This window comes from Dermacentor andersoni, chromosome 6, assembly GCF_023375885.2.
Source record: "Dermacentor andersoni chromosome 6, qqDerAnde1_hic_scaffold, whole genome shotgun sequence".
Classification (NCBI taxonomy): domain Eukaryota; kingdom Metazoa; phylum Arthropoda; class Arachnida; order Ixodida; family Ixodidae; genus Dermacentor; species Dermacentor andersoni.
The window spans coordinates 125,305,478-125,373,450 of record NC_092819.1 but is presented as its reverse complement, the minus strand read 5'-3'; the positions used below and the strand labels follow the sequence as shown (position 1 = coordinate 125,373,450).

The 67,973-nt window shown below is 48.3% G+C and overlaps 2 protein-coding genes and 27 non-coding genes across 29 annotated transcripts; all 29 read left to right on the top strand.

The window, feature by feature from the left end:
* Nucleotides 1–2,089: 2,089 nt before the first annotated feature.
* LOC126523532 (uncharacterized) lies at nt 2,090–21,339 on the top strand. The gene is made up of 4 exons (XM_050172133.3): nt 2,090–2,298; nt 7,495–7,562; nt 10,871–10,954; nt 21,052–21,339. Exons 1-4 carry the CDS (start codon nt 2,180–2,182, stop codon nt 21,180–21,182), a joined length of 402 nt encoding a protein of 133 aa, XP_050028090.2. The 5' UTR covers nt 2,090–2,179; the 3' UTR covers nt 21,183–21,339.
* A 24,912-nt stretch (nt 21,340–46,251) lies between these two features.
* On the top strand, nt 46,252–46,325 carry TRNAT-AGU (transfer RNA threonine (anticodon AGU)). The gene has a single exon. It is a non-coding gene; the product is annotated as a tRNA-Thr (tRNA).
* An 84-nt stretch (nt 46,326–46,409) lies between these two features.
* TRNAT-AGU (transfer RNA threonine (anticodon AGU)) lies at nt 46,410–46,483 on the top strand. Its single transcript has one exon. It is a non-coding gene; the product is annotated as a tRNA-Thr (tRNA).
* Nucleotides 46,484–46,567: 84 nt separating this feature from the next.
* Nucleotides 46,568–46,641, top strand: TRNAT-AGU (transfer RNA threonine (anticodon AGU)). The gene has a single exon. It is a non-coding gene; the product is annotated as a tRNA-Thr (tRNA).
* An 83-nt stretch (nt 46,642–46,724) lies between these two features.
* On the top strand, nt 46,725–46,798 carry TRNAT-AGU (transfer RNA threonine (anticodon AGU)). Its single transcript has one exon. It is a non-coding gene; the product is annotated as a tRNA-Thr (tRNA).
* Nucleotides 46,799–46,882: 84 nt separating this feature from the next.
* TRNAT-AGU (transfer RNA threonine (anticodon AGU)) lies at nt 46,883–46,956 on the top strand. Its single transcript has one exon. It is a non-coding gene; the product is annotated as a tRNA-Thr (tRNA).
* Nucleotides 46,957–47,039: 83 nt separating this feature from the next.
* Nucleotides 47,040–47,113, top strand: TRNAT-AGU (transfer RNA threonine (anticodon AGU)). Its single transcript has one exon. It is a non-coding gene; the product is annotated as a tRNA-Thr (tRNA).
* Nucleotides 47,114–47,196: 83 nt separating this feature from the next.
* TRNAT-AGU (transfer RNA threonine (anticodon AGU)) lies at nt 47,197–47,270 on the top strand. Its single transcript has one exon. It is a non-coding gene; the product is annotated as a tRNA-Thr (tRNA).
* An 84-nt stretch (nt 47,271–47,354) lies between these two features.
* TRNAT-AGU (transfer RNA threonine (anticodon AGU)) lies at nt 47,355–47,428 on the top strand. Its single transcript has one exon. It is a non-coding gene; the product is annotated as a tRNA-Thr (tRNA).
* An 84-nt stretch (nt 47,429–47,512) lies between these two features.
* Nucleotides 47,513–47,586, top strand: TRNAT-AGU (transfer RNA threonine (anticodon AGU)). The gene has a single exon. It is a non-coding gene; the product is annotated as a tRNA-Thr (tRNA).
* An 84-nt stretch (nt 47,587–47,670) lies between these two features.
* Nucleotides 47,671–47,744, top strand: TRNAT-AGU (transfer RNA threonine (anticodon AGU)). Its single transcript has one exon. It is a non-coding gene; the product is annotated as a tRNA-Thr (tRNA).
* An 83-nt stretch (nt 47,745–47,827) lies between these two features.
* On the top strand, nt 47,828–47,901 carry TRNAT-AGU (transfer RNA threonine (anticodon AGU)). The gene has a single exon. It is a non-coding gene; the product is annotated as a tRNA-Thr (tRNA).
* Nucleotides 47,902–47,984: 83 nt separating this feature from the next.
* Nucleotides 47,985–48,058, top strand: TRNAT-AGU (transfer RNA threonine (anticodon AGU)). The gene has a single exon. It is a non-coding gene; the product is annotated as a tRNA-Thr (tRNA).
* Nucleotides 48,059–48,142: 84 nt separating this feature from the next.
* TRNAT-AGU (transfer RNA threonine (anticodon AGU)) lies at nt 48,143–48,216 on the top strand. The gene has a single exon. It is a non-coding gene; the product is annotated as a tRNA-Thr (tRNA).
* Nucleotides 48,217–48,300: 84 nt separating this feature from the next.
* On the top strand, nt 48,301–48,374 carry TRNAT-AGU (transfer RNA threonine (anticodon AGU)). Its single transcript has one exon. It is a non-coding gene; the product is annotated as a tRNA-Thr (tRNA).
* Nucleotides 48,375–48,457: 83 nt separating this feature from the next.
* Nucleotides 48,458–48,531, top strand: TRNAT-AGU (transfer RNA threonine (anticodon AGU)). The gene has a single exon. It is a non-coding gene; the product is annotated as a tRNA-Thr (tRNA).
* Nucleotides 48,532–48,615: 84 nt separating this feature from the next.
* TRNAT-AGU (transfer RNA threonine (anticodon AGU)) lies at nt 48,616–48,689 on the top strand. The gene has a single exon. It is a non-coding gene; the product is annotated as a tRNA-Thr (tRNA).
* An 84-nt stretch (nt 48,690–48,773) lies between these two features.
* TRNAT-AGU (transfer RNA threonine (anticodon AGU)) lies at nt 48,774–48,847 on the top strand. The gene has a single exon. It is a non-coding gene; the product is annotated as a tRNA-Thr (tRNA).
* An 84-nt stretch (nt 48,848–48,931) lies between these two features.
* TRNAT-AGU (transfer RNA threonine (anticodon AGU)) lies at nt 48,932–49,005 on the top strand. The gene has a single exon. It is a non-coding gene; the product is annotated as a tRNA-Thr (tRNA).
* An 84-nt stretch (nt 49,006–49,089) lies between these two features.
* On the top strand, nt 49,090–49,163 carry TRNAT-AGU (transfer RNA threonine (anticodon AGU)). Its single transcript has one exon. It is a non-coding gene; the product is annotated as a tRNA-Thr (tRNA).
* An 84-nt stretch (nt 49,164–49,247) lies between these two features.
* Nucleotides 49,248–49,321, top strand: TRNAT-AGU (transfer RNA threonine (anticodon AGU)). Its single transcript has one exon. It is a non-coding gene; the product is annotated as a tRNA-Thr (tRNA).
* Nucleotides 49,322–54,302: 4,981 nt separating this feature from the next.
* On the top strand, nt 54,303–54,376 carry TRNAT-AGU (transfer RNA threonine (anticodon AGU)). Its single transcript has one exon. It is a non-coding gene; the product is annotated as a tRNA-Thr (tRNA).
* An 83-nt stretch (nt 54,377–54,459) lies between these two features.
* Nucleotides 54,460–54,533, top strand: TRNAT-AGU (transfer RNA threonine (anticodon AGU)). The gene has a single exon. It is a non-coding gene; the product is annotated as a tRNA-Thr (tRNA).
* Nucleotides 54,534–54,617: 84 nt separating this feature from the next.
* Nucleotides 54,618–54,691, top strand: TRNAT-AGU (transfer RNA threonine (anticodon AGU)). The gene has a single exon. It is a non-coding gene; the product is annotated as a tRNA-Thr (tRNA).
* An 84-nt stretch (nt 54,692–54,775) lies between these two features.
* TRNAT-AGU (transfer RNA threonine (anticodon AGU)) lies at nt 54,776–54,849 on the top strand. Its single transcript has one exon. It is a non-coding gene; the product is annotated as a tRNA-Thr (tRNA).
* A 100-nt stretch (nt 54,850–54,949) lies between these two features.
* Nucleotides 54,950–56,199, top strand: LOC140219105 (uncharacterized). Its single transcript, XM_072288988.1, has one exon. It carries the CDS (start codon nt 54,994–54,996, stop codon nt 56,197–56,199), a length of 1,206 nt encoding a protein of 401 aa, XP_072145089.1. The 5' UTR covers nt 54,950–54,993.
* A 3,709-nt stretch (nt 56,200–59,908) lies between these two features.
* Nucleotides 59,909–59,982, top strand: TRNAT-AGU (transfer RNA threonine (anticodon AGU)). Its single transcript has one exon. It is a non-coding gene; the product is annotated as a tRNA-Thr (tRNA).
* Nucleotides 59,983–60,066: 84 nt separating this feature from the next.
* TRNAT-AGU (transfer RNA threonine (anticodon AGU)) lies at nt 60,067–60,140 on the top strand. The gene has a single exon. It is a non-coding gene; the product is annotated as a tRNA-Thr (tRNA).
* Nucleotides 60,141–60,224: 84 nt separating this feature from the next.
* On the top strand, nt 60,225–60,298 carry TRNAT-AGU (transfer RNA threonine (anticodon AGU)). Its single transcript has one exon. It is a non-coding gene; the product is annotated as a tRNA-Thr (tRNA).
* Nucleotides 60,299–67,973: the final 7,675 nt, after the last annotated feature.

Here is a 67,973-nt window from a genome sequence, read left to right as displayed (position 1 = left end):
AAGATCAATTCGAACCCCCCCCCCCCTCCAACCACGCACTGCGCGCGATAGGTCACTTAGAGCGTACTGGTACCACTAAACCATACTATAACAAATATTAAATATTAACAGCATCCAAACTTCACACTTACAAATTATTCCTCGAAATTTCATGGCAATTCTGGGAAGACAAATGTTCCTTCCAAAGCAAATACCATGGCAGAATGACAAGCTATAACCTCAGCAAAACTCTGATAGGAAAACCAGGTTGGAGAACAAGATACGGAGATCAAAAACTATCAGTTCAACTTCCTAACCTTCTAAACGACTACCTCTTGGTATTGGGCCTGCTAAATTCTGGGATTTGAAAGCAAAGCTTTGAGACGGTAAAAGAATTGTTACTATCCGAAGACTAATAGAAATGCTCAACTACAAGTATAAAAAAAAATACGTGCATGTCTTTGTTTTTGTGCTTCAAGTGCTTCGAAAACTGCGTAAGATTTAACCTTTTTCTTTCTTTGAATTGTGTACTCAAGTGTTGGAAAATGTGTGCTGCTTTAATTTCATGTGTGCTCTCCTGAAAGCCTGCCACTGCCATTTTGCTGCCAATGTACGGGTGGCCCGGCCTTGTCAGGCAAATGTTTGCCTTTAGCCGTGTCCCATGAGACAATATATGCATTGTCTGAAATAAATCAATAAAGAAAGAAAGACATATACACAGGCACATATACAAACATGCGCACGAGCGCACACGTAAGGAGTAGGACCCCCCTCGAAATGAAATCCTGTCTACGCCCGTGGCTCGAACAGCTCAAAAGTTCATGTGTAAACGCGCATTACCTTGCAACAAAAACCGCTGCCATGTTTTTCAGCATACATATAAAGTTTTCTCACGGAGGTCGGAAGGAAAGAAATGTTTTAAAGGGTGTTTACAGAAAACATCACACACGTGTGGTGGACAATTATGCGAGCAAATTTTGGCTGCCGAAACCAGACGAATAATAATCCCTGCTTCAGAATAATAATCGTCGCCAAGAGAACTATTGTGCGTACAGTTATGTCAGCGACCGTTAACCGTGACCGTAGTTCACAGCTGCTGCACGTTTTCAATATCTGCGGGGTAAATACACGTAGATTTAAACGCATTGCAAATGTTCACTTGAGCACATTTTACGCAAAGATTATTTTTACGATTCATACCGCAAACCTAACAGCCGCTTCGTAGCAGCAAATTTGCAAGGGGAATGAGATTCAAAATGCACGAGCTACTAGATCAAATTTATTTCCTACATGGGTATGGATGAGCAATGGCTGGCGGCAGCAGGGGATGAGTAATGGTTCTTGGAGCCTTGGGGGTAGAATTCAAAGCCACTGGAAAGGCAACAAGTTATTAAGAGTAACAAGAGGTTATTTCTTTGCACTAATTACGTAAGGTGGCACATTGCATAGTATAATATGACAACACATTTTTCTTTATCTCTTCATACTACTCAGCTTAATTTACTAGAACACAGCGCTTATTAAACGTACAAAAAGAATTTTACATTCCTCATGTCGACTTAGGCTGATCGAACAAGCAACATATTGCGGGTGGTAAATGCTGATGCTATCATAGCTGTCTTATATATCAGCAGGAGCGCACGATGTTTTGGCTAACTACAAAACAATGAACACCAGTACATCAATCGACTTTACATGAAAAACCAGAACGCCGAGAAAAAATAAGAAAAAAACAGAGCAGAGAAAAACCAGGGTGCAGTGGGCAAATTGTACCTGCTAGTATTTACTATGTTTTGAACACACTGTTCTAGAGCCGCATAGTCGGAACAATCGTACAAGCAACACAGTGAATTGAGCGAGTTGGTAAGCTTACGTTCTTGGTGTAAATGTGCAGCGTGAGGGAGGAGCAGCCGTTTCCTCCATGATAGGCACGCAGTTTGGTGCAATAAGGCCAAACATTAATTATATTTCGCTTGGCTCTGGCGCAATAAGGTTTCATACCTACATGCTGATCGCTTCTTAATGTAAAGAGATGCCGTTTTCTTTGGAAAAATTATTAGACATCTTTTTACGACACTGTAATCCAAATAACGAGCTGAACAGCCCAATCACTGGAAGATAGCTTTGCGGCTCGTGAGGTGCAGTTGACGATATCTTTTTTCCGCAGACATTTGAAGCCTTTGACCATCCCATTGCGGTCATGGACGCCAACAATGACAGTACTTTTGAGTGCCTCTCTGCACGCAGAGTAGATATTGATCCGAAGACAAAGACTGCTACGTACATTTGGTCACTGGCCGGAGATGACGGGAAAGAGAGGTATGTAATATCAGGTTTCTTGAACACTTTACTTGCCAAGAAACTTTCGCGTAACTCTTTTGGAGCGGTTCGCTTTATGCCTAAAGCGGGCGCTGGTTGAAGGGCAGCCTATCAGGACAGTTGCCGCTGGAGCTAGCGCAGCGGCAGACGCAATTTGAACTGATGTTGAGCTCGAATAGAGCAAGAGGGAGCAAGGTGTCTGAAAGAGCAACGGAAGTGTTACGTAAAAGACCCCCGGTGATATGCCATGTGCACGGATTCACCCGTTCTCGAAAGAAATCATTGCTAGTATAGACGCACTTTTTAGTGGTTTCCACAGTTCTAAGAGAAATCGGTCCCATTTTCGGCTTAGTAAGGCAGGGGGCGTCTTAAGTACTGGTTTCATGAAGGGTACTTACAATTTTAATAATAATATTGTGCGATGAAAAACAAAGAAGAAAGACAGAGAAAATAAACAACCGAATATACATTTCCTTGGTTGCAGTTGTGTAGATTGGCCAAACTAACCGTTACCTGGGTATGTGGGGTAAATAGTATTTATTATTCCTTAACCCTTAAGGAAGCGCGCACTTGCCCGCCCATTTACCTGAGAGAAGCTGCAGTCCCATCCCACCTATCTCTTTATTCTTTTTGTGAGGGATCACGACAACGCCTTCGTGCGAATAGTTATTTAGATGCGACGCCGAAACACGCTGCCAGAGCTCACTGTCTCGTCATGTGATGTGAACGCCAGAAATGTCCATGGATATTTACAAGAAGTTGGAACCTCTTTTAGCATTTTAGAAAGGAAGGTACTTGTAATTTCAACGCGTAGCGTGCGTGAATAGTAAGCGCCTGTGTAAGGATCTCGTTGATGTACTATTACCAACGTCGGTGTACAAGGCTCTTAACTGTGAAAGTCTAGCACACCATGTTTATAATAAAAGTAGAGAAATGACAAAAAACGGAGACGTACAACAGCACAGTTGACAATAGGGGATCCGAAAATTTAGTTGTGGGAGTTCATAGTGCTTTTTTTCTCTTGTTTTATTGTTTAACCAGAGTAGGACATTAAGTGGTATAATAGCAGGAGCTTGGTGGCGCAACCCACCGCCCCGTTCCAAAGGGGGGCGCTCATAACATCCATCCATCCATCCATCCATCCATCCACCTTCTGTTCACTTCTTGATGTTTCCTCGGTTACTGCTTTTCACAGGCTAACGAATGTTAAGCGTTCTCCGACGTAGCACGACGCGCCTGCCTGTATCAGAAGCTACTCGGATGTTATCGATAGTTCTATATGTTTGCTGCAGTCACCAAAGTATGTTTGTAATGTGATTGTATGTGCGACGCGAATTGCGTTGTACTTTCTGGAAGCCACGCGCGCACCAGCGATTCCACTGCAGGGAGCCTTCGACGAGTCATGTGTAAAAGCCGAAGCGCTTGAACCGCAAATCAGATTTTCGACGATCACAGACTCTGCTCGCCGATGTCCTTGTGCTCGAGTGTTGCTTGTTTCGCTGAGCACAAGTTCGGCCAATAAATATTTAAATTTGTAACTCGTAATTTCGACAAGAGAGAGAGAGAATAAACTTGATGCAAAAAAAGCACACTTGCGTAGGGGACTCTCCCGCTCTGCAGTGGGTGGATATGTGTTTGAAGTTTTCTATATATTACGGCTTCCTCGTCAAAGCCTTTTGCGTAACAGGATGTGCGTGCAGGTTGAGAGTGCCACAGTTTCGACAATGTGTCGTTCTTCGCGGTTACTACCACGTGACAATATAAATCATACTACAAAGCCAGTTCTTTCTGAACAATGAGCGGTGCAACCGGTGGAAGTGCTTTGTCTACAGCAGAGACTCAGCGACGCCGCCGTGAGGACCTTGTGCTTCCCAACCAAATTTTTTGCCATAATATTGCTACGGAATAGTATTACCAATGACGAAGAGGCGAGCAGTAAGAACACGATGACGACGACTGGAGGCTAGCGCGGGCTGTTGCCTCTTGGCCAAGTGCGGCGTATTACGTTGTAAATATACTTGTATATAGCTTTTCATCTGCGTCTTCTTACGTAACAATATGTTGCGAATTCAAAACACTTAAGCTAGCACGCCGAAACTCCCATTAGGGTGTATCATAATAGTCGGTGAAGTATTAATATTTGTTGCTTCTTCGTTCAACTTTTCCACTGCTGCTGCTGCAGCTGCTCTCTGGCACGCTGCTTCGCAAGGCAGTTGAGAGCATGTAATAACGAGCACAAAAGAAATTCGTTGCATGTTTCAATATGAACCTACTCAAATAGCGATAGCGTAGCAAACATCCGCTATGGCCACAACAACATAAGTGTCTTATAGTTGAAGCGCTGAAGTTTTGGGCAAAGACGAAATACACAACTGAAACGAACATGCGCTAATTTCCAACCGAACCTAAATGCCAGACACTTTGAACAAATGAACGTAATAACGCAAAGAAAATGAGAATCAAACCAATCAACTTGCGGAGATAACGCATGTGCAAATTCCGCGCTACGAAACTAAGAGTTACTCAGTGCCAACCAGCCCGATCGAAGCTTTGCTCATATAAAGCTATCAGGCGACGAAGCCAAGAGAAGCTTAAGGGATATTAGTTGTTAGATTTGTTTGATACCTGGAGGCGACAAAGGAAAGCGAAATGAAAGTGGACGAATACAACTGCCGCAGGTGACAGCCGAGCCGAGATGTCCCGCACTATTCGTGCGGTGCTCTGGCATTCAGCAATCGCAGCAACTCTCCTCTATTTTGATCTCCCTCTCTCTCCTCGCGTCTCCTTGTTTGGGATGTTTGCGTGTGAGCACAAAGATTAGAAGCCCTGGTAGCTTTAGCGAGTGCCACTCTTGGCGAAGTCATCACATACGTTATACTAGACTCACTGATCGAGGCACTCATGCAGGACCTCCCAAGGATACACAGAGCCCACACAGACAACATTCACAGACACGTGTATATGATCGACCCAAACGTTTTTCCCCGCAGGTTACGCGCAGCAAACCCGTATTGCTACGAAGGATTCAGCTGGTCGTTGTTTCCACCGCCGCTACTCATCGGCCACTATACTCGAAAAACCCTGATTAGGACCGCTGTCGGACGGCTGAAACGGTGGAATGCGCATTAAATGACTTTCCAGCATAAATGCTGGAAAGACGCACACTGGATGATTCCCTAGCCAACTCTGGGAAGCAACCACTGTCGGATTATGCTATTTTTTTTTTTTTTGCCCATGGCCAGATACTGCAACTGCAATGCGAATAAGGAAAGAGCTGTTAAACTCCTGTGTGACAAAAAAAAAAACTAGAGGAGTGGCTCTAGTAGGACCACCGTCTAATGTACATAGGCACTCAACACGTCTTTTATCATCAACATTCCACCCAATACTATCACTCCCCTTCCCTCCTCCCCAGTGCAGAGTAGCAGGCTAGAGCACACAAGCTCTGTTCAACCTGTGTCTTGTCTGTCAATAAAATATCCCTCTAGGAGCAGACAAAACTGGCCAGCGACCACTCGTATATGTTACCTGAATGTATTAACGCTGCCATCGTTAAGGCTATCGCTCAGGTCTCCTTGATGATTTCACGTATAGCCTGTACGAGTATTAATTAATTCATTCATTCGTTCATTCATTCATTCATTCCATTCATTCATTAGGTATTTTAAACGCTCCCGAAGGGGTAATACGTAAGGGCTGGGTTTGTGCTGAAGAGGGATAACTGTCACAATTATTCAATGTGAAAGCTTATTTGTTAAGTTTTGCATGAAGCTTGACGGGAAACTGATAATAGCAAAGTTGAAGGAAAGGTGTTTAAAGTCTGGCTGCGATGGGGGGAAAATAAAGCTAATAATGACTTAGTCTGATCACGTAGGTGAGTAACTTCTAGTGCATGGTCAGAGAAATTAGATATATGAGCCGCATTGATAATGTAAGGCGCGCGATTAAGTGGAGAGCAAACGCACTTTTGAAAGAGAGCCACAGTTGCAACGCGCCAACCAAAAGGCAAAAGTTATAAGTCAAACTTGTATTTCATGGATGAAATACGTCATAGGAATCTGACGAAATAATGATTTCGCCAACATTTGTTAGCCTTTGGGTAATTGGTATTTCTTAATTCCACCATTGGACACGGTTTATTTTCTCTTCTCTTCTTTCCTTCTTTCATTCTTTTCTCTTCTTTTTGGGAGGGAGGCGGGTGAGCTCGGGACGAGATGAGGCAGGAGCCTACAACGAATTGAATAATATAAGACTACCGGAAACAAAAAGACGCGAAAGAATATGCCTGTATACTTTCGAGAGTGAGACAACGGAGAGCACTCAGTGAGCAGAAGTTAACTTAGCTGTAAATTGAGAATAAAGTTCAGTCCTTTCACTAAAAGGTGTAGCATATTTACGAAAGAAGCGGTACCCTGACAGCTCGCAAATACACTTCAGCTGAGAGGATGTTACAGAAAACACTTAATCTAAATCTTGCGAGTTGACGGCACATCAATGGAAAATACTTTCCTGAAACTATTTACTACGATTTTAATCGTCCCTCATTTCACCTCTGAGGACTGAAACTCTGGTATTACATTAAAAGAGAGCTGTTGAAAAAAATTAGGAGGAATATTTTTTTTTTTAACAAAAAAATATGCGCCGTTAAAAATGTGGAGCAATACAGGCGCAAACACCAGCAACACCAGCATTCCGACCATCGTTTTCCATAGTAGTACACTTAAATGTAGTGGAAGCATAATGAAGTAGACAGAATATTGCGTAACATTATGGGCGAACTTATTTGTGTAATTACGTCGCAATAGGTCAAAATTTTGTTTTTAGACACATTACCACCATTGTTGCTTGAAGTACGCGTAATGGCGGATCTCTCGCAATCTCAATACTTCACAATTTCAACCATTCGACTAATTAACCTTTTTTTTTCTGCTCTTGTCGATATAGGCCGCGGAGATTCGGTGTTTGTGTAGTTCCCAGAGCTTCTCAATGCTCACTTGATGACTGAAGCTTCGCACGCTACCATTATTGAAGACATCAGCTGTGCGGGCTGTCTCAGGAGCCACGTTGCAAGTACGGAAAATGCAGGCACATTTGATATTCGAAAATAAAGCGGAAATTTCCATATCGGAGCTCTCTGTACTTTGTTTCAAGATTAATGGTCTGCCGGACAATAACGATATTTCTTTGCCTTTACAGAAAGAAAGTGCCTTTTTACCACATGCCAGGTGATTCACCGGATGTCACTCTATACACCGTCGGATCAAGTAAGCGCAGCCGCAAAAATTACATTTGGTTTTAATTACGTAGTGTAAGCACAACTTGAACAAACCAGTGAAACAGTAGAGCAGATGGCGCGTGAAAGGTCTCTCAACAAAGTGTCAACAGCGCAACATTGCGACCTCAGGCAAGCGATAGACTGCCATTGCAGCGGTGTCCCTCAAATTTTTAGGTCATAAATGTGGCGAGGATTACGTGTGACGCAAAGAACACTGCCGATCTTCAGCAGTGGAGGCAAGCAATGCGTAATAACCAGTGTGGACGCAGCAGCAGAGCCAGCTTTTGCAGGCAGTATAATTTAGTTAAAAAATATATCTGCTTAAATATACGCGATGCTCTCCACTTTTGACACAGGTGCGATGAGTCTGCCAATGAAGGACATTCCCTATCTTGCTAATTCCTGAAGTTATAGTCAGTTGCCTAAACAAACAACCGTAATAAACTAGTCTCTTTCGCACGGACTTTCACCGACTCGAATGAACTTCATCACGAAGTCTTCAGCCAATACACGCTGTAATACTGCGTGAGCCAGTCCTGTGCAAGTTACAGAAACAAATAGCGGATTACAAATACAACTTTTTTCCTTAGTATGCAATTTATTACCGTGGATTACTGCCCCATAAATGTAAGCGGCGAACTATTAAAAAGTAATGGATTATTTTTCATTACTTTCCTGCCGAGATATACTAACATTGCACAATTATGGTAAATATTGTCGAGCACCTCAATAAGAACATTAGCTTTTTAACGAAAGATTAATTCTGTTCCAATTGTATTGTGAACTGTGCCTTGCTCGACTTTTATAACAAAGTGACCTCTATACCAGAATATTTCGAACGCCCCAATAACTTTATTATGAAGGTTCCGTTCGGATGTAGAGCCAGCTGATCTGGCTCTACCAGTCCGTCCTCTGAAATACTTCACGGGTTCAGTTGCTGGAAAATTCACTATGACTCCAAAAGGCTAAGTTGTCATCAAGGTGATTGAAAGATGACTAAATTATACGACTTTATCCCTGTGTTATCAACAATGTCACCAGTGTTCATCGGTAGTAGCATAATTCAGATCGTACTAAAAAAGCCCGAGGACACCTAAGCACTGCTTATGGGCACGTTGCAAGTGCTAGGCGGCGCCCTGTCTTTCCGACCCCTAGCGCCATCTGACTAACAGTTGCGCGAATGCGGTAGGATTACTCACGGCGTCAGCAGCTCGCGCTGCGTGTTTGGCGCCCTGTCAAACGGCAGCGATGGCGTGAAACAGCGTGCCGATATTAATTATAATCGGGTTTCAGGAATTAGAAGATCTTGACTGCTTTTTTCGCGAAAAGAATTTAGAGAAAGGAAGTCTTCTACTTGAAGTGGGGCACGTCTACGACGTGAGGGAAGTGTTGAACTCGCACTGATCGGAAGTGACTGTTAAGTGTATTCCGCAAACGAAAAATAACGCACCAGCGAGATGCGTGAAGCTCAGCGTAAGATACTTCGTTATCTACGGTGTGGACGCATGAAATTATAGGTGATATTCATTCTTGAAGACCCAGACAAATCCTAGCGGGGAGCTGCGATTGCCGTGCTGGCATCGCAGGGAACTGCAAGCACGCCGCGGTAGTTTTCCTGTACATACAGGACGGCAAATGCGAATCCAAAACATCTCATCCAAGAAGGTGGGGCGTACGAACGACTCGTAAGACCTACCCGAGGTATTCTAACGTTGCTCTCCCCAAAAACAAAAAAAGGTCAGGAACTTACCAGTTGTGTTAGAAAACGCTGGGAAAATATTTTCGCACGAATTACTGAAAGTTCGATACTTTTATGCTGCGATTTTTCAGTGCGTGCAAAGGACGTTCCAATAAACCACGTCGTCAAATATTTTGTTGATCTCAACTGCCCCTTGGTTGATATGCTGGGCGCAGAAGGGTGTATGCGAGATGAGCCAGCTGCAACCCCTCCTCGTAGCTCTCAGCAAGCCCTAGCGCTGTTTGAATGGGAGAGGATTGGGAAAGAGTTCCACGGCTTTACTGCGGCACAGTGAGGAAACAAACTACTTTGTTTGCTGCATATCCTGGTACCGTGGTGGTGGTGGTGATGTTGAAGCAGGCGGGTTAGCCTGGAATACATAGCCGGCAATTGTTCCACCTGATCCTCCTTCGAGTTGAGATCAGGGGTGTGTCACCAGGTGTGGATGATCCCCGTGTCTCGCAGGAAGGCTATCAGCAGTCGTTGCGCTCTCTTCCTGAATGCCGCGGGCTGGTACGCACTGCAGGTGTCCCGTTGCTGCCATCATTGCTTTAAAAGCAACGAATTCAACGTTAACGCACTTGGCATAACGCCGGAACATAAAACAGCTTATGGCGTCGGACGAGCGCGATCCAGTGTTGACGCCGTTCTGATTCACACGGTCGGCTTGGAAACCTGTAAAAATTTCTTCCTCGTGAGTTGGTGTACGTGCTTTTGCAGCCCACTACGCAACTGCTCGGGTTGCACTTCGGCATTGCTCAGAAAAGGCAACAGCTACGCGCGAAACAGTGCACAGACACGCTTTCCAAACGCAAGCGGGCCGGTCGTATCCTGCCGGGTCCGCGCTCGCCGCCGCGAGGGGCGCCCTTGTAGGCGCGGTAACTACGTTCGCGACCTGCCTATGATCGTAAGATGCGAATGCGAAACTTTAGTGTTCGTTTGATCGCCGCTGAACAGTCGTTCGAGTTATGAACTCCTCGCGGACAATCGGGCGCCTTGAGACACTTGGCCAGTAAGACACTCGGCTTCTGAGCGTGGCGTCGTAGGTTCTAAATTCACTTCAGCCAAAGTCGCTCCTTTCGAATTCATTTTGTTACTTAATATATATGCATTAATTTCTCTACAACGATTACCGCGACGCAGTTAGAACGCAGGCGAGAGCTTGCGTGGACAAGGAACGTGCGGATAGTACAGGCTTGCGAGAGGGAAGGTGACGTGGCGTCGCTGCCATGCTCCTTCCCTCACGCAACACATGGCGCGCTACTTGGGCAGTCCGCTCTGCTGCGTCGAGGCGACCACGTGACGTCGCGTCACAGCCAATGGGAATTGAGGTGCCGTTTTTCGCTAGTCCAGAAGACAGATGCCGGCCCTCACACTCATTGGGCCGTTTGATGCTTTCGCGTCGTGAAATTCATATAATTGGTGCACCACAAGCATCCGCATAATTAACGAGTGCGACTATTCTGACACGTATCGCTGCAATAATCCATACGACTCTTCCTATAGCGGTGCAGAAATCAGAGAAAATTTTACGTGGCTACATTCTTTGTGATTTGCAGAAAGCAGTCCCGTTGAGTCTGGTCGCATCCTCTACACGGACTACAAGAATTGCGCTATTGCAGATTTTGCTCACTTCGGAGACGGTAAGTACAGTGCAGTTTCTGCGTGTGCTTATCTAAAAAAATGTTTTTTTTTTTCATAAAAATAATAGTTCTTACGAACACCTGCCGCGACTAGACATCACATCCCTATTTATGGTAATTCCGTCATTTATTCTTCTTTTTAAGTCAATAATCAGTAATTTTTACTTCTCGCATTCCATTTTACCGGCTCCTGTTTGGAGGTGAAACCGAAATTCGTACGGTGCCGGCGCTCGAAGGAGAAGGGGCGGAGTTCGATGGTGCATTCTCCCCAGCTGTCCGATGGCGTCATACGCACACACAATCAAACGTGTAGGCGGCCGTGTATAGTGCGTGCAAGAAGAAAAGTGTATCTATGACCAGGATGTCAGTGACGATTCGTCACGAAGAACACCCATCAAACATTCATCTTGCATTGTCGAAGATAATCGACATACTTAAAAGTGAATAATGCTATAAATCGGTCCATATCTCAAGCCCTTATACAATAACGGTGTAATTCAATCTATAACCCATACGCGTACAGTCTTAAAGACTGTAAGGGCGGGAATTAAAGACAGATTTACACCTTTATTGTGTAACTATGTGAGTTATAGACTGAGTTACACCAGTGTTGATATTTAAGGATGTAGATTATATTACAGGGTGCTTCCCTTGAAGGATGTGAAAATTGACTTATTACAGCTACGCTGTGACTGATTTGTCAATTGCTCGGACTAGCAGGAATCTGCGAAAGATTTTTGCTATTATTTTTGTAGACTGCGCCAGATAACGGGCGGTTCATACTTTTTATTTCTCGAATGAAGGTAGTTCGCTCTCTACGAAAGTTCACTGCTACAAACACTGTACAAAACAGTCTATGGCATAATGTGCATTATATTTCTTCAGCTATCCCGTCTGAGTACGAGGTCGCGGGACTGAATCCCGACCACGGCGGCCGCATTTCGATGGAGGCTAAATGCGAAAACACAGGTGTACTTAGATTTAAATGCCCGTTAAAGAACCCCAGGTGGTCGAAATTTCCGGAGTCCTCTACTACGGCGTGCCTCATAATCAGAAAGTGGTTTTGGCGCGTAAAGCTCAATAATTTAATATTTTAATTTTTAGCTATCGCGTCACTGCTTCGCCTTTCGGCTGAAACAATACTTTTCGATGATGGCGAAGTTAATGTCGATACCTGTACCAAAAGATGAGGAAGCGAAGCGAAGACCCCGTGGTGCGTGCTTACGACCTCAGACCCTGCTATCAGCGCGCTTGTTAAGCAGCTCATAATGAACGCGCCGGGTAACGTACTTGAATATGGCGTGGCAAATCCTTTCCATATATCGTTTCTGTGCAAAAAAATGAATTTTATTGACTTCGTGCCAAAGAGAGAGAAAAAAAAAGAAATATTGGACAAACGGGAGCATGAGCGTTTTACATTTTTCAGTTAAATCACCTGCCACACACAGTGGCGTAGGCAGAGTGGAGAGCGTCTTAGGAATGCAAACTCCCTTCCCCCCACCCCTGCTCCTCCTCACAGATCAAAATTATTCGTGTGGCGGACTGTTAGAGCGGAGAGACACTAAGACATGACTGAAAGGGAAATGCCAAACGTAAAGTGAGTCGGGGCCAGTGCCGCTCTCAAATTAGGAGTGGGAGGGAATAATGAGGACAATCCCTCCCATACCCCTACACTCCAAACATCTTTGACCCCGCGCAAAAAACAAATGGGTCATTGGCAGGGCGTCGACAAAAGCGGGTGCAGTAAAAAGGCAACACAATAGGAGAAAATATAAAGCGAGGAAATGAGCGAAAAATGAACTTTATCTATAGAGCAGACGACGATGGCCGTCCTCAAGTGTGCCGCTTCAGTTCAGGACGCCATGGTCCCTCGCCGCCCGCCGCACTCTGTCCACCAGTTGAAATCGGTCCTCAGAGCACGAGCTGGTCAGCAGGTCATCCCACTTCTTCGGAATATGGGTTGGGGGTAAAGGGTAGGGTCATGCTGTGCGGACACTGGCATACCATATGGTCTACCATATGGTATGAGGGTGCATGAGGCTGAGCATTTCTTGCAGGCGTAGTCATAACGTGGTAGATACATCGTGCGGGAGAGTATCCTGTGCAGCAACTTATTTGTATGTAGCCTTCTTCATACAACGGTGTCCCCTCTCGTTAGTTTGGGGTGTGGTGGAGGATGCCTTTACCTGCCGAGTCTGTAATGCGCCACGTTTCATTGTGTCGTCTGGGTCCACCTAAGTCGGGGTCTTCCGTGGGGTGACACAGTGCCCTGGCGGGTTAGCCCGAGGAGTATTCCCCAAGAAAGACTCATGGCCCAGAGTCAAGACAATGTATATGTCTGAGAGGTCCTTGGTCCATTTGAGTGCGTCTGAAGTAGGAGCACTTATCCTTTCAAGTTCGTACTGCCTACACGCCACTTGCGGGTCCGTTATCACCATTACTTGTTTCGTTCCCATCGCGGCTCGCACCGGGAAGACGATCGCGTCTCTTCGGCCGAGTCCGCGGCCCGGGTGGCAACCGACGCGGCCGCGAGCTGTTCTAATCTCATGTTCGTAGCGCTGACTGCGCGCGCTTTCAAACCTCTGTACTTCGCGGCATCCCCGAAGCGGATATCCTCGTCTTGGTCGTAAGCCTTTCTGATCATCTTTACTCTCGCCGTTCTTCTTCCCTTATGATGCTCTGGATGCATGTAGGGCAGCAGTGCCGTGGCTTTTCAGTGGTTTCGTTGCTGCAGCGAAATTCTTTTCCTGCCTTTGTCGCCTTCTCCTCGGTAACATATGCTTCTCAAAGTCTCTTGTCGTCTTCCTAAGCATTAATCTCTCGAGTTCACTCGTTCTATGGGCGTTCACCAGCTCTTGCCAAGTGATGTGGCAAACCAGACTCAGTAGGTTTCCATCCAACGCCGTCTGAGGTAGCCCCAACGACACCTTCTACGCCTTTCCTATCAGAGCATCCAGCTTGCCAATGCCGCTGTTTAGAGCGCAACTCTTAGGCGCCCGTCATGGCGATGGGCTTCGGCGTAGCCGAGCGAACGAGCGCAGCGAAGGATGAAGGCGAAGGCGGAGCTCAGCGGCAAATGAAGACGCAATAGCAAAGAGATGGCTAGGAGGAGGGCCGTACGATGAGGGGCCGTACCATGAGGTGTAAAAGGGAGGAGGAGGGTATGGCGAAAGCGTGTGAAGAAAAGCGTAGTACCGCGCAAGACGGGCTCACCTGCTCCTCTTCCTCTTCACAACCACATACACACACCCTCTTTGCTGCAACGTTGGCTACGAGATGGCGCCAGAGTAGCCGCGTCGTCTGGGAAGCCCATCTGCGGCAGCTGCTATCGCGCCACACTCGCTCTACTTCAGACGTGCCGCACGAGACAGATTGTCCGCTCCTGCCAATATATCTCGAAATGAAGACACATACAGAGCTGTGCTCAAATTTCGGATTAGGGAGTGTAGTATTCGTCAATGAAATTTTTGATCCCCAGATAAAGCGTGCCGTACGTTACAAAACTGGTGACCAGGGCCTCCGCTATCCTAAGCCTATCCTGCTACCTTACGGCGGTGTCGCCGGTTCGCAATCCTCTTTATGATTTCGACGACCCGCGTGGCGGTCTTCTTGAGCTGGTTGATTGTAGCCATTCCCGCCGCCATCCTTCTACAGGGTGAGCCCCAGGTAGTGCTGAGCAGTATGGAAGATAGATTTATCTTAGATACTGTCTGAAATACTCTTTGGATATTTTGTATCTGTACCACTATACGTCCGGTAACATGTGTATCAGTGGGCCCTATAACGTAAAATTATTCCAATATGTTTTTATTTCAATCTGCTGACGTCGAATTTCCGTAACCGCCGACGCAAGCATCGGGGGATCACCCGCGCGGTGTTCTGAACCGACCAGTCAAACGCTCTTCTCGCTCATAGGAGGTCACTTTTGTTTGCTTGGAAAACGAATAACATTGCCTACACTGAGCGGCTTGTCTTATCTAATTGGCAGACAACAATCGAGAAGCACGCTCAATTGGAGAGGTATTCGATGGGGCCGAGTCACTGCACTGAAAATCGATAACCGAATGAAGAGGGTGGTGCCAGTGTCTGCGATTGGTCCGCTTTCCCTTACTTAGCTTGCGGTGGCTGGTCGAAAATCGCGGCGGCATGCGACGGAAGCTTAAGAATGGCGCTAAAACGGTTCCTCAGCAAACAAGCGCTGGCAGAGCAAGGTCGTAAACGTGCTGAATCTGCTCGAAAACGTTACACGGCCACGCAAAATGTTTTATTATGCGCAAATAAACCCATGCTCTTCGGCAGGTGCGATGTAGCCAGTACATGAGCGATCGGCGGCAGCCATCTTTTATTCATTTCGGAACGGAGCAATCTGCGGTTATTCAGAAGAAAATTCAGTTTTGTTCGGCATATTAATGCATCTTTAGCACGTACACGTCACTTTGACGCAGTGAGTTATTGCGGTTTTGCGACGTCGCGTGACAGGCAGGTGAAGTGGGTGCAGCCCGAAAACTTTCGACCTATAGCCGAGAAGGCATCGAATCACAAATAGCTATTTATCTTTTGTTCGGTCAAATCATGCATAATCAGTGTGTTCACGTCATATCAGATGGGGAGCTAAAGCGCTTTTCGTCACGTCGCGTGACAGACAGGTGAAGTGGGGCTGGTCCGAAAAAGTTTTCGACCAATTGCGGTGGGCTGATTGCAGAATGGGAATAGAAAAAGTTGCGAATATTTTTTACGTTGTTGCGCCCAGTACCTGTATTTCCAATACATGAACGAATGCATCGTGTATATTAAGATACGTGGTACTGGTCATCGCAACGACACCATGCTAAACTATAAACGTTGGCCGAACTACGCTTTTGAAGATTATGCTCTTTCCACGGAGCCCCCTTAATAAAGCTAAAGGCAGCGACACTCTTTATTCTTTCCGCCAGAGCCCTCCAGCGAGGGCACGCCACGAGGTCTGCGCGTCCCTTTTGGTGGAGTAGAGTAACGTGGTCGCGCTCAACAGCGAAGTTTCTCTAAAACACCACAGTGGTATTTGCGTCATCGTGCAGAGGCTTCTTATTGACGTTCTTTTAATTAGATGGAGACCCACTAGTTGGTCGGCAGATAAAGTAACGACTACCATCAATTACAAAAGCGGCAAGCAAGAACAGCTGTCAGCGCAGTGTATAAAGAACTTTCACTTTAAGCAGTTAAAGCAACCCAAATAAATTATTTTATAATGAATATATTATACTTTGAGCAAGAAAAGCAAAAATTTTGAGATGCTAACAGACATTTCATTCAAATCAAACAAGGTTGGTCAGAGTTGCGAAATTTCCAAGTAAACATTTTTAGGCATACCCGTTTGCTGCTACATTATATAGATCTATAATAAAAAAATTCATATGTATCGAAGTATCAATGGTACAAATTGAAAGTATCGTACCGGATATAATCAGTGCGGTAGTATCTTGTATCTGTATCTCAAATATTCGTTGTCAAAATATCTTTTATCACATCTTTGCCTAGCCCTGGCCCCAGGACTTGTAGCTTGGTCGCCTTGGGCATTCTCATGTCGTTCATTGTCAGTTTGGGATAAGGCGTCTCCGGTAGAGGGCGCCCTGTAGTGCTCCCCCTCAACACCAGCAGCTTAGAGCTCTACGGGGTGCACGCGAGGTCGTAGTCACGCAGGTAACTCTCGGTCATGTCAACCATCTCCTGCAGCGCGTCTTGCTGCTTTCCGGGGCAAAGGCCTGGCTTGGTTCAGATAGTTATGTCTGCGTATAACGCATGCTTGATGCCTCTGAGTTCTCTCAGGAATAATAAAGGGAAAATTAGGAATAACTGAGGAATAATTATGTTCTCTGAGAAATGAGGAATAATTATGAGGAATGAATAAACGAGGAATGATGAATAATTAAGTTCTCTCAAGAATAACGGCAAGCGCATCGTCGCAAGAGTGAATAGCAGCGACGAGCTCTGAAAGGTTCAGGTTCCATACTGCGGGACTCTGAACATTTTCGTTCTAAGGTGGGACAGTCCTACCGGGGCCCTTCGGTCTGTCAGGAAGTCCTGAACGCAGCTCTAAATTTTCTAGCCGCAGTCTGCCTTCTCCAGGCTGTAAAGCACAGCACAGTGGAAGAGGTTGTCGAATACTCCATTGACGTCCAAGGCCAGGATCGCGCTCTTTTGTTTCATGGTCCCGCTATCACGCGTTCCTTTAGTTGTTGGATAACATCCTGCGTCGACAGGTGGGGTCGAAAGCCGTACATGAGGCTTGCCAGGAATACCTTTTCCTCCTGGTACAGGGCAAGTCGGTTGTGAAACACGTGTTTGACTGACTCGCCTCCGCCCGCCGTGAGAGAAATCAGGTGCACGATTTGTAGATTGATGGGCTTGTTAGTTTTCCATATCGGGGTACCCTCCGCATGTTTCCACGCCGCAGGGATATTTCCGCTTTCCCTGCATTCGTTTATGTACTTTAGGAGCTATTTCGTGGCCTCGACGTCCATGTTGCAGAGCGCCTTATGATATATTCTGTCTCTCACTGGTGTCGTGTTCCTCTTCAATTTTCTCGGCGCAGGAAAATGCGGTCCACCTGCCGCTTTGATTGGTCCGTGTACGCTGCTAGGGTGATGCCGCGGGCTATTGGTGCTGAGTGCCCAGGTACTTTTCGGTGATCGCTTTCAGGACGTCTTCGTCCATCCCCTGGAAGCTGTGAATCAATCACTAGATGTGTTCCTCCGCGACGGACTTCCATTCCGTCTTAGCTAGCCCCGTCTTTATGATTGCCAACGGCCGGCAGTTGCTCACGCTGCCCTGGAGTGGGTCGTACACCTCGTTCCAGCCGGCCAACTCCTAGGCGTACTCCTCCACTTGCCTCGTGACGGTGGCGATGCAAAGCTTGAGTTTGCTATTTCTTTTTTGGCCTTTTCCATCGCGTGAGCAGGCCCTGCCTCCCTTCCCACAGGTGGAGCAAGTGGAGGACCACCACAAAGTTGTCGATGCTAATTTAAAAGGTCTTGGTGTACTTGTCCCCATTTATAGGATTCGATTCGTCCAGTCTTGGATGTATTGCACGTCCGGAACCTCTTGGTGCCTAAACGCGGCCCTGTCCATGATCTTGGCCTGGCCCGTCCTCACGGGTCTTCTGGTGTTGTATCATTGTGGGAAGGATGCGGTGATCGCTCCCTAAGGTTTCGTCCAACCTCTTCCACTGGACCTGCTGTTTGCCGATGGAAAGGATGAGGTCGGGGCTGGTTTTCCTAGAGATGCTGTTTTCCACTCTGATGGGGAGTTACGGGTCGTTCCACAATGTCAAGCAGTTTTGTTGAGCCACGTCATGAATATCGTTGCCTTCTTGTAGGTGACATAATTACCTCAGGTGACGTGGGGCGCGTTGAAGTCATCTCATACGATTAATTTCTTTCCTTTAGTGATCTTCTTGATGGCCTTGAGGAGTCTATCCAAGAGATTTAGTGTTGCGACGGCAGAATGTGCGCGTATAGTATGAAGACAGACTGGAGTGTGTTCATTCTCGGTAATGCTTCTACGAGGGTGTGTTCCTTTCTGTGATTCATATAGTGATGTTGCGCTGTGTGCGGTTTCCTCGTGAGAATAGCCGTCCTCGATTTTGCGGGTCTCATATCCACGGAGTGTGAGTTCGTCGGTTTCTGATTCCTGTGGGGCGGTGACGTTCAGTTGATGAATGTAGGTGACCTGTAGAGTATTCCACTTGTTATGACGCATCGATTGACAATGCTATTGCCACATTTTGAGCATTTAGTCCCTTCTCTTCTTACTCTCGATGTTGAGGCAAAGAAGTCGTTCGTACGTTGCTCTGATTCGGTTTGTGCTTCATTCTTGGTTATTCTCGTTCTTGTCGAGGGGTGAGGAGGCGCCCATCATTCGCATCACCCTTGATGGTTAAGCCATTGATCGCGTTGGTGAGGGCGTCGATATTCTCGCCCTCCTTGAGGATCGTCGCGCTTAACTTTCCGAAATTCTCCGTCATCGATTTCGTCATTTGGGTAGCACCTTGCTCCAAAAACTGTAACAGCTGCTGAAGCCTTTATGCAGTCTTCTGATCGACCATCCGCCTAAGTTTCTGCTCGATTATTCGGATTATGCGTTCCACGAGGTCTGAAGGTACCGAGCTCAGCGTGGATTGCTGCAGGCGCTTCTAGCAGTCTGCCAAATGTTGTCTTCGCGTTGCTGGCTTGCTGCCGGTTTGATTTGCGCGTTTTCCTGGTCACTCTTATTGTTGCTGTCTGGCTTCTCGCTTTCCTTTATCTGGCTCCCATTCTTGCTTTCTTCTGGGGTTTCTTCTTGGTTGCTTGCTTCGATGGGTATTCTGGGGTCAGCGTCTTCTCACTGCATTCGTCGCAGGACATGTTCGGTTCCTTCGGCGCTCTTTTCACGCTCATCCTGCTCGTTCTCCGACTCAATACCATATCGCCTCGCTGAGTGTTCTCCTCTCTGTCTACTTTCGCGCGGGAATTTTTGTTTAAGACTAAGTTGGTCTAACCCCCATCGGACCAGTGTAGTCAAGATGACGCCAGTCCATGCTCGTCGTTAGGCATAGCTCTCCGCACAACGAGTCGAACTTTCAATAGCGTAAGAGTTGTTGAAAAATTAACCTACAGGTGAGATGTTTGCATGCTCGTGTTCCACTTCCCAAGTTCAACGACACCATTTTGGGAAACATTGTACGTAATAACTATCCGGTACTAACTATCGAAATACTCTGGAGGCCACATGAGGCACTTCCGTGTCCTTTGGTCACTTGGTGGCGAGCCTGAGCAAAGAGATAAAGAATGTATATAAAGAGAAAATATTTTCAACATTTATAGTATTGAGAATAGCGAGTATTACTGTAATTTTTTCGGACATATCGAAACCCGCAAGGGGAACATCAGGAGTGCATACCTGCCTGAGGGCAGTAAGAATGCGCACACAAAAGCGCCTATTTCTAGATGCTCAAGCCGGCGGCCAATCGCGACCGAGCGAGCTTTTCGAAATTTGCGGTGTGTACCTTTGTTCATGAAGCAATGTGGAATCGTTTCTGAAGCGAACACTTAGCTTCGCGTGCTTTACCCCACGTCTCTGATAAAAGGCCGATATCTCATTTAAAAACAATGACATGCAGGATACGCATAGTGACAGTTGTGTGCCGATTACGGAAGAGAGAAAAAGACTTTATTGGACTAAGTCAGCAAAGAAAATTAAATTGCGTGTTACATGCAAAATAAAGATATGATTGTGAGGCACGCCGCAGTGCGGGACTCCGGAATAATTTTGACCACCTGGGGCTCTTTAATGTGTATCCACTGCCCGCTTCATGGCCGCTTTTGCATTTCCTCCTCTTCGAAATGCGGCCACCGCGACCGTGTTTTAGGTGTGTGGGTGGGTGTGTGGGGGGGGGGGGGAGGGGGGGGGAATGTTTACTCTGTTTTTATCTAGATAGGGGGTTTTTATGCGGATCGGGACGACATCCCCACAATTAGTACATGACCGGGGTAGTTGGAGAAGTATGGGCGAGGCCTTTGCCCTGCAGTGGGCGCAACCAGGCTGATGATGATGATGATGATGTAGATCAGACATTCATCGATCGGGTGTCGGTGTAAGCGCAGGCTCTCGCGCATCCGATTTGCGCGACGCGTTCGCCCCCAAACGACAACTATTGCAACTCTCGGACGCGCACGTTCTGGAGTATTAGAGGTTTGGAGCCTTTGCAGGTTTGAATGCCATGACGGAGCGCTCGGGAAGGACAGTCGTCCTCTCCTTCCACGGCCCTCTCCCTCTATAAAGGCTGTGGGAGAGGAGGATGGCTGTCGCTTTCCATGGCGGCCCACTCCATCTTTGTAGACTAGGCACCTATGACAAATCGGCTTATACATACACACTTTTCTTAGCTCTACACAAGCGCTCGTTAACGGCTGTCTTTAATTCATTACGCAGTGAAACAACAAGGTGTATATGAATATTCTCACTGGAACAAATATATGCCTTCAAGCGCATAATTACTAAAGCATATAACCTTGTTCAGCTACTCGCCTAGATAGACGATAACAGTCGGCGGTTTCTATACATTTTTTTTCCGCTTGCAGAATGCACACTTTGGGTCGCATATGAGGTGCGAGACTCCATTCCCACAGCCTGTCTGGAACAATATTCTGACATATGTGGGGAAGCTGTCTCAGTTAACGACATCGATGCATGCGAAGATGCCTACGCCTAGGCGCTGGTGCACCGTGGCCGAAGCGACGACGGACAGACGCGACGTAGCGACTCTTCATCGACCGAATGCTACGGTTACTCGTGTGAGACACGTACAACGTTCCGCACTCCCAAACGCCTAGTCGCACCAATGTTTGGCGATGTCAATAAACAAAATGTTCATGGAGATCGCGTACTTGGTTGACTTATTTCGGTTTACTCAGTCATTGATTCACACAAATTCCTGTGAAAAAGAAAACTCTGAGGCTGTTCAAAGTTTGTCATGAACGTGGTATAATTGAAAGACGTGCTGCATTTGCAGTGGTGGACATTCGATAGTGATGTATCTTTTATAACGTCCCATAAGATACTTTGTGTGTAAAGTTTCCCTGGACAACATTCACAGACCTTCAGCGCCATCAGAAGAATATCCGGAAACTGCTAGGCAACCCTCAGAACCATCACTCGCAATCAGAAGCAGTTTTGTTTCGGCACGTCAAATCTCATAATTTTTTAAAGGACCGTTCCGTTTGCACGCGGCAACAGACACGAGATGTCCGCACCGACATCAGACCTTCAGATCAGAGGCGAGTACAGAGCATGTGAAGCAGGCCCGGTTGAGATATCGCTGCGTCAGTTGGTCCTTACTGAGTGCGGTCTGAATGTTTGACTATTCCCCTCACTGGACCTACGCGACTCTGAAGGGGAATGGAAACATGGCATATTTCCGTCTGACTGTGACTCTAGTCCCTCTTATCATATCGACACATTCATGCAGGAATCGCTGCGGTACAGAAATTTTTACAGTGAGGATGTCTATGGGCAGGAAGCCGGGATATCTTCTTGGCGTAACGTTGACAGAGAACTGCCATCATCAATCGCTTGTGCCCTCAAACGTAATGGCTTTACCCCGGTAAGGCAGAGGCTACAAGCACTCAGAGAATTGAAACGAATAGTAGATAAATTTCTTGGAATTACGCATTAAACATACAGAACAGCACACGTTTCAATAAAGAACAAGCTCAAAACAAGCATATGAACCACGTAATTGATGGTAAGGTGCTCCTGTGGTTAGATGCAATGCGAAGCACGTAGCGCTCCCCGCACACATTGCTCGGTAAAGATTGCCGTTGCGGAAGCTACCGCGTCGACGGCAACTTGCAATGTGAGGTGCGACGTGCCTAGCTTTTTGTATACGAAATAGCCAGCCTATTAACTAATTTCAGTGTTGTTGTAGTACCGCTATAGTCGGCGTCGTGCTTTCAATGTTGCCCTTACGCCGATTACTACAATTACTTTAAAATAGCATTAGTGATATTACTCTAAAACCATAAAGCATTGCGTACCCCCCTGAGAAGTTCTTCTGGTGGTTTTCTTCTGCTTCCCTTGACATCCACTTTCACAGGACCAGGATGACGAGTCAATATTTTTTTAACTATACTATTCTCATCGCGTAACACGCTTATCTTTACAGGGTGTGATCTGATGCTTTCTCCTATGTATCTATTACGCGTTGACGTTTTAGGGAGACTGATAATCTTTCTTTTAATGTGTCACTGTTTCTGGCACTCAAGGAAGAAAGTTCGGAAGCATGTTACACTCTCTGTAAAAAATGAAGGCGAAAGCATGCCTGATGATGCATTAAGTTATTCAATCGGGGACCAGACTTTTTGCAAGACATAACGAGCCGCAGTGTGAAGCACACTTGAGGCGCTTTCAGGTTGACCTCAACGACACATGCGAGCACTTAATGCACTACTTAAAGGTGCAGCATGCTTGTTGCCAGTAAGTGTTACAAATGTGTAACAAGCAGAACACAATTTCATTGCATCCTTTCAGCAGGGGAAAACGGCACTCGCGGTCGAACGCCTTGCTCCCGTGATTTCATTTTGCTCCCGCCGCTCCGCGCCCCGCACCTCGTTTCTCGCTAGGTAAGCCTCCTCGCCCGTTGCGTACTTCCGAGGCATACCGCGCGATCGGTTATGCCACTGACCCGGCGTCTTCCATCGCCGGCTGTCTCGCTTCACAGTCGACTGCTGCCACAACCACCGCCGCCGCGTGACGTCACCGTCGCAACACCTTTCGCGCGCGTCGCCCTTTCCCTCTCAACACGCGCCTCGCAAGCTGAAGGCACGTCTTACACCGTGGCTGAGGGTCAGGTGGGTATTTGTGCCACTTTTTGCACCTGGCGTGCTTCGGTGATCGTCATCGTCCATCGAACCGCGTAAGGCTTCCGCCTTAAAATGTTTTAGAAGCGTCATTCTACCCGACCTCGGCCGAATTAATCATCCAATACATTCTCTGCGAGCAGGAATGAAAGTTTGATGGAAGTCACAGAAGTATCGACAGAACGCGTCTCTAGTCTTCTCCTCGATTGATCACTGTTATAGGGATGTTTCCACTGCCGTTGACGAATTTCTATTTGTTTCAAGACTGTTTCCGTGCTAAATAATTCCTTCACTAGGTTATTTTCAATTCCTCTTAATACTATCCCCGAGCCATCTGATTCATGGCCAATCCCTAACCCAAAAATGCGATTACCTTGGTAACCCGATGCCTTAGCTTAACACCCATGACCCATACCGGCAAATTAAGTAACAACTCTCAAAAATAAATGCGCTTCCCCAAATCTAAGAGGCAAACGCACCATGCCCCCTCCTAAATCCACCAAGGGGTGAGATGTTGCATGAATTCCATTACTTTTTTGAGAATTTTGCCGCCATCAGCACGCTGCCATTGGTCCAAAAAGACCAGGCTGCGCGCATCCTGTCTGTCAGTCAGGCGACGTCAAGAACCCGCAAAAATCCGAAACGTCAAAATGGCGTTTACGCACTGATAACGCTAAACATGAGGCATAAATTTTGGCTCGACTAGAGGCAGGGTCGTTAGGCATGAAAAATTGTTGCCCCTCTCATGGCTAAGGCGGTGGCTCGTCGCATCGCCGACGGGGACGCGCACAGCCAGACGACGCGTTTTCCAGGCAAGATGACCATTTTCCATGGCATTTTCGACTATCGAAGGAAACGGTGCAGTTGTTGTGCCAGGAACTGCCGTGGGAACTAAAAGCGGAGCGAGCGACGGCACTGTCGGTGCGGCTGTAGGTGGTGTGTGTGCTGCGCTTCTTCGCCACCGGGAGAGAGAGAGAGAGAGAGAAACAACTTTATTGACCAAGGGGTTCGGGCACGTAGGTCCCAGGGTCCCCGCACGACCCCACTGCGCTACACGTTTGTGAGTTCATGGAGTTCCATGACGTGGGCGGCCCGGTCAGTGGCGATCTTCTGCCTGGCCGGGTCCGTCGAGCGCAGAAGGGTCTCCCATTCCTCCCATGTAGTCAGGAGCTCCGGGCCCCGCGGGGGAGGGTCCGCCGGGCATTCAAGGAGAATGTGGGTAAGCGTAGCATGGGGGTGAGTGCATTGAGCACACGAGGGGGTGTATGCTCCCGGGCGGATGCGGGAGAGAAAATAGGGGGAGGGAAGGGTGCGGGTCTGGAGGCGGCGCCATAGTATTTGGTGATAGTTGCCAAGGGATTGGTGGGGCGGGGGGTATAGCTGACGTTCGGCGCGATATGCCTGGGTCAGCTCGCTGAAAGAGTGCATGCGCTCCCGGGAAGAGCTCGACTCCGATTCCGCCGCCGCCCGGTTGATGAGACCTCGGGCGTGGTCATTGGCGGCTTCGTTGCCGGGGTTCCCAGAGTGCGCAGGCACCCAGATCAGTTCCACCTGGCGGGGCGGGTTTGCGGAGGGCGAGCTGAGAATGCGGAAGGCGGTCTCGTGGACTCGTCCTCGTGCAAAATTTAGGAGTGCGGTTTTTGAGTCGGAAAGGACGTAGCGAGCATTAGTGTGTGTAAGGGCAAGCGCGATCGCCGCTTCTTCCGAGGATTCCGGGGTGGATGCGCCAGGAAGGTGGAGAGTTGCGATGGGTTGGAAAGTATTGTTAACGGCTACAGCTGCTGCGTCTTCGCCCGTGCAGGCCGCATCCACCCATACCGCGTCAGCTTCGATACCATAGTATTTGTGTAGAGCTTTTGCGCGGGCTTTGCGGCGGGCCGAATGATAGGTGGCGTGGGTGTTCCGAGGGAGAGGTTTTACTGTGAGCTGAGTGTGTACGGGGCGGGGAACTGATAGGAGTGTGGGGTTGGCTGCTGGTATGTTAATTCGGAGAGCGTCTAGTATGTAACGTCCAGTGATAGATTTAGCTAAACGAGTGTATTGTGCTTGTCTATGGGCCTCTATGAGTTCGTGTGTGGTGTTGTGGAGCCCAAGCTGGAGAAGTTCGGTGGTTTGCGTGTTAGGGGGGAGGTGTAGGGCCACCTTGTAGGCTTTACGAAGCATAGCATCTAGAGTGGCGATTTCTCCTTGTCGAAGTCGAAGATATGGTATTGTGTAGAGGAAACGGCTAAGTATGAAGGCATGAATGAGACGACACAAATCGCGCTCCTTCATGCCATAGTGTTTGCCGAAAACTCTTCGGATGAGGTGCGACAGCGCTTCCGTCACCCGCTTGAGTTTCCGGATAGTGAGAGTGTTCCGGCCGTTGCTCTGGATGTGTAGGCCCAAGATCCGCATTGTGTCGACCTCCGGGACGGGGTGTCCGGCCAGAGTAACGGTGATTGGGGCGGTGGGAAGAGTACGTGGTGAGGGACGCATGAAAATTACCTGAGACTTTTCCGGGGAACAGGAGAGACCAATGCTTTGTGCGTGCTGTTGTGTGATGTTTGCAGCGGTTTGTAAGGTTTCCTCTATGTCACCATCACTGCCGTGGGTGGTCCACAGAGTGATGTCATCTGCATAGAGGGTGTGGTGAAGGTGAGGGATATTTTGAAGAGCATGGGCTAAGGGAATGAGTGTGGAATAGAAGAGAAAAGGGGAAAGGACAGAACCTTGCGGAGTACCCACTCCGCTGAGGGTGTACGGAGGGGACGCATGGGAGCCCATATGAACCTCGGCCGTGCGTCCCGAGAGGAACGCTTGTATGTACGCGTACATGCGGGCGCCTACATTGAAGGGGGAGAGAGCCGCCATGATCGCTTGGTGTTCTACGCGATCAAAGGCCTTGGACAAGTCCAGGGCCAAGACGGCTTTAGTATGAGCGGGGATGAGAGGGTCAAAGATGTCGTGCGTCAATTGAAGCATTGCATCTTGGGCGGAGAGACCTGGGCGGAAGCCCACCATGCTGTGCGGATATAGGTTGTGGTCATGCATATGCTGATTGAGTCTGTTTAAAGCAACATGCTCCAGAAGCTTCCCGAGACATGATGTGAGTGATATGGGGCGGAGGTTTGATATGGTGTGGGGTTTGTTCTGTTTCGCGATGAAGATAATTTTGGCATGGCGCCAGGACTGTGGCAGGGTGCCCTCTCTCCAGCATTGATTAAAATATTCTGTAATCTGTGTGATAGATTGATCATCCAGGTTACGGAGCATAGAGTTTGTTATTTTGTCCTTTCCCGGTGCAGAGCTTGTGCGGATGTTTTGCAGGGCCATGCGGACCTCTTGTTCCGAAATATCGGTGTCAAGGGCCTCATTCGCGGCTCCTGTGTAGGGTGGTAGAGGGGGGGAGGTGCCGGGTGCCGTGTGTTCTGTCCGGAGTTGGTCCAGAAGGGTGTCGGGGGAGAGCGTGGAGTTGTGGATGAGGCGTGTGATGTGATGTTGTGATGCTGTGCGCGAGTGTGTGGGGTCAACAAGATGCCGTAGGGGTTGCCATGCGTTCTTGGTAGAGAGGTTGCCAGATATACTGTTGCACACCTGACCCCAGTTGGAACGGCACAGCTCCTCGGCGTGTGCAGCGATTTGTGTGTGTAGCGTGGCCAGTCTTCGTTTTAGCTTTCTGTTATGTTTTTGGCTTTTCCATCTCTCTAGGATGCTGTGGTGTGCCTCCCAGAGGTGGGCTAGGCGCGTGTCCAGTGTTGGGGTGTCGGGTGACGTGGTAATGTGTTGTGTGTGTGCGGTTATATCGTTTAGGAGAGATGCGACCCACTGATGAATATCTTGTATCGGGGTGTCTGGGTGTTCTTGTCGTGCGGACCGGATTGCATCCCATTTGATAAGATTGTGGGTGAGGAGTCGAGGGCTGTGTTGTGTGTGAGGTATTTGGATGGCTATCATGTAATGGTCGCTTCCGAGTGTGTGTTGCGTTCGTGACCACGAGATACCTTTGAGGCAACGGCTAAGTGTAAGGTCCGGACTAGTATCCATGGTTACACTGTTGCCAATGCGGGTTGGTGTGTGAAAGTTGTTGTGTGTAGTAAGGCGCAGGTCTTGGACAGTAGTCCAAAGCCTGCGACCCCGTGCTGTGGTGTACCGATAACCCCAGTCTGTATGCTGAGAGTTAAGGTCGCCTCCTATGAGTAGGGGATTTCGGCCCGCGATGCTATTAATTTTATGGAGTAGAGTATCGAGAGTGGTCATAGCTTGGCGTGGGGTGTGGTATATGTTGGCAATAAAGATCGGAGGTGTATTAAGTTTCGTGGGGATGATTTCAATGAGGACACACGGAGTGGCGGAGGTGATTGTGTGTTCTTGGTAGGTAATAGTGCGATGTATCAGTGTGGATACCCGAGGGTTGGCGGTGGTGTCTGAGTGTACTGCGTGGTAACTGGGAAGGTTGGCTTGGTGTTGTGTGTCCTGTAACAAAAGGATCTTGGGTATGGCAGGGAGGGTAGGTATTAAGAGCTGCAGCGGCGCGCGCTTGCCCCGAAAGCCGCGGCAGTTCCATTGAATTAGTGATAGGTGGGTAGAATTATCCCGGCCCGCCATATTGGAGCGTGGGTGGGGCGAGGATAGGTTCTCGTGGGGGTAGTGGAATAGGAGGAGTAGGTAGGTGTAGGATGGAGGTAGGGGAAACCTCCTGTGAAGAGCTGGTACTTGTTTCTAGCCTCTGAAGGCGCGTCTCAAATTGTGCAAAAGTACGTTCGAGAGTTAGGCTTAAGCGTGTGAAAAGTGTGTCCATCTGTTGCTCAAGGCGAGAAGATAGCTGTTCGGCGAGTGTTGTGAACTTGGTTTCGAGGCGCGTCTCCAGAGCTACCAATTTGGCGTCAAATTTGGATTCCAAGTCTTTGAGATCAGCCTGATAATCGGCATGCGAGTCCGATGTGCGTTTCTTTTTATGGGGGGGGGGGGGGTGAGGCGGGTATGGCTGGTGCGGTGGGTGATTCTACAGTGGGTGGGAGGATTCGCTCTGGGGAGGGATGCTGGGGTGTGGAGGGGGGAACGGGGTTGTGTGTTAAAAGTGTTGTGAGGCGGCTTACCTCCACACGCAGAGCCCGAAGCTCCTGGTCGCGGGGGTCCGGGGTATGCGGGGTGTTGCTTGCCAGTTTTGTGTTCACGTTGGGCGTCTTCAGCTTGTCCGCCCATGTCGGTCGGTCCGAGCTCTTAGAGCGCCCTGTTTGTTGGCCGGCAGATGGTTCCGGGCGTTCGGATCCTGTACTGCGCGGTGAGTGGTGGTCGTCTTGTCGCCGGGATCGTGCTTCGCGTTCGGGGGTAGGCTTCGTTGTCCTGTGGAGGTGGCGGTGCTCGCATTCCCGGGTTCCGGACAAGTGCGGGCCTTGGCAAATGATGCAGACGGGAGTGCATGTTGGATTTGGTTCCTTCGGGTGTGACTCACCGCATCTGGGGCACTTGTGTGTCCTAGGTTGGATACAGACATCCGTGCGGTGGCCTATGGTCCGGCAGTTGCTACAGGTCTCAACCCTTGGTGTGTAAGGCGTGCACAGATGCAGTCCTCCGCCATAAACAATTTTTCGGGGGACGATGGCTTGACCGAAGGTGATAAGTATCGAGCGTGTGAGTCCCATCCGTCGAGCATCTAGTATAGTAGCGTAGGGGTTGCGGGCGATCAAGTCTGCTAGAAGCTCTTGCGGCGATTCTTTCCAGTAGGCATTCGTGATAACTCCCCTAACTGAGCCATCAGGGGGTGCGATATATGCCGCCATGGCATACTCACGTTGGTCGTAGATGATGTGCTGGAGTTGCACAAGCTTGAGAGCGTCATCTTGATTCGCCGCAGACACTATGCAGGTGTTATTGACCGGGTGAATTCGAAGTGTCAGCGTAGATGGGTCGGTCAGTGAAGCGGCCTGCATGAGAGCGGTGAGGAGGTAGCGTGGCTGGAGCATCGTCAGGTCAAGGCCTCCCTGGGAGCGGAAGACGACTTTATATTCGTCTGGGGGAAGAGCCGGCAGTTTCTTGATCTTTTGTGCAGCTGTACGGAGCACGCGTAGCTGCGTCGAGGAGCTGTGTGGTGCGGGAGTTGTGGCGGTATCCCGCGTTTCCCGCGACTGACTCTGCGATTCCCGACCGGTAGGATCGGCGCTTGGACCTTGGGTCGCTTTTCTGGTTTTCCGGTGATTCGCCTGTGTTCTCAGGACTTGGGTCCAGTCCCGAGGGTCATACTGGCTCGGGTCCATGTCGGTACCTTGCACCTGAACCTCCATGCTGTATGAAGGCGTTGGTGTAGTCGTGCGCACTCGAGATAGCAGCGACCGGCAGTTTTCGCCGTCGCGGCGGCCGAGCGTCTCGCCGGAGCTGGGGAGCCGGAGTCTCGCCACCGGGAGCTTCCAAGCGTACGTACGGAGCGCGTAGACGATCTGTGCGTCGCAGTCGACCGTGAGCGAATGCATGCGACACGTGGCAGAGGCTGTCGTAAACACAGGGGCCGGCAACAAGTGGGTCCATTTTGCGAAGGCCGCCGAGGAAAAGGCAGGCCTTAAAGGAGGGTTCCCTTCGGTGCGCTGCTTTTCCCGGCGTCATCGAATGCGTGGACGACAGCTCCATTGCCATTATCGCAACGAAGGGTGAGCGTAAGGCCACATTAATGTGCCGCAAGGGATACTACGCCCTCAATTGCACGTTCGTAGGTATAGGTCACGTTTTCTAGTGCCGTTTCTCTTTATTTTTGGCGCTTATGTTGCACTTGTCAACGCAGACTTTCTCCGTTCACATTTTCCTCATATTTGCGACGCGGACATGAGGATCCTGGCCGTGGATTGTATGCGACCGGGGTCGGACCACAACTCGTTTGTCTAGAGGACGACGTGGCTGCGCCGTCGGTTCCAAGCGGAGCACATCGCCAATCCCAGGAAATACCTGCTCGGTGAGGCAAAACATGTTTCGTTTAGTCACGCTTCAGTAGCGAATAGAAAGCAATGTCCGCCCCAATACAAAATTTTGGCTGAGTAGCAAACACATGAGTAATTGCCTGCCTGGAGTAGGAAAAATCAAACTAATTAGTGTTCCCAAATACAATGTTATAAGTGTTGGCTAAGTTACGAGCATGCTACCAATTGCTTGCCAGGAGCAGAATAAATCAAAACGTATATTATTGCTACTAATGTACCCAGTACCTGCAAGAAGCAGAAGAAATGTGTCAGAGCGGATATGCCCAACTCATGATTTTACACGGACTGACGACAGTAATCTCTAGATTCTTCAACCTCAGAACTCTAAAATTGTTGAATGACGCTGTACCTTTGCTCAGTCGTCAACCTGCCTCTCGTCAGAGGAGTACTCAATGCACTTTTATCTTCCATCTTCATGCAGATGACGGTGGCTACCCCTTGGAGCCATGGCTCCTGACACTGAAACTTTGCCGCCTTCCGATGCAAAACACCGACGGAAGTACAACACAGCACATGTCGCTAGGCGTGGTGGAGAGGTGTATTTGGCTCTTAAAGAGTCATTTCCGCTGTCTGCAGCGGTACCGCGCCCCTGATCTAGGAGCCGGAATGGTCGGCCAGCATTGTCGCATCATGTGCTGTGTTGCACAATGTTTGGCTTACTGAACGCGATACAGAATATGAGGTTGAAAGCGATGACTACAGCAGGAGGCAGCAGTAGTAGCGGACATGAGATTAATGGCGACCCCATACCACACTTTCTGAACCGAAACAAGAGGTCCCGAATGAATTAATTGAGTGTGCAGGCTGTCCAATACACGGTTATTGGCATGTTCGACATAACTGGTATTCAACACATGCGGGACTTAAGCAGTGTGCGGCGGCAGTTGCGACGTCAACAGCAGCGTGAGCATTGCTAGGTGCGTACAAGCTGTTCTAGTGTAAGCAAGATGTAGTGGTCTAACAGATACGAAATAATTTTATATTGTTAAATTGCTGACAAGATAGTTTCCGTACTCAGTTGCAGTTGATGTCTACATAATTCAAATCTTATGATTTGTCGAGGAATGTAAAAGTTGTTTAGTGAAGGGTTATGTAGAGTTTATATTTATAGTAAGTAAAACAGAATATTTAGTAAAATTATGTAAGATGGAAAGCGAAAGAAACTTCTGTTTTTAAAAGCGCATTTGCCACGATTTGCTTGCTGCTGCTGTCTTTATCGTGATGGCCTGTGTGCCATGAATGTAGCCTGCAGTTTTGTTTTGCAGCTTTTTTTTTTCTTAATGGTGTTGCTGACAGTTCTCTAGTCCCTTTGTGCAATGAAGGACATGAGAGTTTGTCCCCTCCCTTTATACTCGGGCAGAAAAGCTCACAGAGACCAGAATGCCCAGCGCACGTCACACCTGCTCCATCGAACGCGCTGTTCCATGTGGACCTCCTAGGTCGTTCACCATTTTGTATCACGACAAGCGAAACGTTTCTTTCGAGTAATAAAAATGCTATCAAATTGTCATCCAACATGTCAAACGCTGTAGCTCCCGTGAAGTCTATTCACGCATGAGCTGTTGGTAGGTTTCAACAAAGTGCCCTCACTTGTAAATAGCAGAACTGGGTAACCCAGCTATTGCACATATAAATTTTTGCAGTGCAAGCCAGCACTGCAAATGTAGTAGTGATGTGTAAATGCAAGCATTAAACAAAACTGCAGCTTTCTTTATCATTTCAACCTTCAATATACAGGCCTTTTTTAATGTAAAACGTGTTTATGTACATATTATCATGTGCAACAGCATCTTCGTTAAAGAAATGTGAGAATCATCAGAAGTGCTGCATTAGTAGAGACATATGCTGCGTATCACAGAGACATGTCACAATAAATACTCCATTACCTTCTGCGTGCATCTATAAAAATCACAGATAAATGCACCATAAGATATCTCAGGTAGCGGCACGGGCAGTTTAAGAAAACTTGTAAACCCCGCAGTTACACGGAAGCAGCATCCGGTTTCAATCATACCAAAAGATGTGCAAATGCATGAATCATCACGCTGCAGCAGAACAATATTTATTATAGCCTAATGTACATATACATCACTACATGTGAAATCCAGGGAAAAGACGGGGAATGCGGGAGATGGAAATTCAAGACGATGAACAAAATGTGAACAAGGTGAATGCAGGAGCCAACGTTTCGACAACTGGACTTCCACCTTGTTTCACCTGCTTTCACCTTGTTCACGTTTCACTACATGTGAAAGCAACATGCCGTTGTGGAGTTATACACTTACAAAAAAAAGCCATAATATCATACTTTTACGTTAACAAAGCGAATCTGCTTTATAAATATTGCCAACGAACTGCGCTGCAAGAGCTACACATGAACCAGAACCTGCACCCAAACAACAGCGAATGAAAACAAATAATATGACAATGCAAGAGTTGCACATAAGCAAAAAAATGACAAGTTGACTTAAACATTATGCCAGCAAACAGAACTGCAATGTAAAAAAAAAAAATAAGAAAAGAACTACGCAGTCCACAGTGTACACTAAAGCAACAAAAACAGTGATAAAACCATTAACTAAGTAAACACTGTAAGGAAAGAATAAAGCATGATTCAGCCGTTGACAAAGGCTAATATCAAACGGAGATGTGTAACTACAGTCTACCTCAGAAACAGTCACAAACAACGAATTAAGTCTTGTTCAAAAATCACTGAAATACTCATATAAACGTGATATAGGACAAGAAATGACATCTATGATATTACGTTTAGGCGTGTTTAACAGGCGTGGTAAGCGATAGTGTAACATTTGAAGAGCATAGTTTGTGCGAGGATGCGGCACATACCAGTGTTCAGGTGACCGTGTACTGTATTCTGTACTGTTCCCAATTAATTGCCCTACCGAAGTAATCCATGACTGGTTTTGTTTTACTTCTTTATGATAGGCTAGTAACAGCCCGAACTCTTAACAGAGAATGCAGTGTGAATAATTTTAACTGTTTGAATAGAGGTGCAGTGTGAGCGTCTACTGGAGCATTACAGATGCTACGTATTACCTTTTTTTGAAGCAACAATAACCGGTTTATGTTTGTATGAGACGTCATAATCCTCACGAGACAGCAGTAGACTGTGTGAATCAGGAAGAGGGCGTTGTACAACATAAGTTTCACCTTACGTGGCAGCGGTCTTAAACTGAAGAGAGCCCCAGCGACTTGCGCAAGTTTTCCTCCAAGGAAGTCCATGTGATCAGTCCATAACATATGGCTGTCGAAAAACACACCTAGCGTCTTGGCAGACCGAACAAGCTCAATTCTTGAAGAACCTATTATAATGTCGGTCTCTAAGTTTACACCTTTATTTTTTGGTTGAAATAAAATAGCTTTTGTTTTGTCGGTGTTAATGTTTTGTTGAGGCAAGACGTATTCAAAGAACAATTACAGTGCCGCCTCGTGTTCATAATGACATGCCAACAAGCAGGTGCCTAGCAATTTCAGCGTCACAGTCGGAATGCCCGAACCACCAGGATTTCTGGTACTAGTGCAGGTGAGCCTGATGGTGAGGACAATCCCATTGCTGCAGTATCACTTCAAGCACAAACTCATGCTGCATGTTCTGTGCTATGTGCGGTTGCATTAAAGCGTGATATAAACAATAATTTGTTGTAAGTCAGCAATAATCGGGCTTCGTATCATCATTACTACATCAGCAAATTTGTTAAAGTAAATAAGAAGAAAAAATGTGACATCAAATTCCTTGCTTATGCTTCTTTACTTCTCACGAGAGAACTGAGAAGGGTGAGGGGCCTGGCTGGCGCCACAAACAAGTGCAGCCAGTAGCTGCTGAAGCAGGCATCGGGGGCTCTCGCGTGGCCGGCGCTCCATTTCGAGGCTCTGCGGCCGGACTTCCCGCAAACCCCACACATCTTGGACCAGCTTGCTACGACCAGCAATTGCTACGAACGGGTGGATGTCTGATTTTCCCTCTATTCATTACTTCTCTCCACCTTGCTGGTTTCCGCAGAACTACTACGTCAAACACTTGCCTTTGCTTCGTGTTGGCGACAAATTCGACTTCGTCCTGCCATCTACTAGCCGCCTGGTTAGCTCAGATGGTAGAACGGCTGCCCCGGGAAGGCGGTGGTCCCGGGTTCGAGTCCCAGACCAGGACGAATTTTTCTTCAACTATGAGGCGTTTCTTTCGAGGAACCCGTATGGGTTTCCATTGTAGCAATTACTACGAAGGGACGGATGTCTCATTTTCCCTTTATTCCTATTGAAAGGTGCTTAGCGCCTTGTCAGTTCTCGAGCCACTACGTTCCAAATTTGGTCTTCGGGCCCTCGGGCGTTATGAATAATTCTTGTTAGCTCTTCCTAAAAAAAGGGTCACACATCATGAAACACAGGCAGCGAAATGCACACAATGCAAGCATTACACGAGCAATACTTACTCACATCACTTTTGCATTTCACGGCTCCCGGAAGAAGCGTCTGAAATGCTTCGCCGAAGAAAGTACACTGCTGTGGATCGCAGTTTCATGCGCTGCATTACAAACTAGCGTACACGCTCGAGGATCAGCTGTACGGTTTCAAAAGAGGTCGCCATTTTTCCTGCGCTCAATGACATGGGTCGGATGCAGATTCGACAAATATGTCGATATGGCTTGAAACATTTCAGCACTTCCGTTTGCTTTCTTTTTTTCTTAAGGTGCGGTGGCTCTTGCGTTGGGAGGTTGTAAAACAATTTTTTTTTGCGTAGAATGGAACTCCCCTTATAATAAATGTCCTTTTACAAAATAAATTTGCTTTACAGCCCCAGAAATAGAGAAAGGAACACGAAAGAAACATTAGGCCAAAGAAGGGAGCCTTTGATTGGACTATCCAAAAAACGTCGCGCGTACGCACCGACCATTTCCAAAAGCATTGATGTCCTGCGCAAAGGCATTGGCGTGAAAAAAGTCCGTTCTACAAAATGGAACCCCAGAATACTAAATGGAACGGAACGCAGAACCCATGTACTCGGCACAATAAACTACAATCTGTATTTCTCCTAGTGTCCCGTTCAACTTGAGTCAAACTTCAAAAATATGCCAATGCGCCGCAGCTGAACAAAACCAAAGTAATGTTGTTTGCTGCCGCTTGGAGATACTCAGATAATTTCTTTCATTCGCCTAATTACGTAATTATTCTTAACTATTTTAGCAACATCTCGAATATTATAATTACTTCAAACGTGTCCAATACAACATTGAAGAGCAGCATGAAAAACTCCCGGTACAACTCTCCGTTCCTCAATATGTGCTACATGAATATAGCTTTTCTAAGCTTGAAAGCAGCCCGCGGATACGCGAAAATTTCGCGAGACTGGCTGTTCGAGACACAGTGTTACCCTCACCCCCCCCCCCCCCTTTTTTTCCACGGGTACGGTTTAGCGCGAGTGTCGCTAAACATTGTCGTGTGCCAGTCTGAAAATGCCACAAACGGCAAAGCGCACTCGCTTAGTGCGGCTAAATTTGCCTGTCTGACAATGGTATGTTGTATAGGCTTCCTGAACAATGACAGTTGTTATGCAACAGTGAAACGCAGCAATTGCCCGACAAGATTTCTACTGAAAGCAACGTAGTAAACATAAGTCAAAATACAACACTGAAGGTTCCGATTGCAAACTTTAAGGTGAGAAGCTCTTAACGAAGATTGTCAGGAGTCTTGTCCTGCGCCTTCCCGCGTAGGAAACCGCTGTTCGAACGTGACGTTCTTCTTTTTTTTTTTTTTTACTTTTCTTTCGTGACGGTTTTGCCGCCCAGAAACGCTTCCAGAAAGGTACTCCTGCACAGTTCAAAAACTATAGTGTTGCGAATACGAGGTACACGAGAGGCGCTCAGGGCAAAAAGCAACAACGCTCGAGCGCGAGTGCTGCTGTCGCAATCACGACACGTCGTTTTCTTTTAGTCGGACCCTCGGTAGCTGCTTTCATGAGGCCGGGCCTATTTCTTTTTTTACCAAGTCCATGTGTCAACGCAACGTTATTTGACGTTGACATGAGACGCTCGAGGTTGGGGGCCATGACATGGCCGCTGGATCCCACTACAGCCCGTCTGAAGGCTGTTTCACATGGCGCGATTGGGGCGAAAAAGATCGCTGTGCCGCGCACGTCGCAGAGCTAATTTCGTTGACAGCTTTCACATGCGTTTGCGGCAGCGCGATTTCCGTCGCAGCGATGCGCAAGGTTGCCTCCTGCTCACGAAGTATCCATTCCAGCATCGTTAAATAAAAACAATATGGAAACTAGCCAAATATTCGAATTTGCCTATTATTATTCGATGATAGAATAGGTACACCATTTTTTAACGTTTAAAGGCGTTGAGGCTTTACGACAGCTTGCAGATACAGTGAGTGAGGTGCTGCTCAACACCGCAAGTATGAGCGTGCGGCTTGTGCGGCGTCGGTGGGGTGGTTCCGTTTAGTACACTCTAGTTTCGTTGTTACTATGGAAGCCACAACTTTTTTTCCTGGATGAGCATTTGCTTTTGCAGAAGAACAAGCTACTATTGCGTGTGCATGTATGAGCAGCTGGCGCAATTTGTAGTGATGACGAAGTTGAAGACGGTGGCGATCAAGTGGGTACGTGCCTTATGTTGGAGCGGCGTCCTTCTCCCGACCTGGATAGCGTGCAGCTTCTCCTTTTAAACGAATTGTGTAAGCGGAAGGAAAAAAAAAATCTTCATGAAGCTCCTAAGCCACAAACACTGGTGGGTACGCCCTAAACGTAGCTAATACTAGCGCGCGACATTACTCCACAGAGCTACCAACGCGCGGTAAAACAGGAAACTGCCTATTTTGACAGCGCTTTGTTTCGTCACACACATTGCCCCTCCCACATCGCACCGCTCGCTGCGACTGAGTGACAGCGCGTCCAACTTGTTGCAGTCCAGTCGTGGAGGGCACACAACGTCGCGGTGGTCGCCGAGCGACGGAATTCGCTATGTCGCCGACTGAAAATCGTGCCATCTGAAACAGTCTTGACGCGGCAGGCCGCACTTTCTTCTTTATATATATATATATATATATATATATATGTGTGTGTGTGTGTGTGTGTGTGTGTGTGTGTGTGTGTGTGTGTGTGTGTGTGTGTGTGTGTGTGTGTGTGTGTGTGTGTGTGTGTGTGTGTGTGTATGTATAGTGGCCGTGCCAGTGTATATCATTATCATGGGGACATTGAGAGTGGGAACATCGATATTGCTGGGAACATTGTGCTAACTGCCGGTCTCTATACTTTGGCGTACAAGCTCTGCTGCTGTCAACAGCCGGATCGTTCCTTTCAAACGCCACCAGTGCATTTCACGCAACAAGAGTTTCAACTAAAGCTATCAGCATATACAGGGTGTCCCATGTCACTTGAGCCAAACATTAAGAATACGCAAATGCCACCAAGCTGCACAAAATCATGCTAATGTTGTTTGCCGTCACTTGGAGATACTCAGATTTTTTCAGTATGTCTAATTAGATAGCTAGTCAGTTAATTAACCAACTTCTCAAATATCATATTACTTGAAAACTGTCAATGAGAAAATTGTAGAGCAACATGAGAAAGCTCCCGTGACAGCTTTCTATTGCTCGATACGTTTTACATAAAATTGTATCTCGAAGCATGAAAGAAGCCCGCGACGCACACAAATTGCCGTGTGACTGGCCACTCGACGCACTTTGCGTGTATTCGCGGGCTTCTTTCACGCTCTGAAAAACACATTTATCTCACGCTCAATGTAATCAGTGCTACTCTCTCTGAATGTAAAATGAAGCGACCTCGGAGAGCGTTTGATTAGACTTTTTAAATAACGCGGCCGGTTACCGCCCGATGCTTGCTTCGACGAGTGCTTAAGTTCGACGTCAGGAGACTGGAACAAAAACAGACTGCAATAATTTTATGTTATAGGGCCCCACATTGCCCGCATAGTTAAACGCTCCGTGACCCACAGAAAAAGGCTCATGGCCGATTTGTATGTCATGACCCACAGTTTGAGAGACACTGCACCACTCAATTGTTGGTAATTGTCTCGCATTTCGACGGAGCACAAAGTGTTAGTGTACATGGTTAATAAACCCTGTTAACATGAATCTACAGCAAGCATGCCAATGGTGAGTAGTATTCGTAGGACTAAGGTCATTCTTTAGCTTTTCAATACACCGCTCACTCTGCGGCTCCATATTGCTCCATCTGTCACATTGGGCCTTACGTCCTCGCTGGTCAGAAACCGCACCTTATTATCCTCTTTGCCTCAGAACCAAACCACCAGAGGAGCAGCCGCATTACACTCACTCTTACTACCACGTGTTGTAATGCACCATGGCGCTGCTGAAAGGTAAGTTCCTCTATACCGACTACGTCACAGAATTCTGCACACCATTTCGACAATGAATCGTCATATCTGAATATTTTGCTACACTGCAGGCCTTCACATCAACCAGCCTTGTCTGTACGTATTGCCAATGTAAGCGAGAGTGCTGACAGTAGAAAAGGTATCGGACATCATATTTCGTCGAACTGTCTACCTTTGAGTATTAGCAATCCATCAGAAAACCCATAACAGAGAAAATGTTGATAGTAACAAAAAAATGTAATTGATAAGAACTTATCTCCCTTCAAAGAACACGAAAACCTACGCGTAGCATAAATTAAATATTGGCTAGTCATGAATATCGGGCCGCAAAGCGCTAGCTCATTCGAAAATACGCGACACAAAGCATTTTTAGCATCGGAACAGAAATAAGGAATTCTGATGAAATTGCCCTTGAGGAACTAGAGCAAGGACATTAGAAGACGCCAAGAACGCAGGATCGCGTAAATAATTTTATTGGCATAAAGAACCGCTAAAAAAAAAGAATATTGCGACGTACGATTCAGTTGGCTGCAACTTGTCGCTGTCGTCAGTGTGTGTCGTGTACTTTGCGTGATGTCGCTTTTTTGCGCCACGAAAGAAATATATAGCTGTCGCTCACTCCGACTGGAAGGTCTCTTCTCTGCTGTCACTCGCGGTAAAATCTCTAAAAGCCGATGCCAAGGCGCCCCGATGCGCGATAACGCAGGAAAAGGCGGCCCACTTCCCTTCATATTTTCACCTGCACTTGTGCTCTACCCCTTAAAACACCATCTTCGTTCTCTCGTGCTTTCTGCGTATTCCTGTTTAAAATATATTGACCATTCTCACGCTTATAGGGGAATCAGTTATCAGAGGAGCTTTCTTCGATATTGTACTTCAATTCGCCTCTCTTCGCTTCTATGTAGCTCAACTCTCCTCGCTCAATAAAAATTATCAATGCCCGCTCTGGTTCCATTGCGGCCGTTGTTTATTTTGCCTTTCACAATAAAACCAATTTTGTTCACTTCTTTCTGCACACTCGGTTGCTACTGTTGCTAAATTATTCCTTTCTGCGCAGCTAATATGTTTCATTTCCGCTCAATGAATTCTTAGTTTCCCTGTCATACTCCGCTCCTCGCTAAATGTGCGCCACGGTGTTTTTCTATTGATTTCACTCGTTTCCGCAAACTCGGCTGCTTTTGCTGTGAACTTAGTCACTTATCCCTAGCCGACTTCCATGTCTGTTGCCGACTTGTTCACCTCTTGCTCGGCTTGTGTATTCGAGCACTTACTCAGAGTCGACGTTCACATTCCGGGAGGTTGACCAAGATTTTTCACCAGGTGCCCAGTCACACACACTCACTTGAACATAGAAAGTGGCCGAAGTTGCATAATCGGCAAGGCAGCGGCAGCTAGCACCTGCAGAGTTGAAGGGAATGTGGACAGGAAAACTTTCTGGTAAGAACACCTGCTAAAAAGGTTGCTCTCTGAGTGACAATACGAAGTTGCGGAGGTAGTGCATATGCGAAAATGTGATGCATAAAAAAGCTAGCACCGAACACCAACAAAACAAAAAAAATATCTGACAGGCAATAAATTTTGTGACTGAAGGAGCCCCCATGCAATCGTCTGTATAGCTTTCGCTTAGATTTCAAGACCTGTTTTGATCTGTACAAGCATGCGCTAATTTGTCCAATGATTCTTGCTTTGTGAAGCTGCTATAAAATCACTACACATATCTTGTTACACCAGATTAAGTTCACGACGTCTGCATATTTAATTTCTTGTGCCACCATTGCCTTCAGCTTTTAATTTAAATCCCAGATATTGTCGATACCATTATTATCCAGAATCTGTCCAATATTATCAAATCATCAATTAATTACCTTTGGAAACTAATGCAGAGGCGCATCGTTAGATTCTGCCGCTCTTACATGTCCTTCACCTCGGCTTACAAACACCCCTTATGAGAATAAATGCATTGCTGTAACTGAAGCAGCAGACATTTCCAATAAATAATTATCTGTTAAATAGAATTAATACTACTCGCAATTTCAGCTTCCGGACTGCTTTTTCGAGTTTGGTGCCTGGTTCACGAGCGAAACATAGGCAGGTAATATGAATATTGCGCTAACTAGTCGATGCACGTCGCTCGTTGTCTATAATGGGGACGACCATCGTTTATCTAAACACAAGCAAATACTTGTGGGGTAAAGCACTTTCGCAAGGGCGGCTAAAAGGGCATGTTGGTGATGTTGCATCTTTGGCTAGCAGCGCGACGATCTACATGAAAAGTGAAGAAAGTAGCAGGAAAGAGCGCTGTGAGCTCTTTCCTAATTTTTACTTCACTTTTAATCGTCGCGCTCCTAACGAAAGTACAACACCTTGTTACCGGAGTTAGGGCAATCTACATTTGAACGAATGCGACAAAATCTCGATTTCGCTGAATTTGTGCGTCCTTCAAGTCCTTGATTTTATCTCCTTGATCGAGCAGATTAAGCAAAATATTTAGCGATAATGTAACGGTAAATTTTAATTTAACAAAGAGCCATCAACTGGCCTGTCACAATGCTCTCCCTGTGACGCCGCCTTTTGTATAAGCATTCCTATAGCCTGCTCGTAGCTACGGCTTTTCATCTATAGGAACTTCTTTAAATCTTGAAGCCGCCCGCGAGATCCGGTATTGCAACCTGCAAGGAGCCGCCGTCGTCGTGAGCTGAAAGCCAATGATACGAATAAATTGGGTCGATCGGCTATCTACGAGCCTACATAGACACGCAGTCACGCAGTCACTTTAGGCCGCGGAAACAGGCTAAACGACGACAAGGATTATGCTTTTATTTTGCCGCAACTGCCCAAAGGTCAATTGGTGATTAATACCGTCTTTTTGCACGGTGATGTACGTGCGAGACCGTACAAGGTGGAAGATTTCCGGGACGCCCTTCTGCCGACGGGCTTGCTGCCTGATGTGGTATGCATAGGGGCGTACCAGATCAACCACGTCTGGGCAGTGACCTTCAGCGATGCGAGTGCCACAAAAAGGCTTCTGGACCTCAAGGAACTCCAAGTGAAGGGACGACGGTGCGTCATCGTTGACCCGCAGGATCAACAGGTGAAGCTAAGGCTTCACTGGCTGCTTTACGGTGTTGCCGACGAGGACGTCCGGACGGCATTCGCGGCTTTCGGCAAGGTGGAGGAGGTGAGCCGGGAGCGGTGGCGAGTCGAAGGCATGGGAGCGAAGACCTCAACCACCAGGACCGTCATTTTGAAATTGAAAAGCGGCATGAAAGTGGAGGATCTGCCCCATCAGATCCGCGTCGGCGGAGAGTTGGCCTTGGTCGTCGTGCCCGGTCGACCAATGCAGTGCCTGCGCTGCCACGGCACGGGACACGTCCGCCGTGAGTGCAGAGTCCCCCGCTGTTCTCTATGCAGACGTTTCGGCCACGTCGACGCTGACTGCGTAAGATCTTATGCCACCGTAACAGGCCCAGTAACTTGTGACGTTGCGGCAGAGCACGTCATGGACGTGGCCGAGGCGGAGGACGCTGCTAAAGGAACTCTGGACACGGTCCCGACAGCGACAGCCAGTGGAACGACGAGTTTGGCCGTAGACAGCAGGGTGGCTGAGACTACCGTGAAGCCGAGTGGGACGGTGCAGGGCGCGACCGCTGAGGGCCAGCCTACGCGGAGCAGTAGTGAGGACCCGCCCGACAACGATGCGACGGCAATGCAGCAGGAGGAGGCCGTCCTCGACGGCGACCGGACTTCGACTCTTGGTGCGCCAGTCAAGCGCCCCCATGACCAGACTAAGGACCGCAACGACGGCGCGACCAGCACCAGCGAAGGGCCGCCGACAAAGACACCTCTTGGGAGGCGCACGAGCTTGAAACCAAAGCCGAATGTCCCACCTGAGAGAAAGCCTGCGGACAAAGTGCCGCCCACAAACAACGCCGGGAAACCGGGAGGTCCCGGAGGCGGCTAGCCGAGGGCTAGTCGTGAACGGTAAGCACCATGCTCCGGGCCTACTTTTCCCTTTAGCTCAACATGGCTCAGATACCGTCCCTTAATATTGCCACTTTAAATGTGAGAGGGTTGGCGGCTAGTCGTAGGCAAAGTCAAGTCCTGCGGTTGGTCACTGACCACGACGTCGACGTACTAGCCGTCCAGGAAACTAAGGTTGACGGGGAGGAGGAGACCGGGAGCATGGTGCGCCGTTTCACGTCTAGGTATTTTGCGGTGGTAAGCCATGCGTTAGGCACGGCTGGGGGGTGCATTCTTTTTGTGAAGAAACTGCCTGGACTGCAGATTCAAAGTACCTTTTCTTGTCAATCTGGAAGGATTGTTTTTTGCGATATTGTTTTGTGCGAAATTCAGTACCGTGTCATATGCGTATATGCGCCCAATTCAGTAGAAGAGCGTGCCCGTTTCTTTTCGAACCTTTCGCAGTATGTTCGGTGCGATAAGCGCGTTATGCTCTTAGGAGACTTCAATTGCGTAATGAGCGCTAGTGACAGAGCCAATAATGCCGGTGTGCGTGACAGAAGCAGTGAAGTCTTGTCAAAACTAATTAGTGAAAATGAACTAGATGACGTTTTTGATTGTCTGGAAGGGGGGCGTGACGTGACATTTACACGTTTTCAGGGCAGTAGCCATGCGCGGTTGGACCGAATCTACATTTCGCTGGATACAATTCCAAGATGCCACGGTTATTCTGTAGTACCCGTATCGTTCTCAGATCACTGTCTCGTAATATGTAATGTCGGTATAGGGAAACGGAAACATGCGTTTAATTGGGAGATGTGGAAAATGAATGCCTCGTTATTAAATGATGAATCTTTTGTAAAGGCAGTACGGAATGCCATTAATGAAATACGCAAAGATGAAGCTGAAACAATAGCTGAAAAGTGGGAATGTTTCAAACAAAAAGTTAAAATGAAAGCCTTAGAAAGGTCAAGCTGCCTCAAATTTGAGAGGGAATATAAAGAAAAAGGTTTGCGAACACTACTTCAGCAGCTGATAACGATGGAGTGCAGAGAGCCTGGTCTGTACAAAGACGATGTGCGGAGCGTCAAGGAAAAGCTTGAACAGTTCGATAAAGAACGTTATCAAGGTGCCATCGTGCGTGCACGAGCAGATGTATTAGCGGCGGGGGAGACGCCCACAAAAAGGGCGCTTGGACTCGAGAAGGCGCACGGACGGCGAAACCATGTGGATAAGATTTTAATGAACGGGGTTGTTGTTGACGACAACGAAAGCATAGGGCGCGCCTTCTGTCAGTACTACCAGTCGCTCTTTGCATTTCAGGCAGCGAATGTAGAGAGTTTCAAAGCCGATTTTCTTCAGCGGATGCCGAGACTGGGAGATGACGCTAAAGAACGATTGGAAGTCAACATTACCGAGAACGAAGTTGAAAAGGCAATCGGCGATTTGAACTCGGGCAAGTCGCCTGGGCCTGATGGACTCTGTGCGGGGTTATATAAGGCTTTCAATAGAGAACTGGCCCCATTGTTAGCACACGTATTCAATGACGCGTACGAGAAGAAATTATTGCCCCCATCTTTTGGAAAAGCGCACACAATACTAATCCCTAAGAGTGATCAAACAGACAAACTCAGATTCGTGTCATCCTATAGACCGATATCACTAACAAACATTGATTACAAGATCTTTATGAAGATTTTAGCTGCGAGACTTCAAGGCGTCATCAAGGAAATTGTCGGAGACCACCAAACTTGCGGCATCAAGGGACGGTCCATTTTTTCGAACATCCATCAGATGCGGTGCGTGATCGAGTGCTGTGACGTCACCGAGGGTGGCGTAGCAGTTCTTCAGCTCGATTTGGAGAAAGCGTTCGATTGTGTCGCTCACGTTATTTTGTTTGCCATCTTGGATCATGTTAATGTCGGTTCCATCATCAGGGAGGGCGTGGCCTTGGCGTACAAGAATTGCACAACAAGATTAATTGTCAATAAGTCTCTGGGGGCCCCCATTAACATCATGCGTTCAGTACGCCAAGGCTGTCCCCTCAGTCCGCTGTTATTTGCCATATACATAGAAGCAATGTGTGTAGTAATTAACGGAAATGACAAAATACGTGGTTTCAGATTAGCAGGGACAGAGGTGAAGCTGCTCGCATATGCAGATGACATTGCAGTGTGTTGCACAGACAAACCAAGTGTAACGGAAACAGTATCGGCAGTAAAACATTTCTGTGATGTCACGGGTAGTAGAATAAATTGGGGCAAATCGCTAGGCCTCTGGCACGGGAAATGGGAGTCTGCACCGGACAAGTTCGCGAACCTCAACTGGGTCAAAACGCCGACGAGGTATCTGGGCGTTCCTCTCAATAGCTACAATAGTAGCGATGAATATTGGAGGAGCCAAGCCGATGAAATGAAAGAAAAGGCGGACAGATGGAAGGATGTGAAGCTGTCTATTTTTGCAAGGGCGACAGTCTGTAATATGTTTTTTGTCACGAAGTTATATTATGTCATGCAAGCGTTGTATTGCTCGAGAGCAAATGTGCAAAGGCTGCACAGAGTGTTTGCTGTTTTCATCTGGGGGTCAACATGGGAAAGGTGCAGCCGAACAAATTTGTTTAGGAGAGTGAAGAACGGGGGTGTGGGTTTGGTTCATCTTTTTGTTAGACAACTAGTAAACCAATTCTTGTTTTTCCGCGATGTGCGCCATCCTTTTCTGCGCACAGTATGCCAGCTCAGGTTGAGCGGTGCTTTGCCGGCACATGTCGTTAGTACGGCATGCGTTACCGGATCACTTCGTGGCTTCTTTAAGGAAGTGGCCGACAGCGTAAGATTTCTTTCTGTTCGATTTTCAATGGATTACCTTTGCGATGTTAAAAGGAAAAGATTGTATAAAGATGTGTGCGACATTGTTTTTCCAGTGCCGTTATACAGAGCCATTTACAGTGGAGGGCCAGGACTTGATGTACTTAAACGCGTAAAACGCATGGAGGTGCCACCAGGGGTAAAAACGTTTTTTTTTAAGCTTCACACCGGTACGCTCTCAGTGAAGACTTTCATGGAAGAGCGAGGTTGTATCGTACCATGGGGAACGCATTGCTTGATCTGCAAAAAGCAGGAAACCATAGATCACGTTTTCTTGGAATGTTGGGAGGGCTTCTTTTTCTGGGACGTCTTAAAGCGAACCCTGAAAAAAGAGTTACCGGTGGACCCCCAAGGGATAAGGTATCTCACAATTAAGGATGATGACGGGGTTCCATATGATTTCATTATGTTAAACGCTCTCCACTGTATATGGCGGGCTCGTATGGCAGGGTACTATTGTGATCCTGACGCTAGGCCCGCACGCGATTATTTCAGAGAATGTATGTCGCGATTCATAGAAATACAGAAAATGCAACAATGTGTTCCGGAATGGCTGTGGAGGCTAGAACCTCTGACAGCCATGAAGGAATTTTAAGTTGACAACGCCTGTCCAACAGGGACAGACGGCTTTGTTGTACGGTGTGACTCGTTTCTTTCCTTTTTGTTTGTATTGCAATTGTGATACTGTAATGTGTGGAAATTGCACGTTCTGCGGAAAAACCGGTAATAAATAAAAAAAAAAAAAAAAAATAGACACGCAGTCACACTGGCGCCGCTGGCGCCGTGGCTTAGTTGGTTAAAGCGCCTGTCTAGTAAACAGGAGATCGTAAGTTCGAATCTCACCGGTGCCTCAATTCATTTCTTTTGCCGTTTTTCTATAGTTCAAAGGACAATACCGGCGATTGCGTTGAACGCGCAAAGGCGCGTTCTTCGACGGCGCCGTGGCTCAGTTGGTTAAAGCGCCTGTCTAGTAAACAGGAGATCGTGAGTTCGAATCTCACCGGTGCCTCAATTCATTTCTTTTGCCGTTTTTCTATAGTTCACAGGACAATACCGGCGATTGCGTTGAACGCGCAAAGGCGCGTGCTTCGACGGCGCCGTGGCTTAGTTGGTTAAAGCGCCTGTCTAGTAAACAGGAGATCGTGAGTTCGAATCTCACCGGTGCCTCAATTCATTTCTTTTGCCGTTTTCTATAGCTCACAGGACAATACCGGCGATTGCGTTGAACGCGCAAAGGCGCGTTCTTCGACGGCGCCGTGGCTCAGTTGGTTAAAGCGCCTGTCTAGTAAACAGGAGATCGTGAGTTCGAATCTCACCGGTGCCTCAATTCATTTCTTTTGCCGTTTTTCTATAGTTCACAGGACAATACCGGCGATTGCGTTGAACGCGCAAAGGCGCGTTCTTCGACGGCGCCGTGGCTTAGTTGGTTAAAGCGCCTGTCTAGTAAACAGGAGATCGTGAGTTCGAATCTCACCGGTGCCTCGATTCATTTCTTTTGCCGTTTTCTATAGCTCACAGGACAATACCGGCGATTGCGTTGAACGCGCAAAGGCGCGTTCTTCGACGGCGCCGTGGCTTAGTTGGTTAAAGCGCCTGTCTAGTAAACAGGAGATCGTGAGTTCGAATCTCACCGGTGCCTCAATTCATTTCTTTTGCCGTTTTCTATAGTTCACAGGACAATACCGGCGATTGCGTTGAACGCGCAAAGGCGCGTTCTTCGACGGCGCCGTGGCTTAGTTGGTTAAAGCGCCTGTCTAGTAAACAGGAGATCGTGAGTTCGAATCTCACCGGGGCCTCGATTCATTTCTTTTGCCGTTTTTCTATAGCTCACAGGACAATACCGGCGATTGCGTTGAACGCGCAAAGGCGCGTTCTTCCACGGCGCCGTGGCTTAGTTGGTTAAAGCGCCTGTCTAGTAAACAGGAGATCGTGAGTTCGAATCTCACCGGTGCCTCAATTCATTTCTTTTGCCGTTTTTCTATAGTTCACAAGACAATACCGGCGATTGCGTTGAACGCGCAAAGGCGCGTTCTTCGACGGCGCCGTGGCTTAGTTGGTTAAAGCGCCTGTCTAGTAAACAGGAGATCGTGAGTTCGAATCTCACCGGTGCCTCGATTCATTTCTTTTGCCGTTTTTCTATAGTTCACAGGACAATACCGGCGATTGCGTTGAACGCGCAAAGGCGCGTTCTTCGACGGCGCCGTGGCTTAGTTGGTTAAAGCGCCTGTCTAGTAAACAGGAGATCGTGAGTTCGAATCTCACCGGTGCCTCGATTCATTTCTTTTGCCGTTTTCTATAGCTCACAGGACAATACCGGCGATTGCGTTGAACGCGCAAAGGCGCGTTCTTCGACGGCGCCGTGGCTTAGTTGGTTAAAGCGCCTGTCTAGTAAACAGGAGATCGTGAGTTCGAATCTCACCGGTGCCTCAATTCATTTCTTTTGCCGTTTTCTATAGTTCACAGGACAATACCGGCGATTGCGTTGAACGCGCAAAGGCGCGTTCTTCGACGGCGCCGTGGCTTAGTTGGTTAAAGCGCCTGTCTAGTAAACAGGAGATCGTGAGTTCGAATCTCACCGGGGCCTCGATTCATTTCTTTTGCCGTTTTTCTATAGCTCACAGGACAATACCGGCGATTGCGTTGAACGCGCAAAGGCGCGTTCTTCGACGGCGCCGTGGCTTAGTTGGTTAAAGCGCCTGTCTAGTAAACAGGAGATCGTGAGTTCGAATCTCACCGGTGCCTCGATTCATTTCTTTTGCCGTTTTTCTATAGTTCACAGGACAATACCGGCGATTGCGTTGAACGCGCAAAGGCGCGTTCTTCGACGGCGCCGTGGCTTAGTTGGTTAAAGCGCCTGTCTAGTAAACAGGAGATCGTGAGTTCGAATCTCACCGGTGCCTCGATTCATTTCTTTTGCCGTTTTCTATAGCTCACAGGACAATACCGGCGATTGCGTTGAACGCGCGAAGGCGCGTTCTTCGACGGCGCCGTGGCTTAGTTGGTTAAAGCGCCTGTCTAGTAAACAGGAGATCGTGAGTTCGAATCTCACCGGGGCCTCGATTCATTTCTTTTGCCGTTTTTCTATAGCTCACAGGACAATACCGGCGATTGCGTTGAACGCGCAAAGGCGCGTTCTTCGACGGCGCCGTGGCTTCGTTGGTTAAAGCGCCTGTCTAGTAAACAGGAGATCGTGAGTTCGAATCTCACCGGTGCCTCAATACATTTCTTTTGCCGTTTTTCTATAGTTCACAGGACAATACCGGCGATTGCGTTGAACGCGCAAAGGCGCGTTCTTCGACGGCGCCGTGGCTTAGTTGGTTAAAGCGCCTGTCTAGTAAACAGGAGATCGTGAGTTCGAATCTCACCGGGGCCTCGATTCATTTCTTTTGCCGTTTTTCTATAGCTCACAGGACAATACCGGCGATTGCGTTGAACGCGCAAAGGCGCGTTCTTCGACGGCGCCGTGGCTTAGTTGGTTAAAGCGCCTGTCTAGTAAACAGGAGATCGTGAGTTCGAATCTCACCGGTGCCTCAATACATTTCTTTTGCCGTTTTTCTATAGTTCACAGGACAATACCGGCGATTGCGTTGAACGCGCAAAGGCGCGTTCTTCGACGGCGCCGTGGCTTAGTTGGTTAAAGCGCCTGTCTAGTAAACAGGAGATCGTGAGTTCGAATCTCACCGGGGCCTCGATTCATTTCTTTTGCCGTTTTTCTATAGCTCACAGGACAATACCGGCGATTGCGTTGAACGCGCAAAGGCGCGTTCTTCGACGGCGCCGTGGCTTAGTTGGTTAAAGCGCCTGTCTAGTAAACAGGAGATCGTGAGTTCGAATCTCACCGGTGCCTCGATTCATTTCTTTTGCCGTTTTTCTATAGTTCACAGGACAATACCGGCGATTGCGTTGAACGCGCAAAGGCGCGTTCTTCGACGGCGCCGTGGCTTAGGCCCAGACGGGCCGCGGTACCAGGATTTCTGCCTCGGACGACGAGTATCAAGTTGTTTTGCCTAGTCTGCCAACAGGGCGTTTTGTTTTGAATACCGTTTTTCTACACTGTGATATCAGGGCCCGCCCATACCGGGTGGAAGATTTTCGCGACGCGCTCGCCCAGTTATCGCTCCTGCCGGAAGTGGCTGCTCTCGGGGCCTACCGTATGAGCCATGTGTGGGCCGTGACCTTCAAGGACAGCGAGGCGGTGAAAAAGATCGTCAGCGTTGGAGAGCTGCAGGTCAAGAAGGGCCGGTGTCTCGTCATCGACCCCGCCAACCAGGACGTACGCCTGAAAGTGCATTGGCTGCTGCCCAGCGTTCCTGACGAGGACGTACGTTTTGCCTTCGCGCCGTTTGGAAAGGTCACCGACGTAGTCCGCGAGCGCTGGCGGGTTCACGGCGTGACTGATAAGAACTCAACAACAAGGCTGGTTACGCTGAAGTTGAAGCCGGGCGTAAAGCTCGACGACCTTCCGCATCAGGTGAGCGTCGCCGGGGAACTGGCTCTCGTGGTTGTGCCGGGCAGAGCTCCTCTCTGCCTACGCTGCCGCGGCACGGGCCACATTCGTCGCGAGTGCCGCATTCCACGGTGTGGTGCCTGCCGACGCTTCGGTCATGAGGACAGCCAGTGCGAGCGCACGTACGCTAGCGTCACCGGACCCGTGGGCAATGAGGACAACTCCGCCCTACTCATGGACGAGGCGGACATGGAGGACACGTCGACCGCGGCGGGTGAAGCAGCTGACGTCGTGGCAAAGCCGGCGGTGCGGCTTGAACAGGAGGAGAAACAAGTCGCTCAGGCTGTCTTCACAGGACACCAACAAGCGACTGCAGAGGGCACCGCGGCCATGCCGAATGCTGAAGAGAAAACCCCACCTGATGCGGAGGTGACCTCCTCCCTCGTTGAACCTGAAGGCATGGACACCCTCACAGGCCCATCTACCCAACCGACGGGAAAACGGCCCCACAACCAGACCGTTAGCCGGACGGCGAAACAGGACGGCAGCGGCGGCGACGAGCCACCGCCCAAAGCGACAGGTATAAGGAGGTCGACCTTGAAGCTTCGGCCGAACGTTACGGTCGATCCACGGCAGGCGGGTAAACCGCCTCCGTAATTCCGTGCTGTCTAATTCGAGTGGGGTTGGGGGGTTGGTGAGTGCAATGGCCGTCATCCTGAGCGCTAGTTTTTCAGAACCTTGCCTGGAAGGGGGGCCCAAGTTGCACTTGAGTGCCCTTTCCGGAAGGTCGAGCGGCGTCTCCTTTAGAGGCATTCCACGTGGTTGCCGGCGCACCTTCATGAGCGCTCATACTTGTGTAATTGTGATGGGCACCATTCTACCGTGTAGTCATGGCGGTTAATTTCGAAGGAATGCTACGTGTAGCAACGTTAAATGTACGAGGGCTCAGTGCAAGAAGACGGCAATGTCAGCTAAGTCGTCTTCTCTTGGATAATGACTTACATATAGTAGGAATCCAAGAAACGAAAATTGAGAGCCAAGAGCTAACCGACAGAATGGTGTCCAATTTTAGAGCGCACTTTGACGTGTGCGTTTGTCATGCGGTTGGTGGATCAGGCGGCTGCGCTATATTCCTAAGAAATAATTTTGGCATTTGTATGCAGTCAGTGTTTTCGTGTGAAACTGGGCGCCTCTTAGTGGCTGATTTCTGTTTTGAGGATGTGGATTACCGTGCTATTTGTATCTATGCGCCGAATATTGAAACGGACCGTCGATCTTTCTTTGAGCGTCTTGAAGCGTACGTAAACTGTTCCAAGGTCGTAATACTGCTGGGTGATTTTAACTGTGTTTGCTATGCTGAAGACCGAGCAAAATGTTCACGCATTCGTGATAAGAGTGCCGAATTTCTTAACGCAGTGGTGCATGATTATGACCTGGAAGATGTGGGTAGTGTTTTTGCCAGCGGTACTCGCCCGCGTTTTACCCACTTCCAACGTGACAGCCACGCTCGATTAGATAGATTATACGTGTCAGCCGAACTAGTGCCCTTATGTTGCGAATATGATGTGCAAGCTGTAGCATACAGTGATCACTGCTTGGTAACTGCCACGTTCGGGAAAGGACAGAGCAAACGGCCCTTTAACTGGGATCTCTGGAAAATGAATGCGCAGTTGTTGAATGACGATCCTTTTGTCGATGCTGTAGCGAAGGAACTAGAAAACCTGACTTCAGCCAAGCCATTAAGCTTTGCCATTCAATGGGAAGAATTTAAACAGAAAGTAAAAACAATGGCCATTGAAAGAAGCAGTGTCATTCGACACAACCTGAAACAAGCAGAAACAAAGCTTCGCCAGCAACTGCAATTTTTTATTAGCATGGAAAGTGTCGAGCCTGGTGTGTATGTTAACGAATTAAAGGAAGTGAGAACTGAACTAGAAAAGATAGATACAGAAAAATACAGAGCAGCACTTGTGAGATCAAGGTCTGAGAAGTTGTGGGCGGGAGAAACTCCAACGAAACGAGCTTTATCAGACGAGAAAAAGTACGCTTGTCGGAAAGAAATCCGCCAGCTAGCTAAAGGCAATCACATTACATCCGACAAAAATGACATCAAGCAAGGGATCGCCGATCACTTTAAAGATATTTTAGCTCATCCGCGGAATCCTAAATGCAACTACCAGAATGAATTTCTCTCGCTGATGCCAAAGCTCGATGAAGAAGTCAGGACACGGCTGGAACTGCCAATTAGCCTGAGTGAGATAGAGTGCGCAATAGACGAGTTAACCATCGGTAAAGCACCTGGGCCAGATGGCTTGGGGGCCACTTTCTATAAAACCTTCAAGTCTGCATTGGCCCCTGTTCTTCACGAAGTTATCAGCGAAGCGTATGAGCGAAAAAGATTGCCCTTGTCATTCACAACCTCGCATATCGTGCTAATTCCGAAGAGTGATGACGAGGAAAAACTTTTGTTGCCAGGGTCATATCGTCCGATAGCTCTAGCCAATGTCGACTATAAAATATTCACGAAAGCTTTGGCCAAACGACTGCAAAGTGTAATTAAGACATTGGTAGGGCCGCACCAGACTTGTGGCATTAAAGGCCGCAGCATTGCAACGAATGTACACACGGCTCGAAGTGTGCTTGAGTGCTGCGATGTGATTGGCGATCACGTCGCGATGATGCAGATCGATTTGGCAAAGGCTTTCGACCTCGTCTCGCACAAGGCTTTGTTCTCCATGCTGGACCATGCGAACGTTGGCAAAGTCATAACGGAAGGCGTCATGATGGCGTACAGAGAATGCTTAACGCGCATCATTGTTAATGGGGAGCTCACCGATAGCTTTCCCGTGCTCTCGTCGGTGCGGCAAGGATGCCCGCTGTCGCCCCTTCTATTTGCTGCTTATCTCGAACCACTCTGTTTGGCGATCAGAAATAACGAGCGCATAGCAGGCTATCGGCTGCAGGCAGCACACGTTAAAATTTTGGCATATGCCGACGATATCGCGATTTTCTGCACAACCAAAGCGAGCATTAAGGAGGCAACGACTGTGGTTGAAAAATTTTGTGACTCAACTGCAGCCCAGATAAACTGGGATAAGAGTTACGGCTTCTGGCATGGTAGTTGGGAAGACACGCCGGAGACCTTTTATCGACTGAAGTGGTCGACGTTACCAACCCAATACTTGGGTGTGCCTCTCGGAAATTACCGTGAACCTGAATCGTACTGGCTAGATCAAGTGTCGAAAGCAAAGGAAAAGGCTGACGGGTGGAAAGGAAAACAATTGTCAATGTTTTCTAGAGCCACTGTTTGCAACCTTTTTTTAGTTTCTAAGATATGGTACGTTATGAATGTGTTGTGTGCTGCGAGGGTAAGCGTACAAAAAGTTCACCGTGTTTTCGCCATTTTCATTTGGGCCTCCACCTGGGAGAGGATGAGTCGAATGAACTTGTTCCTCCCGGTCAAGAAAGGTGGGCTTGGTTTAGCTCATTTGTTTCTGCGACAAGTCGTCTCACGCTTTGTGTTTTTACGGGATCAAAACGATCCTTTTCTCCAGACAGTGATACAGGTACGGCTGTGTAGACAACTTCCAGGATTCATTGTTTCGACTGTTCATAATATGCCAGGAGCAGTGACTGGTTACCTACGTGAAGTGGTATGTTCATATAAGATGTTGAACGTACGTTTTTCACAGCAATACCTGTCTACCGTTACCAAGAAAAAACTATACAGAGATCTCGTGGACGCGATGTTCCCTCCACCTTTGTACCGTTCTCCGCAACGTGGAGGCCCAGGACAAGACGTTTTAAAGAGGGTGAAAAAAATGCCAATACGGCCGTCAGCTAAATCTTTTTTCTTCAAATTGCACACAAACACACTTCCCGTTAAGACCTGGCTTCATGAGAAGGGTATTTTCATCCCCTGGAGCACCGACTGCTTATTATGTAAAAAACCGGAAACAATAGAACATGCATTCTTAGATTGCTGGGACGCCATCTTTCACTGGGATGTTCTGCAGAGAACATTGAAAAAACAGTTACCCCTGGACCCATATGGAATACGCTTCTTACCGTTTGATAACGCCGAGGATGTCCCGTATGACCTTATTATGATCCTGAGCCTCCACGCTATGTGGAAAACTAGATTGCAATTTCAAAACGGAGACATTGTTGGTCGATCGGCTCGGGAAAACTTCATTGAGAGTGTTGTGTGTGTAAGAGATGCGTTCAAAGCGCTGCCTGATCCACCACAATGGATCTCCTTATTTGATGAATTAGCGTTGTTAAAAAGATTTTAATACCGTGTTGGCCAAAGTGTGGTCCACACGTTTTATCTTTGTAAACCTTGATTGAGTACGTCGAAGTCGGCAATAAAGAAAAAAAAAGCGCCGTGGCTTAGTTGGTTAAAGCGCCTGTCTAGTAAACAGGAGATCGTGAGTTCGAATCTCACCGGTGCCTCGATTCATTTCTTTTGCCGTTTTCTATAGCTCACAGGACAATACCGGCGATTGCGTTGAACGCGCAAAGGCGCGTTCTTCGACGGCGCCGTGGCTTAGTTGGTTAAAGCGCCTGTCTAGTAAACAGGAGATCGTGAGTTCGAATCTTACCGGTGCCTCGATTCATTTCTTTTACCGTTTTTCTATAGTTCACAAGACAATACCGGCGATTGCGTTGAACGCGCAAAGGCGCGTTCTTCGACGGCGCCGTGGCTTAGTTGGTTAAAGCGCCTGTCTAGTAAACAGGAGATCGTGAGTTCGAATCTCACCGGTGCCTCGATTCATTTCTTTTGCCGTTTTTCTATAGTTCACAGGACAATACCGGCGATTGCGTTGAACGCGCAAAGGCGCGTTCTTGGACGGCGCCGTGGCTTAGTTGGTTAAAGCGCCTGTCTAGTAAACAGGAGATCGTGAGTTCGAATCTCACCGGTGCCTCGATTCATTTCTTTTGCCGTTTTCTATAGCTCACAGGACAATACCGGCGATTGCGTTGAACGCGCAAAGGCGCGTTCTTCGACGGCGCCGTGGCTTAGTAGAGGATTCGGCTTTCTGCCGCGCTAGCGAGCGGACGTGCCGATCATGAGCTCCGTAGGAGCGGCTTCAGCGGCCCAGCAGGGCCGCGGTACCAGGAGTTTTGCCTCAGAAGACCCGGAATACCAAGTTTTGCTGCCTCAATTGCCGACAGGTCGGATAGTTTTAAATACAGTTTTTCTGCATGCGGATGTGCGTGCCAGGCCGTATCGTGTGGAACATTTCCGAGATGCGTTGGCTAGCTTAGGCCTACTTGCTGATGTCATCGCCCTAGGGGCGTATCAGATGAGCCACGTTTGGGCGGTTACTTTCAAGAGTGACGAAGGCGTGAAAAAGCTTTCAAGCGCCAAGAACCTCAAGGTGAATGAACATCGGTGCATTGTCGTTGATCCAGCCAATCAGGCCGTGCGGCTGAAGCTGCATTGGATGCTTCATAACGTGTCGGACGAGGATATACGAACAGCCCTGTTACCGTTCGGAAAGGTCACGGACGTTTTCCATGAAAAGTGGCGTGTTCAAGGAGTTCAAGACAAAGCATCGTCGACACGGGCGGTGTCCCTGGTACTGAAGACGGGTATGACCGTAGAAGACCTGCCCCATCAACTTCGTGTAGCTGGTGAGCAGACCCTAGTTGTGGTACCGGGCAGAGCACCCCTTTGCCTGAAGTGCCGAAACACCGGACATGTCCGACGTGACTGCCGCGTCCCGAGATGTGCAGTATGCCGTCGCTACGGCCACCAGGATACGGAATGTGTTAAGACTTACGCATCCGTCGCAGGACCTGCGCTTCGAGAGGACGTGGCTGACCTGTTAATGGACGAGGCTGACGTTGATGAGGCTTCCCGCGTGCTAGTACCACCGGCGGACAGAGTTGCAACACCTTCTGTGCCGGTTGCTAAATCCACGAAGGTGGTAAATGTGCTGCCTACGGGCCCGAAAGATGCAGTGCAAAGGGCATGCGACGAAGGAGCCAAAGAAGAATCGGCCGTAAAATCCGCCACTGCCGAGGAGGCCGCCACGGAGCACGGACCGGCAACTCCCTTGATGGACGTCGAAGAATCGAGTGCAAGCAATGCGGCTATGAAAAGAGCGAGGGACTCGACCGGAAACCTGGACGGCAACCTGGACGGCAACCTTGACAACGGGGCCAAAGACGAGCCGCCGCCAAAAGCGCAGGCGGGTCGTCGTGTGCCCGTGCGCCTGAAGCCAAACATCCCGCCGGACAGACGGCCGGCGGCAAAACCGCCTAAGTAGGACCCGGCGCCTACTGGGGCGCCCGGACTAACGTCGTGAAGAGATGGCGTCCTTTTTGGAATCGGGCTTCGCGTACCCTCTAAAGGTACGCGTGTGGATCGAGTGGTTTTCAGTGCAGAAGTTATGCATGCAAATTTGTCTACAGTGTGTCCGGATCGCGTGTTCTTCAGCGGCACCGTGCGATCGGCTTGCTTTTGCAGATAAATGGCGGTGAAACTAGAGAGAGCACTGAGAGTTGCCACGTTAAATGTTCGTGGCCTTGGAGCGCGAAGGAGGCAATATCAACTTAGCCGCTTGTGTATGGAGAAGGAACTCGATGTAGTTGCCTTACAAGAAACTAAGGTCGAAACCCAAGAGCAGACCGATCGCATGGTGACGCCTTTCACGGCGCATTACAATGTGTGCGTGTGCCATGCGAATGGCACATCAGGCGGATGTGCGTTGTTAATACGGAAGAGTGCTGGTATTATTGAAGAAAGTGTAACTGTTTCTGAAACTGGCCGCTTGCTTATTGTAGATTTTTCTTTTTCTCACGATTTGTGGCGGTTCATATGCGTTTATGCGCCAAACAATGTGAATGATCGATTTTTGTTTTTTGAATGTATCGAGCAGTATCTAAGATGTGATCGCTTCGTCATATTTCTTGGTGATTTTAACTGTGTGTGTTCTCCGGAAGACCGACTAAAAAGGGAAAGGGTTCGCGAAAAAAGTGCTCTCCTTTTGAGCAGACTAATTGAAGACCACAACTTAGAAGATGTTGGCCTAACCCTCACTGATGGTATGATTCCGCAGTACACGCACATTCAGCGAAATAGCCGAGCAAGGCTGGACAGAGTGTATGTTTCTGACGACTTGATCACCCTTTGTAATAGTTATAACGTCGCACCGCAATCGTTCACGGACCATAGCTTGGTAAGCTTCTCGATTGGGGAAAAATTTAAAAGAACACGATTCAACTGGAACATGTGGAAATTCAACGAAAAGCTGCTTGATGATGAACCATTTGTGCGCAGAGTTAAGGAAAAGATAACAGAGTTGATGACAAATGAGGATGAATATTTTACTGCCACATGGGAGGAATTTAAGATTCAAGTTAAGTTCATTGCAATAGAAAGAGGAAGCAGCCTTCAGCACGATAAAGTACAGAAACAAAGAGAGCTGCAAAGACAGCTAGAATATCTGTCAAGCGCACAAAATGCGGGTCACGATCTATTAGCTGAAAACGTAAAGAAAGTAAGACGCGAGCTTGAAGTTATCGACGCCGAGCGATACAAAGCAGCAGTTATACGCGCTAGAAGTGAACGCCTATGGATGGGTGAGATACCAAACAAACGGGCAATGAGCGATGAAAAGCGTCACGCGTCAAGAAATGAGATCCAACAGATACGTTTTCAAAACGAGGTGACGTCAGACGCTTCGTCGATTAAGAAAGCTTTTGTGGAGCACTATCGCGAATTGTTCGGCAATGTGACGCGTTCTGGACTGGTCTTCGAGAGTGAATTCATGAGCGAGATGCCAAGGTTGGATGACGACGTTAGAGAAAGTCTTGAGAGACCAATAGCTGTGTCCGAGATCGAAAGGGCGATAGAAGAACTGCCATCAGGCAAATCGCCAGGGCCGGACGGCCTAGGCGCCGCTTTTTACAAGGCATTCAGTCAGGAGTTTGCGTGTATATTGCACCGACTACTCTCAGAGGCGTATGAAATTAAAAAAGTACCACCCTCATTCCGGACTTCACACATAGTATTAATTCCGAAAACCGATGACCGGGAAAAACTCCTTTCAGTAGGTTCATACAGACCGATAAGTCTGACCAACACAGATTACAAAATATTTATGAAAGTACTGGCTCGACGATTTCAAAGCGTGATTCAGCAGCTTGTAGGGCCACACCAGACGTGTGGCATTAAAGGCCGCACCATTTTTACGAACACCCACATTGCAAGGAATGTGCTCGAATGTTGTGATGGCATTGGGGGTCGGGTGGCCATGTTGCAGCTAGACCTTGCGAAGGCGTTCGACCGGGTGTCACATGAGGTGCTTTTCGCTATACTGCAGTACTGTAATGCTGGGAGTGTCATTGTACATGGCGTTAAAATGGCTTATGAAGACTGTTACACGCAGCTTATAGTTAATAAGTGTCTTAGTTCGCGGGTGCCACTCCGCTCGTCTGTACGGCAAGGCTGTCCCTTGTCTCCTTTGCTTTTTGCCCTGTACCTCGAACCCTTTTGTATGGCAGTCATACGGGATGAAAACATTCGTGGTTTTAGGCTGCACGCCGCAGAAGTTAAAATGCTAGCTTATGCAGATGACGTCGCCGTCTTTTGTGAAGACAGGGAAAGCGTGGTCGAGGCTGTCCGCCTTGCAAGATCCTTTTGTAGGTACACTGGTGCCCAGATAAACTTCGAAAAAAGTGTTGGGATATGGCATGGAAGCTGGGACGCGACACCCACGAAATTCGCCGGTATGCAGTGGACTACAGTGCCTTCACTGTATCTAGGAGTGCCCCTTGAGCACTATCGGGACTCGACACAGTTGTGGACCGGACAAATAGAATCAATGAAAGAAAAGATAAAAGGATGGCAGGGCCGGGGATTGTCAGTGTTTGCACGTGCTTCAGCTTGCAATATATTTTTAATTGCCAAAGTTTGGTACATACTGCAAGTAATGTTCATGTCCCGTGTAAACGTTCAAAAAATGCATCGAGTGTTTGCTATCTTCATCTGGAACTCCACTTGGGAGCGATCCAGTCGAACAAATCTTTTTCGCACAGTTCGAAATGGGGGCCTTGGGCTCTCACACTTGTTCATTAGACAGATCGTATCGCGGTTCATCTTCCTGCGAGATGAAAGAAATGTTTTTCTACGTACAGTCATTCAGGCGAAAATGGCAACAGAACTGCCTGAATTTGTTGTGTCCACATCTAGTGCTATCACTAGAGCGACTGGTTACTATCGTGAAGTCGTTGCAGCTTTTAGAATACTCTGCGCACGTTTTTCGCTGGAGTATTTGTGCTCAGTGAGAAGAAAGAAACTGTACGCAGATTTAGTTGACAGCATGTTACCTATCCCACTGTATAGGAGTGTTCACTGTGGATGCCCAGGAAAAGATGTGCTGAAACGAGTCAAAAGGATGCCTGTAAGACCTGCTGCGAAAACTTTCTTTTTCCACCTACACACGAACACCCTCCCCGTTAAAGTATGGCTAGAACAGAAAGGAATATTCGTACCCTGGACTACCGATTGCCTGCTGTGTAAAAAGCCTGAAACAATTGAACACGCCTTCATTGAGTGTTGGGACGCTGTCTTTCACTGGGACATCTTGCAGCGCACTCTTAAAAAAGAACTCCCCATAAACCCCTATGGAATTCGGTTCCTTCCAGTTGAAAGCGATGACGGGCCACCGTTCGACATGTTCATGTTGCTGGGCCTCCACAGTTTGTGGAAAACAAGAATGGCTATACGTCATGCTGATGTGAATGTGTGCTCTGCGCGAGAGAACTTCATTGAAAGTATGTCACTATTACGAGAAGTGTATCGTGCACAAGGCGAAACCCCAGACTGGGTTAGCATCCTTGATGAGCTGGTGTGCCTCAAGAAATTTTAGCGACCATCCCACCTGATGTGATGTGGGTGCACTGTGTATATGAATTTGTTTTTTTTTGTGTGTGTTAATGTCTAAGCAGGCAATAAAGAAAAAAAAAAAAAAAAGCGCCGTGGCTTAGTTGGTTAAAGCGCCTGTCTAGTAAACAGGAGATCGTGAGTTCGAATCTCACCGGTGCCTCGATTCATTTCTTTTGCCGTTTTTCTATAGCTCACAGGACAATACCGGCGATTGCGTTGAACGCGCAAAGGCGCGTTCTTCGACGGCGCCGTGGCTTAGTTGGTTAAAGCGCCTGTCTAGTAAACAGGAGATCGTGAGTTCGAATCTCACCGGTGCCTCAATTCATTTCTTTTGCCGTTTTTCTATAGTTCACAGGACAATACCGGCGATTGCGTTGAACGCGCAAAGGCGCGTTCTTCGACGGCGCCGTGGCTTAGTTGGTTAAAGCGCCTGTGTAGTAAACAGGAGATCGTGAGTTCGAATCTCACCGGTGCCTCGATTCATTTCTTTTGCCGTTTTTCTATAGTTCACAGGACAATACCGGCGATTCCGTTGAACGCGCAAAGGCGCGAACTTCGACGGCGCCGTGGCTTAGTCGATTCCACTTCCGGCCACTGAGCGTGACGGACGTGTATACAATGGGCTCCGTAGGCGCGGCTTCAGCGGCCGGGCCGTGGTAACAGGATTTCTGCCTCGGACAACGAGTATCAAGTTGTTTTGCGTAGTCTGCCAACAGGGCGTTTTGTTTTGAATACGGTTTTTCTACACTGTGATATCAGGGCCCGCCCATACCGGGTGGAAGATTTTCGCGATGCGCTCGCTCAGTTATCGCTTCTGCCGGAAGTGGCTGCTCTCGGGGCCTACCGTATGAGCCATGTATGGGCCGTGACCTTCAAGGACAGCGGCGCGGTGAAAAAGATTGTCAGCGTTGGAGAGCTGCAGGTCAAAAAGGGCCGGTGTCTCGTCATCGACCCCGCCAACCAGGACGTACGCCTGAAAGTGCATTGACTGCTGCCCATCATTCCTGACGAGGACGTACGTTTTGCCTTCGCGCCGTTTGGAAAAGGCACCGACGTCGTCCGCGAGCGCTGGCGGGTTCACGGCGTGACTGATAAGAACTCAACAACAAGGCTGGTTACGCTGAAGTTGAAGCCGGGCGTAAAGCTCGACGACCTTCCACATCAGGTGAGCGTCGCCGGGGAACTGGCTCTCGTGGTTGTTCCGGGCAGGGCTCCTCTCTGCCTACGCTGCCGCGGCACGGGCCACATTCATCGCGAGTGCCGTATTCCACGGGGTGGTGCCTGCCGACGCTTCGGTCATGAAGACAGTCAGTGCGAGCGCACGTACGCTAGCGTGACCGGACCTGTGGGCAACGAGGACAACTCTGCTCTACTCACGGACGAGGCGGACATGGAAGACACGTCGTCCGCAGCGGATGAAGCAGCTGACGCCGTGGCAAAGCCGGCGGTACGTCTTGAACAGGAGGAGAAACAAGTCGCTCAGGCTGTTTCCACAGGACACCAACAAGCGATTGCAGAGGGCACCGCGGCCATGCCGAATGCTGAAGAGAAAACCCCACGTGAGATGGAGGTGACCTCCTGCCTCGTTGAACCTGAAGGCATGGACACCCTTACCGGCCCAACTAGCCAAACGACGGGGAAACGGCCCCACAACCAGACCGTTAGCCGGACGGTGAAACAGGACGGCAGCGGCGGAGACGAGCCACCGCCCAAAGCGCCAGGCATAAGGAGGTCGACCTTCAAGCTGCGGCCGAACATTACGGTCGATCCACGGCAGGCGGGTAAACCGCCTCCGTAATTCCGTGCTGTCTAGTTCGAGTGGGGTTGGGGGGTTGGTGAGTGCAATGGCCGTCATCCTGAGCGCTAGTTTTTTAGAACCTTGCTAGGAAGGGGGGCCCAAGTTGCACTTGAGTGCCCTTTCCGGAAGGTCGAGCTGCGTCTCCTTTAGAGGCATTCGACGTGGTTATCGGCGCACCTTTACGAGCACTCATCCTTGTCTAACTGTGATGGGCACCATTATACCGTGTAGCCATGGCGGTTAACATTGAAGGAACGCTACGTGCAGCCACGTTAAATGTAAGAGGGCTCAGTGCAAGAAGACGGCAATGTCAGCTAAGCCGTCTCCTCTTGGATAATGACTTACATATAGTGGGAATCCAAGAAGCGAAAATTGAGAGCCAAGAGGTAACCGACATAATGGTGTCCAATTTTCGTGCTCACTTTGATGTGTGCGTTTGTCACGCTGTTGGTGGATAAGGCGGCTGCGCTATATTCCTACGAAATAATTTTGGCATTTGTGTGCAATCAGTGTTTTCGTGTGAAACTGGGCGTCTCTTAGTGGCCGATTTTTGTTTTCGTGATGTGGATTACCGTGGCTATTTGTATCTATCCGCCGAATATTGAAACGGACCGTCGATCTTTCTTTGAGTGTCTTGAAGCGTACGTAAACTGTTCCAAGGTCGTAATACTGCTGGGAGATTTTAACTGTGTTTGCTATACTGAAGACCGAGCAAAATGTTCACGCGTTCGTGATAAGAGTGCCGAATTTCTCAACTCAGTGGTGCATGATTCTGACCTGGAAGATGTGGGTAGTGTTTTTGCCAGCGGTACTCGCCCGCGATTTACCCACTTCCAGCGTGATAGCCACGCTCGATTAGATGGATTATACGTGTCAGCCGAATTAGTGCCCTTATGTTGTGAATATGATGTGCAAGCCGTAGCATACAGCGATCACTGTTTGGTAACTGCCACGTTCGGGAAAAGTAAAAGCAAACACACCTTTAACTGGGATCTTTGGAAAATGAATGCGCAGTTGTTACATGACGATGTTTTTGTCGATGCCGTAGTGAAGGAACTAGAAAACCTGACTTCAGCTAAGCCAGTAAGCTTTGCCATTCAATCGGAAGAATTGAAACAAAGTCCATTGGCCATTCAAAGAAGCAGTGTCATTAGACACAAGCAGAAACAAGAAGAAACAAATCTTCGCCAGCAAATGCAATTTTTTATCAGCATGGAAAGTGTCGAGCCTGGTGTGTATGTTAACGAATTAAAGAAAGTGAAAACTGAACTAGAAAGGATAGATACAGGAAAATACAAAGCAGCACTTGTGAGATCAAGGTCTGAGAAGTTGTGGGCGGGAGAAATTCCAACGAAACGAGCCTTATCAGACGAGAAAAGGTACGCATGTCGGAAGGAAATCCGCCAGCTAGCTAAAGGCAATCACGTTACGTGCGACAAAAATGACATCAAGCAAGGGATCGTCATAACGGAAGGCGTCATGATGGCGTACAGAGAATGCTTAACGCGCATTATTTTTAATGGGGAGCTCACCGATAGCTTTCGCGTGCGCTCGTCTGTGCGGCAAGGATGCCCGCTGTCACCCCTTCTATTTGCTATGTATCTAGAACCACTCTGTTTGGCGATTGAAAATGACGAGCGCATAGCAGGCTATCGGCTGCAGGCAGCGCACGTAAAAATCTTGGCATATGCCGACGATGTTGCGATTTTCTGCACAAACAAAGTGAGCATTAAGGAGGCCACGACTGTCGTTGAAAAGTTTTGCGATTCAACTGGAGCCCAGACAAACTGGGATAAGAATTACGGCTTCTGGCATGGTAGTTGGAAAGACACGCCGGAGGCCCTTTATCGATTGAAGTGGTCGTCGTTACCAACGCAGTACTTGGGTGTGCCTCTCGGAAGTTACCGTGAACCTGAATCGTACTGGCTCGATCAAGTTTCGAAAGCAAAGGAAAAGGCTGACGGGTGGAGAGGAAAACAAATGTCAATGTTTTCTAGAGCCACTGTCTGCAACATCTTTTTAGTGTCTAAGATATGGTACGTTATGAATGTGTTGTGTGCTGCGAGGGTAAGCGTACAAAAAATTCACCGAGTTTTCGCTATTTTCATTTGGGCGTCTACCTAGGAGAGGATGTGTCGAACGAACTTGTTCCTCCCTGTCAAGAAAGGTGGGCTTGGTCTAGCTCATTTGTTTCTGCGACAAGTCGTGTCATGTTTTGTGTTTTTACAGAATCAAGACGATCCTTTTCTCCGAACGGTTACAGGTACGGTTGTGTAGACAAATTCCAGGATTCATTGTTTCGACTGTTCACAAAATGCCAGGAGCCGTGACTGGTTACCTGCGTGAAGTGGTATGTTCATATAGGATGTTGAATGTACGTTGTTCACAGCAATACCTGTCAACCGTTACAAAGAAAAAACTATACAGAGATCTCGTGGACACGATGTTCCCTGCACCTTTGTACGGTCTTCCACACCGTGGAGGCCCAGGACAAGACGACCTAAAGAGAGTGAAAAAAATGCCAATACGGCCGTCAGCTAAATCTTTCTTCTTCAAATTACACACAAACACACTTCCCGTTAAGACCTGGCTTCATGAAAAGGGTATGTTCATCCCCTGGACCACCGACTGCTTATTATGTAAAAAACCGGAAACCAAAGAACATGCATTCCTAGACTGCTGGGACGCCATCTTTCACTGGGAAGTTCTGCAGAGAACATTGAAAAAACACTTCCCCCTAGGCACATATGGAATACGCTTCTTACCGATTGATAACACCGAGGATGTCCCGTATGACCTTATTATGGTTCTGAGCCTCCACGCAATGTGGAAAACTAGACAGCAATTCCAAAACGGAGACATTGTTGTTCGACCGGTTCGGGAAGAGTTCATTGAGAGTGTCGTGTGTGTGAGAGATGGTTTCAAAGCGCTGCCTGATCCACCGCAATGGATCTCTGTATTTGATGAATTAGCGCTGTTGAAAAGATTTTAGTACAGTGTTGGCCAAAGTGTGGCTCACACGTTTTATCATTTATAAACCACGATTTATAACGTCGAAGTCGGCAATAAAGAAAAACAAAAGCGCCGTGGCTTAGATTCTACTTCCGGCCACCGAGCGTGACGGACGGCGAATCATGAGCTCCAGTGGAGCGGTGACAGCAGCCTTTGTTGGCCGCGGGAACAGGTGGAACAGCGATGACGACGCAGGCTATCAGATTATTTTGCCTCCACTGCCAAAGGGGCGCGTCGTGCTAGACACCGTGTTTTTGCACGGCGACGTGCGAGCATGACCCTACAAAGTAGAAGATTTCCGGGACGCTCTTGGCCCAACAGGATTGCTGCCGGAAGTGCTTGCCCTCGGGGCCTACCAGATTAACCACGTCTGGGCTGTGACTATGAACACCGCGGACGCCACGAAAAGGATGCTGGAAGTCAAGGAGCTGAAGGTAAAGGGGCGGCGCTGCATCGTGGTCGACCCTCAGGATCAGCAGGTGCGGCTGCGTCTTCATTGGTTAATACATGATGTGGCCGATGAAGATGTAAGAACGGCATTGGCGGCTTTCGGTAAAGCCGTACAAGTCACCCGAGAGCGATGGCGCGTTCAGGGTATCAACGACAAGGGGACGACTACCCGGTCCGTCTTGCTCAAGCTCAACAGCGGCGTGAAGGTGGAAGATCTCCCGCACCAAATTAGGGTCGCCGGTGAGCTGGCCCTAGTCGTCGTTCCTGGCAGGCCAATGCAGTGCTTGCGCTGTCCAGGCACTGGTCATGTACGACGAGACTGCAAGGTTCCCCGGTGCTCGCAATGCCGTCGGTTTGGACACGCCGAGGACCAGTGCTGGGCCAGCCGAAGGCAATGACACAGCAAGGTTGGTAATGGACGCGGCCGAGGCCGAAGACGCGGCAAAAGGGGCAGGAGGCCAGGCAACCCCATGTGCTGTAGGCGGTGTGCTTGCACCTGATGCGGGCGCGGGGACACCACCGGACAAGGAAAACTCTACGGAAGGTGTGGCAAAAAAGCCAGCAGAAGAGACCAAGGAAGAAAGCAAAAGCAGCCTAACGGAAGCTAGCGAGCAAATGAAGACAGATGAGGACCAGTCGGCGCAGAACGACCCCATGAGCAGCAATGTCGGAGCCTCGGTCAAACGGCCTCTTGAGAAGGCTGCAGACAGCAGCGCAGCGAACCAAGGAAGTGGTGAAGACGGGCCGCCTTCGAAGACGCCAACGGGCAGGCGCAGCAGCTACAAGCCACGACCGAACACCGCTAACGCAGACAAGAAGTCCGAGAAGAAGCCGCCACCGCTCTCCAGTGGTACCGGTCCACCGGGCGGCTCCGGGGGCGTCTAGCTGTGTGCTAGGCGCTAAAGGTAAACACCATGCTCCGGGCCAAAACTTTTCACTAGACCTATAATCATGGCTCCCAACCCGTCGCTTAGATTGGCCACGCTAAACGTTCGAGGTCTGGCCGCCAAGCGAAAGCAGAGCCAAGTGTGTAGGCTGCTGGTGGACTATGACCTTGACGTGTTAGCCGTGCAAGAGACAAAAGTAGATGGTGATGAAGAGACCCGCAGCATGGTGCAGCGGTTTACGCCACGGTACTACGCGGTAGTGAGCCACGCCTTAGGGACGTCGGCGGGCTGCGTGCTGTTTGTTAGAAAATTACCCGGTATAACGGTGCAAGGTTTTTATTCATGTCCAACTGGTAGATTAGTTTTCTGTGATTTTGCTTTGCATGGAATTGAATGGTGGGTGGTATGTATTTATGCACCAAATGCGTTGGAGGAACGGGCTTTGTTTTTTTCCATGTTAAAAGAGTATATATCTTCTGAAAAGCAGATGGTGCTGTTAGGTGATTTTAATTGTGTTCTCAATGCCCGAGATCGGTCAAATAGAGGTTTAAGGAGCGATAAAAGTAGGGATGTTTTGAACGAGATAATTACTGAATGCGAATTAGCGGATGTGGCGGAATGTATGATAGGGACGCGAGATGTGCGTTTCACGCACTTTCAAGGAAACAGCCATGCGCGCTTAGATCGTATTTACTTGTTGCTTCAAGCAATACCAATGTGTAATGGTTACAGTGTATATCCTATTTCCTTCACAGATCATTGTCTGGTTAAATGTGACTTAGGAAGGAAGAAAAAAGGCGGCAGCTTCTCTTGGGAGCTGCGGAAAATGAATTCAAGCTTAATTACTGACGAAATTAACAGATCGATGGCAAGAGTTTAAACAGTGCATTAAAATGAAAGCCATCCGTCGCTCCGTCGCAGTAATGCATGAAACTAAAAAGAAACAAAGATAACCGAGAATACTCTTGGAAAAGCTGACAGAACTGGAGTGCCAAGAACCGGGAGCATACAAAAGCGACATACGGAATATTAAACAGAAACTTGAACTGCATGATGAGGAACGCTATCGCGGAGCGATAGTTCGTGCTCGAGCCAAATCCTTTGCGATAGGCGAGGCGCCCACAAAAAGGGCGCTCGGACTGGAAAAATCGCACGCTCGACGTAATCATATTGATGTGATCGAGGTGGGTGGTAACGAAGTTACAGATAATGATAGTATCGCACGTGCGTTTTTTGAACACTACGAAAATCTGTTCGCATTTAGGCAGGTGGACCTAGAACGGTTTAAGACGAACTTCTTGAAAAGAATGCCTCAACTGACTGAAGAAAGAAAAGTTGCATCAGAAACGCCGATAACTGTTTTTGAAGTGGAACGCGCAATTGACAGTTTGAATCCTGGCAAGTCACCGGGCCCTGATGGGCTTTGCGCTCTGTGGTTTAAAAAGGAATTGTCAGCAGTACTTGTAGCAATTTTTAACGAAGCGTACGATGGTAAGGCGTTACCGCCATCTTTCGGTCAATCACACACGGTGTTGATTCCGAAGACAGAGGATGTAGATAAGTTGAAAAGTGTAACATCATACAGACCAATAGCACTCACAAATGTAGACTATAAGATACTAATGAAAGCCTTAGCAGCTAGACTTCAGTCGGTTGTTAAAGACATAGTCGGCCCACACCAAACGTGTGGAATTAAGGGTCGCACTATTGCGACGAATGTTCACAAGATGCACTCAGTTCTTGAATGTTGTGACTCCCTTGAAGCGTGTGTGGCCATACTTCAATTGGATCTGGAGAAGGCATTTGATTGCGTAGCGCATGCTATCTTGTTTGCAGTGTTGGAACACATTAATGTCGGATCCGTCATCACGGATGGTGTAGCTCTGGCGTATCGGAACTGCTCTACCAGACTAATTATTAACAAAGAATTGGGGGCCCCCATTAAAGTGCAGCGTTCCGTGCGTCAAGGCTGTCCCATCAGTCGACTTTTGTTTTGTATATATA

Coding starts and splice junctions, on each gene's coding strand:
- LOC140219105 (XM_072288988.1), top strand. CDS start 54,994: ATGAGCTCCGTAGGAGCGGCTTCAGCGGCCCAGCAGGGCCGCGGTACC.
- LOC126523532 (XM_050172133.3), top strand. CDS start 2,180: ATGGACGCCAACAATGACAGTACTTTTGAGTGCCTCTCTGCACGCAGA. Junction 7,563..10,870: donor TCTATACACCGTCGGATCAA/GTAAGCGCAGCC, acceptor TGTGATTTGCAG/AAAGCAGTCCCGTTGAGTCT. Junction 10,955..21,051: donor TTTTGCTCACTTCGGAGACG/GTAAGTACAGTG, acceptor TTCCGCTTGCAG/AATGCACACTTTGGGTCGCA.